The sequence below is a fragment of the Photinus pyralis genome, unplaced genomic scaffold (assembly GCF_008802855.1).
Source record: "Photinus pyralis isolate 1611_PpyrPB1 unplaced genomic scaffold, Ppyr1.3 Ppyr1.4_LG3b, whole genome shotgun sequence".
Taxonomy (NCBI): domain Eukaryota; kingdom Metazoa; phylum Arthropoda; class Insecta; order Coleoptera; family Lampyridae; genus Photinus; species Photinus pyralis.
The window spans coordinates 2,593,771-2,660,123 of NW_022170510.1; the positions used below are offsets into that span (position 1 = coordinate 2,593,771).

The 66,353-nt window shown below is 35.6% G+C and overlaps 9 protein-coding genes across 16 annotated transcripts in view; 5 read left to right on the top strand and 4 right to left on the bottom strand.

Moving 5' to 3' along the window:
* Positions 1-7,580, top strand: part of LOC116166915 (ornithine aminotransferase, mitochondrial-like) — a 25,717-nt gene extending 18,137 nt beyond the window's left edge. For 2 of the 5 annotated variants that reach the window (XM_031482127.1, XM_031482125.1), the window contains 5 exons: positions 5,655-5,764; positions 5,817-6,265; positions 6,316-6,570; positions 6,624-6,876; positions 7,284-7,580. In XM_031482127.1, the coding sequence (XP_031337987.1) occupies positions 5,665-5,764; positions 5,817-6,265; positions 6,316-6,570; positions 6,624-6,876; positions 7,284-7,459 (1,233 nt within the window). In that variant the 5' untranslated portion in view covers positions 5,655-5,664 and the 3' untranslated portion in view covers positions 7,460-7,580. Of the gene's footprint in view, positions 1-4,209; positions 4,284-5,256; positions 5,308-5,329; positions 5,518-5,654; positions 5,765-5,816; positions 6,266-6,315; positions 6,571-6,623; positions 6,877-7,283 lie in introns of those variants that run through there. The other 3 variants (XM_031482128.1, XM_031482126.1, XM_031482124.1) reach the window with 3 other exon arrangements.
* Positions 7,581-19,910: 12,330 nt separating this feature from the next.
* On the top strand, positions 19,911-21,523 carry LOC116167224 (ornithine aminotransferase, mitochondrial-like). The gene is made up of 5 exons (XM_031482498.1): positions 19,911-20,103; positions 20,154-20,602; positions 20,649-20,900; positions 20,947-21,199; positions 21,252-21,523. Exons 1-5 carry the CDS (start codon positions 19,971-19,973, stop codon positions 21,422-21,424), a joined length of 1,260 nt encoding a protein of 419 aa, XP_031338358.1. The 5' UTR covers positions 19,911-19,970; the 3' UTR covers positions 21,425-21,523.
* Positions 21,524-25,279: 3,756 nt separating this feature from the next.
* Positions 25,280-27,719, top strand: LOC116167247 (BTB/POZ domain-containing protein 17). Of its 2 annotated transcripts, none has more exons than XM_031482561.1 (5): positions 25,280-25,430; positions 25,484-25,639; positions 25,687-25,827; positions 25,880-26,059; positions 26,583-27,719. In XM_031482561.1, the coding sequence occupies exons 2-5, from the start codon at positions 25,532-25,534 to the stop codon at positions 27,678-27,680; spliced, it is 1,527 nt and encodes a 508-aa protein (XP_031338421.1). In that variant the 5' UTR covers positions 25,280-25,430; positions 25,484-25,531; the 3' UTR covers positions 27,681-27,719. The 2 variants fall into 2 exon arrangements, with proteins under 2 accessions (XP_031338421.1, XP_031338420.1); XM_031482560.1 differs by having other exon boundaries at positions 25,531-25,639.
* Positions 27,720-31,836: 4,117 nt separating this feature from the next.
* LOC116166622 lies at positions 31,837-35,496 on the bottom strand. The gene is made up of 5 exons (XM_031481620.1): positions 35,325-35,496; positions 35,095-35,268; positions 32,834-33,108; positions 32,541-32,783; positions 31,837-32,493 (listed from the first exon to the last, which is right to left on the bottom strand). Exons 1-5 carry the CDS (start codon positions 35,353-35,355, stop codon positions 32,113-32,115), a joined length of 1,104 nt encoding a protein of 367 aa, XP_031337480.1. The 5' UTR covers positions 35,356-35,496; the 3' UTR covers positions 31,837-32,112.
* Positions 35,497-35,683: 187 nt separating this feature from the next.
* On the bottom strand, positions 35,684-42,580 carry LOC116166621 (synaptic vesicle glycoprotein 2C-like). Its single transcript, XM_031481619.1, has 2 exons — positions 38,411-42,580; positions 35,684-38,350 (listed from the first exon to the last, which is right to left on the bottom strand). The coding sequence occupies exons 1-2, from the start codon at positions 39,235-39,237 to the stop codon at positions 37,744-37,746; spliced, it is 1,434 nt and encodes a 477-aa protein (XP_031337479.1). The 5' UTR covers positions 39,238-42,580; the 3' UTR covers positions 35,684-37,743.
* A 248-nt stretch (positions 42,581-42,828) lies between these two features.
* Positions 42,829-44,877, top strand: LOC116166730 (synaptic vesicle glycoprotein 2A-like). Its single transcript, XM_031481811.1, has 5 exons — positions 42,829-43,406; positions 43,454-43,975; positions 44,024-44,165; positions 44,302-44,716; positions 44,762-44,877. The coding sequence occupies exons 1-5, from the start codon at positions 43,003-43,005 to the stop codon at positions 44,830-44,832; spliced, it is 1,554 nt and encodes a 517-aa protein (XP_031337671.1). The 5' UTR covers positions 42,829-43,002; the 3' UTR covers positions 44,833-44,877.
* Positions 44,878-48,405: 3,528 nt separating this feature from the next.
* On the bottom strand, positions 48,406-58,279 carry LOC116166729. Of its 3 annotated transcripts, none has more exons than XM_031481808.1 (2): positions 57,962-58,279; positions 48,406-50,258 (listed from the first exon to the last, which is right to left on the bottom strand). In XM_031481808.1, the coding sequence occupies exon 2, from the start codon at positions 50,234-50,236 to the stop codon at positions 48,497-48,499; it is 1,740 nt and encodes a 579-aa protein (XP_031337668.1). In that variant the 5' UTR covers positions 50,237-50,258; positions 57,962-58,279; the 3' UTR covers positions 48,406-48,496. The 3 variants fall into 3 exon arrangements, with proteins under 3 accessions (XP_031337668.1, XP_031337669.1, XP_031337670.1); XM_031481809.1 differs by lacking the exon at positions 57,962-58,279 and adding an exon at positions 57,830-57,936; XM_031481810.1 differs by lacking the exon at positions 57,962-58,279 and adding an exon at positions 50,361-50,685.
* A 158-nt stretch (positions 58,280-58,437) lies between these two features.
* On the top strand, positions 58,438-59,562 carry LOC116166731 (glutaredoxin-3-like). The gene is made up of 3 exons (XM_031481812.1): positions 58,438-58,592; positions 58,641-59,069; positions 59,116-59,562. The coding sequence occupies exons 1-3, from the start codon at positions 58,546-58,548 to the stop codon at positions 59,291-59,293; spliced, it is 654 nt and encodes a 217-aa protein (XP_031337672.1). The 5' UTR covers positions 58,438-58,545; the 3' UTR covers positions 59,294-59,562.
* A 5,116-nt stretch (positions 59,563-64,678) lies between these two features.
* LOC116167375 (V-type proton ATPase 116 kDa subunit a-like) lies at positions 64,679-66,215 on the bottom strand. The gene is made up of 5 exons (XM_031482727.1): positions 65,910-66,215; positions 65,629-65,858; positions 65,351-65,576; positions 65,130-65,301; positions 64,679-65,080 (listed from the first exon to the last, which is right to left on the bottom strand). The coding sequence occupies exons 1-5, from the start codon at positions 66,067-66,069 to the stop codon at positions 64,975-64,977; spliced, it is 894 nt and encodes a 297-aa protein (XP_031338587.1). The 5' UTR covers positions 66,070-66,215; the 3' UTR covers positions 64,679-64,974.
* Positions 66,216-66,353: the final 138 nt, after the last annotated feature.

Genomic DNA, 66,353 nt, shown 5'->3' on the forward strand with positions numbered 1-66,353 from the left:
CATCTCTACGTCTACGTGTTGACCTGGCCTGCCATGGAGTATAGATTGCACAGAGGGAGGCGTTATTTGATTTACGTGTTGTTGACACCGACGCTCTTTCTTATGTATCACGCTCTGTAGCTGCTGTCTTACATTCAGCCAAAGAAGAAAAAAAAATGAAATACTGTGGACCATGTGAGACTCGTCACCCCACTTGTAACTTCCACTGACGGTGTTTTTGCCCCACAACTCATATCTTTTATAAGACACCAGCTGCATCTTTCGGCAAAAGATCACTGCAGTACTAGGTAATGGAAATTCTGCAGGCTTGTATACCCTACAAAAATTGTCGTTATGACTAACAAGGAAAGTAAGATGGGCAAAGGGATCAAAACTAAACAAAATTAACAGGTCTGGTGAGAATAATAATAAATGGACGCAATCTGGTAAATGGAAAATGAACGGAAAAGTAATTCTGATCTGGGTTATACGAAATAATGAATTAATGTTCGGGTCTGGAATACACGGCAATGCGATTCTGGATTAATATCTGGATATAACTTCTAGTAGGTAGGTGATCTGGGAAGAAATTATCTGATGAATTACAAAATCATGCTTTTATATGGGGACAAGGAAGAGCAAACAAGTGGGGAATAATTAAAAGATCGGAACGACAACAAGCGACATCCAACGTACGGATTTTGCAACACTTAATGCAAGGCTTTACAATTAAAATTTCTACATTTTCTTACAGTACAATATACATGGTGTTCCACGTCGAACCCCCGCTATCTATATCTCGGAAGTGAAACCTCTAATTTTTTTGAAAATTGGACGATATAAGTACTGGTATCGATAAGAGAAATTCAACTAAAATACTTGCAAGCTTCCGGTTATATTGGAACTTTATGCTAACTTGCTTACTTTAAATAGAATGCTTCATATATTTTTTCATTCATTTTTGATTCTAGGCAAAATTCTATACACATTTCGTTTTTGACATATTTAATGTTTGTGTCAAAAATCACGTTTTCCTTTTCAGATTGTAATGATTTCTATTTTAGCCGTTTTAGGTAGACTCGTCGGAGTAATTGAAACAGGCCGTCAATTATGACTTTAATAACAAAAGTGGGGAAACTAGTAGATCAACCCTCACAGATATTTGAACTAACTGGGCATTTATCTTGAACTAGATGTAAACAATAAATCCCCAACAAATGCACAAATTAGTCTTTCGTACCCGTACACTCTCTTCTGGGACAGACTATAACTAAATTTTTAAATTGTACGAAATGTAGCCAAACAATTCTGAGATGCTGAAGAGTTATGTTTTAAACCCAGCCAATGATAGTGCCACGATTTGATCCCCAATGCGAGCAAACCGAAACTAGAAACAAGTTGTAAATCAGCATATGCATGATGAAAGCGCATTTTTGGTAATACAGATCAGTATTTTATTAGCAAAGTTTAAAATTATTGATCTCACGAGTAATCTTACTCAAAATCGACTAGAGTTAGAGCCTGCACATCTATACTACAGCAGAAAGCTTTTGGTGAACATTTCAAGTCTCTATAGCTATTGTGATTGCTGAGGTCTCAGCCGAACACCCAGCCAAAAATAAAAACAATCGACATTCTCTACTCAACTACTTAACTCCAGAAAGATAATTTCAGCCATTTCGTTTTTACTATACACCATTTCTGACACAAATGTCATAATAATTTCGTTGATTTTGTTATACCTTCTGCGTAACTTTTCCCTAACTTTATCTTATTAGCATCATACCCACTGTAACACATAACATCAAAGTTCTTGAGAGTTCTATTTTTCTATGTAAATAAAATTCGGATAGTACCTTTTCAAGATTTGGACTAAAGTGCAATTTTAATTAACGAATCTCGGTGGTCCATTTCAAAAATATAAATGCAAAGTTTTGTGACCGAATTTGACGGCGCTAGTTGTATTGTAACCTTTTATGAATTAATTATATAAGTAATCCTGCCTTTTTTATTTTACCGAGACTTTTCAACACGATGAAGGACCTACATTTCAAGCCAACATTGACAAATTGTACCTAATTCAATACAATGTATATCCCTCGACTTCGATTAATATCAATTAAAAACAGGGTACTAATTACCCCAAGATAATGACGTTAGGATTGAAAGTAAATATATTCTTTTATTTATTTAGCAAAGTGCACTAACTGTCAATAGAAGGTACCTAATTGAGGCATCATGCGTGGAATGAAATGCGTAATGTTTATTATCTTATCTCTCTTCATTGTTTGCATACAATTTATAACACACAATCGATTGGAAATTCATGCTCATTCGGCACCCACTTCTAATTGCAATTTAGTTTGAAAATAATTCAAAATCATAAAGGATGTAGGTGTAATTATATTTATAAATTGATAACCCTACGTCACCGCATAATAGGAAAAACTAGTCTAGATATCCTATAATTAACCACACCATATTGTTGAATGGGATTTAGTATTTTCTCATAATCGCACACAAAATTTTTTCTCATCGGGCATTGTAGGTAACAATGGAAAAACCAAATAGGGCGAAGAGAGATTTTTACAACTCTGGACGATCCATTCCCATGGAGCTAAATTTCGAACGCGGTAATCCGGGAAAATTTTAAATGTATTGGGAAATAAGCATTCTCGAACAAAACATCGTATTTCCCGGAAAGAATGCGTCACATCCATCTTCGTTTCTTTTCGCCGGTGGTGCATCTATGTCTATCTGAGTTTCTAGAATATTTACTACAATATTTCCATACAACCACTTTACTACCAAAGTGTCTATAAATAATCGACAAGTTCAACGAATTGTCAATAAGTAAGAATAACGATACCTACGTTGAAAACAGTAGTAAAATAAGTTATAGAAAATTTGCCAAATTTATTTACTACTAACTTAATTGCAAGGAATAAAGGTGGGAAAGTTGAATGGGGCATATTTTTGCTGAAATATACGTCGTAATATTTTAAATCAATATTGTGTAGCTTATTTTACTCACTTTTAAGGATTTTATGGAAAAAGGCAGAACGTGCACAAGTGGTTACACAAAATATTTAGAATATAAAGTAACATTCTATTTCTTTATTTTAGAAGGTATTTTCCATAATACGTAAGATGCTAATCACATGGATCGCTGTCAAAGTTCAGTACTAAAAGCCATTCAATTGCGTATTTTAGAGTAAGCATTGGACAGACTTGGTCAATATTCAACGGAGCACGAATATACAAAGCTTTTGTTCTCAATTCTCTGAGTTTGAATTAATCCACGTAGCCGCGTAGTAACCAATAAAGTAACGCTGATTGTTGATTGAATGTTGCTCACGTATACACTCGCCAAGTTACAAAGCTTGAAAAATGATATATAAACCCTGCAATATTTAAATTAATTTAATATTTAAACTCTGCAATATTCAACTATAGCACAGATATACGTATATCTAGGTTACCCTTTTTTTACAAAATGGTTTTGTGCACTCTAATATACTGCCATTCTCGGAATTTAAACGCAAACTGAAGGAGATTACCATTAAGTTATGGGACACGAGATAGAAAACAGCAACTACAGGAAGGACCCCTGAATTTCATTCCGACAGTGTAGGTTCGGCCCAGGATCTGCAAATTTGAATGTGTTTTGGGAATTTGTGGGGTTATCTGTACCGGTTCGGAAAGTGAGAAGTTGACTTGTGTGAGTCCAGTGCGAGAGACGATTCGTACCATGTGTTGTTGGTATGCCCGCTGGAGGACTCCAACAGAGGATTGGCGGACAGTAGCACGCGAAGTTCGGTACCTATCCTTTGCTATTCAATAACCTATATGCACAACTTTTCACAAATCTTCTCCTTGGTTCCCCATATAATAATCAGCGTCATTAGACACCCTGTATAGTCGACAAAAATCCAGCACCTCATCCTGGCTATACCTATAACTTTACTAAAGAAAAAACAAAATCTATCAACATAAACTATACGCTAGAAATGATCATTTTTCTAACTACAAAACATAAATATTGAAGGGAGGATGTGGATTTATTCATAATATATTGTAATTTTAAATTATTATCCAACTTTATTTCTTTTAGTATTAAATGCGTCACCTAATTCTGTACTGGGCTATTTTAAAAGGATTTTCACCACGAACCTTCCCTATTACTCTCGTGATTGGCTTTAACGTAAGCGTAAGCTACTCATTCAGGATTGTTAAGGAATCGCTGCGATTTCTTGTTTTCCAATTTTTTTGCAAATCCTGGAGGACTGATTTTTGGAACTCCGGTAAGTTTTTCTCTAACATCTTTTCTACTTTAACGATCTACCAATATACGTCAGCCCCTAATAACAAATCAATGGAATATTTAAAGATCAAATTTTATGATCGTACTATTCGACACTGTTACAAAGCAGTTTTTTGGAACGCTTGACCTGGACTTGTTTATTCCAAAAATTGCAGTTTCAGTGAACTCACATTATACAATGACCCATATGAATAAAAGTAAGCAAATGCTTATACTTGCAAAATTCAAAGTAAATACTCGTAAGTGCTCCTTCGCACTGGGCGACTTAGCAGCGCTTCTAAGCAGAAGGACAGGACGCAGTGCAGCGCTGCTAAACCATGCTAAACAGACCAGTATGAAGGGGCAGTTACGAGTATTTACTTTGAATTTTGCAAGTATAAGCATTTGCTTACTTTTATTCATATGGGCCATTGTATCATTTGTATCCAGATTTTTTATTAAATAAAATTAAATCGCGGGAACCGTGTTCTAATCAATGCGCGATCTATGTGGGTTGTTCCCTCATCGTCAATAACGCATAGCTTTGTTGGTGAGGGCAACAAAAAATTCCAGAACTAACGTGATTTAGGTACTGAAATCTAATGAATGTGTTTCATTGATCAAGTTTTACTCAATCTCAATATGTACCTTTCCCATTCTGTTAACGCCATTTTTTTGGTGGGCGAAGTGGCAGTTTGACTCTGCAGTTTTAAACGAATAAGCACCTTGGTTTTATCACTATTCTTATTACCGCACGCGGATGGTAAAGATTTCCATTTGGTTCCATGCCATAAACGCGCAGATAGAGCTTGCGGTATCCATTCATAATCTACGAATTGGACTGATAAAATATACATTTTGTGTTTACTCGTTACAATAGCATACAATGAAATGAAAAACAAGGAAATCGGAAGTGCTTAATTATAAAACGTGTATAAATTGTAATTTACCACCTAATTACAATGATAGTTAACAGTTCTTTTTCCAATTGGTAACAGCAGCGCAATATTCTTACACCGATTTTGGTAGATATTTCAATTTACTTGCTTACACGTACCTACGTTCATTATCATCTGTTCAACCATAAAGCAAGCTACGCAGGGTTTCGACAAGACAGTATATCGTCTTATTTGCATTTCGAAAACAGCGCTACTTTAGCTTTCAGGTTATCATCTGAGGTGTTTCTTCAGGTGTTTGAACAAAAACGGCGCCAAATGAGTGGATTGAATGGTTCGGTAAGAAACAACAGTTTGCAAAAGAAGTTTGAATAACCAAAATCTTATCAGCTTTGCATCTGCACTTCCCATTTACTATATTCCTTTCTTGAGCAATTGGTGTTTTTGTTATATACCTAGTCATAAAGGATTTGCAGGTATTTCAATATGTCCGGAAACAAGACACAAAACTATGTTGTCCGACGAGAAGAGAAATTTGGAGTCAAAACCTTCGATACGATGCCTGTAACTGTTACTAGAGGACGGGGTAGATATTGATGTAAAACGCCTTTTCGATTGCTAACCACTTTGTTTACTAGGGATTTTTCTATGGGACGTGGATGGTAACCGATATTTTGACTTTACAAGCGCTTATTCGGCTATAAATCAAGGACATTGCCACCCAAAAATCGTGAACGCGTTAAAAGCCCAAGCTGAAACGCTAACTATGACGGCCAGGGCTGTCTACAACGAAGCACTGGGAGAATATGCGCAATACGTTACAAGCTTGCTTGGATACGACAAAGTTTTGCCCGTTAGCAGCGGGGTGGAAGCTGGCGATATGGCCTTGAAAGTTGCGAGAAGATGGGGTTATATTAAAAAAGGGATTCCGGATAACGAGGCAAAGATTGTGTTTGCAAAGGGAAATTATTGGGGAAGGACTTTAGCCGCAATTTCTAGCTCTACCGATCTAGTATGTAAACAGTTTTATGGCCCACACATGCCAGGGTTTCTGATCATACCCTTTGACGATTTGGTCGCCTTGGAAGTAAGATCGACAGTTTTGTACAAAACACCATCTGATCGACTTTTTTTTAGAATATATTGAAAAATGATCCCAATATTTGTGCTTTCATGGTTGAATGCATACAAGGGGAAGCCGGTTGCGTAGTCCCATCCCCTGGCTACCTTAAGGGAATAAGAGAGCTGTGTACCAAATACAATGTCTTATGGATTGACGACGAAGTACAAACAGGATTGGGACGTACCGGAAAACTTTTGGCAGCAGATCACGAGAATGTAAAGCCAGATTTGGTGTGTTTAGGTAAATCTCTGTCTGGAGGGTTAATGGCGGTAAGAAGTGTAGTTTTAGAGGTCAAAATAGTAAGTCGTAATTATTATTTTAGATATCGGCAGTTTTGGCTAATGACGAAACGGTCCTTTGCCTGGAACCAGGTGAACATGCTACTACGTATGGAGGTAATCCTCTTGCATGTACAGTTGCGACTGCTGCTCTGAAGGTCATCGTGGAAGAAAATTTGACCGAAAATGCTTTTCGTTTAGGAGAAATTTTACGGGAAGAACTGGAGAAATTGCCCAAAAGTATCGTGCAAGAAGTTCGGGGCAGAGGGCTCTTCTATGCTATTGTTTTAAGACAAGGTATTAACATTTTTACGATACATAAAACCTTAGCATTAGCACCACCTTTGCGCAGTTCTCAAAGTGTGTTAATATTCAAAAATTCAAAACTATTTGCACATTGATTCAGTGATATCACTCATCATTTGCAGAAATTAAAGGAACAGTCATGATATTATATTGGAATACCCCCTCTGGTGTACCATCTCAGCTCACATTCACATGTCCTTCTCCCTATAATTTAATGGTTAGAATTGATCCATCAGCTATTACGATTTTTGATATGTTATTTTCAAAAACTGTACATACTTTGTGCAAAGAGTATTATGGGTACTCTTTGCTTTGTGTCACCAGTTCCTACACTAATCATAAGTTTTTACATGAACTTGATCATAACGAGAAGCCTAAATTCTAATAATTGGTTGCAGGGTGCGGAATAACATCAAAAGATGTGTGCTTCAGGCTCATAGAGAAAAAGGTACTGACGATTAGAGGAGCGGGTACGACCATTGTTCGCATTGCACCACCTCTGGTCATAACGGAAGCTGAATTATTAGAAGGAATCCAAATAATTTTGGACGTTTTCCATTCATTTTGTTCGTAGCGTATCTACTGCCCAATGTTGACTTGTTAAATAATGTCATGAACTGAAATAAAAGAATATATTGGGCCTATATTCTCCGCTATTATCTCAAATGGAACATAATTAAATTTATTTCAAACTTCATTTTTTGATTCTAAAATATAAGTAGGTGCAACCGATATGCAGCCAGACAAATGATGCGAACCGAGTATCTTCATTTTTGTTGGTTGCAAAATATTTTCAAACTAAAGAGCTATATCTCCCGATCCAAGAGTCTCTAAAGCTGCGAACACATCTAATACTCTTTAATGATTTATTTAGGCGCGATTACCACAAACTACATAGCCGGGAGTAGGAGCCGTGTAGGTTTCGGAATCCTCGATCCACTGACTGAGACCGCTATGTGTTGAAGAACAGCTGTAAGCTGCGCGCCTTTCGAGGAGCGAAGAGATCACCTTGGTCCATCACCTTGGTCCGTAAAGAAGGTCGCAGGCTCTTTAATAAGGCCATGCGAACTAAGCTGCCTGCGGATTAGAAAGAACTCAGGATCGCTCAGCGCAGGTCCAAATTCCCGTCTCTTCTGCAGAAGAGCTTATTCATACTTTCTTAAATTTTTTGCCAGACCCGATTTTGGCATTTAAGCCCCCAAATACAAGATGGCGGCCGAAATTGCCGTTTTTCGATTATTTCGAGTCCCCAAGGCATGCCGCTGAACGTTTTGGGAACTTTACGGGTAGAATAACATCTAGTACACCCGACTACACGGTTTAAGCACACTTTGGTATGCATATTAAGTGCCAAAAAGCCGCTTAAAAACCTCAAAAATGCAAAACTCGTCATGTTTTGTCCTCTTTTCCTTTCTGGCCTGTTGCCGGCGTCCAACATTTATTTCTATGTTAAAATTAACATTTAAATATGTGGGGACAGGGGTGGATGGGGCCGGCGGGATACCTGGAACTTTCCCGGTGGGCCGGTAGGATCCATGAGCACTTTGCGGCTGGCATCATCACTCAAATCAAAACACAAAACAGAGATAGAGCCAGGCTACGCCGCCACTTGCAAGGAATTATTTTAATTCAAATTCGAAGGTGACGGTGCAAATAAAAAATTATCAAAGTCCTCGTGTCCATCAATAAGATCTTGTTGAAGGCTACCACATTCCCTTTGTCGTTACCCACCTCCGACGTCCCGTTCACCCGCAATTCGTATTTTGGTGGATTTTGCTAAAAACCCTACACAAAATAGTACTCAATTTTAGGGGCACTTCTCATAGCTCCAGCCTCACGAGAAAGAGAGACCGCGATTCGAGCACTTAAGAAACTTTTAGGTGTGCACAATCGGACCAAAACTGTAGAAGGAGAAGGAATAATCACCACGTTAGTACATCACGCTTCTGGATGGCCCCAGATGTTGCCAGCCGCATGCATCATGTAGTAACTTGTTAATTACACGGCGCCGGTAGCACTCCTTGTCTTCCTCCAAGCGTTTTTTTACAGACCCGCATTTGCTGCCAGCCAGCTAGCCAGCCGGCTCAAGTGAGATTAAAAGCTACCTTTGACACAAATTTGCAAAGATGCGCTAAAAATGAAATAACTAATAAGGATATATAAATGAGTAAATTGGAAGAAAATTAAGAATTTCTGTGTTCAGACTCTTAAAATCAAGCCATTGAATCCATTAAAGGTAGATTTTCACAAAGTATACAGATTTCTGTATGGATCTTTCCTTTTTAAATTCACATAATTTCCCTGATATTAAAAATGAAGCATTGCCTAATAATCTACTGGAAAAACGTTGGGAAAAAATGCCATCCTGTTCGATTACGAGAAGAAAGTTTAAGATCCTGTCGGGGGCCACCGCAATTGAGTTTTCTTGAAACAAAAATGTATAAAAAATGTCAACCGCATTGCTTCCGAACGATGCAGATAAAAAACAAGATGTAGATGATTTCTCTAAAAATGCCGTTTGTGGTAGTTGTCAAAACTGTTTTAGATGCCGTTATAGTGCGATTAGCAGTAGAATTTATATCAAGGAACATTATAGCGAATATTCCAGAAATTCCGAGGCGCCATGAAAGAAGAAGAATCGGCGATAAACAGCGAAGACAGATGTGACGCAATCTTTCCGGGAAATACGACGTGTTTGTTAAAACATTCTAGAATACTCGGGAGCCTTCCAGAAAGAACGACGTTTGCTATATAAGCAAATCGAATTGCGTTTCAATCAGTTCCAATTTCAACGCCGTAGTAATAAATAGTTTGCGCTTATAATTACCATTATAAATTAATCCATTTTAAAACATACATTAATTTTTTTTCATACAAATAAACGTTTAATGAAAATAATAGAACAGGAACAAATTACATATAAGAACTGGATTTTAAAACATAATAAATTTCGTCAAAAGAATTACAAAAAAAGGTAAAGTTCCTAAAATACATTCGGCATTGCCTTTTTGGATTTCTATACATTAATTAATTGATTCTTATTCTTTCGCAATTCTGAAATGTATAATTCCGATTAAGCAACAGATTGCGTAACAATAATCTAGAAGCAATGATGTTGTTGGGAAATAATTATCAACAATCAGTGTTAGAAAAAGTGTAAATGTTTGAAATTAGGGCGCATTGAGTACCCCCTCCCCCACCCGCTAAGTGGGCCGATAGTCAAGTATATTTCACGGACCGGTTTATGGGTTCCCCATCCACCCCTGTGTGGGGACCTCCCGCAGCGTCAATACCAGGGTCCTAAATACCAATATGGCGCCTGGAAAGTCCAAAAACAGTGACCCAACTCAATTCAGAGTGCTGTGCTAAACTTGGCTGGGGTCTTGTACTTGATTGCGAGAGCAGATCCAGGAATTCAGTTTAAAAATTGTGTGATTAAGACTCAAATGAGTGCATTGGAGATCAGAATAGTTTCAATTAAACATATCTAAACATTAATTTTATTTAAAAAGATTTGCCTGTTAAAACTTATATGACTTATTCACGTATGGTATGGTACATAGGTACTGAGTGCACAATCCATGAATACAGAGACAAAGAATGAAATTGCCAGTCACCCTTTTTGTACAGTTTTTAAGCACGAGGTGACACAATAATCTTGAATTGCATGTTTCGATTTCAAGACATTTCGTTTTGCGAAGGAGGTATTTGGTTCACTCGTATCAAATTAATGCAAAGTTAGTAAACTTTGCGACAATATTATTATTAAAGCTAATAAAAAGGCAAGTGCGGTTTTTGTTAAGAATGAAACTATTAACAGACTTCTAAACACCTGTTTAAAATGTCGACGCCACCGACGCAATGGACTACACGCATTTCTAATTTTAGACTTGGATAGGTAAGATGATTGTAATTGTCGTGTATAAATTTTTGATTGCTTGAAACTAACGGCAGTTACATGTGTTGAGGTAATATTTAGTCACACTTCACCTATTGTCCAACTCCAAAATCATTTTTCTTTGTATGCCCAATGTTTAAATGTAAAAATCCAAATTACTTACTGCATTTTACGTGGTACTATAATCTGTGCTTGTCAAAATTCACCCTTAGCTTTCTTGCTTTCGGTACTAGGCACTTTCCTTCGAACCATTTGGAATTTTTGGAGACCATTCCGCACAAGATGCACTGCACTTCGCGTTAACACGATCGAATTATTTGATCATAAGTTATATTTTTGATGGAGGGGCGGTAACATAAGTAGGTAGAGATTAATCACCTGATGCGCTTATCTGCACATGCGGTCACTTTTACCTTTCAATAATTGTTTGCCGTACCGAATGAAGTCGTTCCTGATAAAATATGACAATTTTTTAACCCATTAGATTGTGTTCTAAATTTTCATTCTCACATGCAAAAAGTCAAAATCTGACTTTCCTTGTCTACCTTCCAATTGCATTTTGTCACTGAAATAGCTTTCTTTGACTCGTTCAAAAATAAACTTTAGCTTCTAATTGTTTTACTCAATATTACCACGCAGTATTTGAAATATAACAATCGCAAATATTGTTATTAATTTATAATACCTGTGAGAAGGTGCGTGACGAAGCGTAGGTTTTTCTATATGAAAGCGGCGGTAGTAAAGTATTGGAATGGAGTATCAAAGCAAGTATGGGGAAAAATTTAAGAAGATTTTGAAAGGATTTCTGAGGATTTATAAGGAATTTTATCCGATTTCAAGGTTTTCCGCGCGTGGATCTCCAGGAATTGACGGGGAGCTTACGGGATTTCTTTGATCGCTTGTAAAAATTTTTCTATTGGACCGATTTTATTTGTTCGCATGTTTTGATCGACGCAGAATTGTGTTTTCTTTAATTTACTAAAGAAGTGTTATTCACAAAATATGGACCATGAGTTGTTCTTGATTTATTCTTGTGTTTCTTTAACCTCTTATAACATAAAAATAAAAAAACTACTAAAAATTAAATAGTTAAAAACCAAATTGTTTCATTAATATCTGGGTAATATCTTATTACTAACAAACCTCGCGAACTTCGTAGGTACCGTCTTTGCAATATCTCATTTTCTTAAACTGAACGTGCGCCCGGTGAACTTCATACGCCCTAGCAATCAATGTTTCCTTGGATGGGACATACGCTCGGTTTTTGTGGCTGCGCCGCCTCCGCACATCAGGCAAATTATATAATCACCTAGCGATATGAAATGTACTACCAGCTATACAAAAAAATTCATAAAAACTGGTCGTGCCGTTTCGGAAGAGTACGACATCAGAGAATAATTCGTACGTATAGTTCTTTTTTAGCGCATTTTTGCAAAAATTTTTTTTTGTAAAAAGTAGCTTTTAATCTCACTTTGGCTGGCTGGCTGGTCGGCTGGCTGGCTGGCTGGCAGTAAATGCGCGCCCGTAGAAAAACGCTTGTAAAAAGACAAGGAGTGTACATGTAACTATCGGGGCCGTGTAATTAAGAACGTTAGGGATGGGGCTACAAGATTTGGAGTGGACGACATCTGGACGCCATCCCCGAGCGTATTATACTAACCTGGAGATTTTTCAGTTTTTATCTATCTTCTTCTACAGTTTTTCTCCGATTGTTTTCAAATTGGTGTCGTCGGGAAGATCTTGTCAACGCGCACAACTCCTGCGTGGCGGAATTTTGTTTTTTTTCCTAGGGGCGAAATAAACCACCTTTTGCGCGGCGCGCTTCGAGGGGTAGTCGACTTTGGGCGCCCAAAAGTTTCTTACAGCGCGAATCGCGGTCTCTCTTTCTCGTGTCACTAATAGAAGGTCGAGCTATGTGAAGTACCCAAAAGTTGAATACGATTTTATGCCGGGATTTTAGCGAAATCTACCAAAATGTGAATTACGAATGAACGGGACGTCGGAACTGTGTATCGACAAAGGGAATGTGGTAACCCCCGACGAGATCTTACTGATGGTGGAGTCGAAACTTCAAATCCGAATTGTTGCGGGTGATCAGAAGTGGGTGTCGACAAAGGGAATATGGTAACCCCCAAAGGATTTTACTGATGGTGGAGTCAAAACTTCAAACGCGAATTGCAAGTGCACGGTAAGTGAGAAAATGGTACCGACAAAGTGAACGTGGTAGCTTTCGGCAAGATCTTATTGATGGTGGCGTCAATATTGGCTAATAAAACACTGATCTGCCACACAAAAATGCGCTGAAGTCCCTTCGATCTCACACGAGGACTTTGATCATTTTTTCATCTTTTATAGAAAAGTGCCAAATTGGAAAAAATATTTGCGTGACGTCATGAATTTTTCAGTGATCTAAATCGAAGTTAGACAGCTTAGATTGCACCTCATACCTTCCGGCAAAATGGAAGGTTGCCTTTGTACCTCTGCGAATTAAGTGCTAATTAGATGATTAAATTAAAGTAGGTATCCATTAATCAACAAATGATCCATCTTGTCTAATTGTGGATTATACTTTGATTGCGGGTACCTATAATTTTGTATATGTTCCGCTGCTTTTTAAGCATGCTAAGTACGTACATATATATTTACGGGACAATTTTAAAGGAATCTTTTTGATTTAATCACTTTTGTAGCCATTAATTAATAGAGGTTTCACTTTGAACACCTTTTATACTTTTTGTGAAATTGATGTGAAGTTGTCCTTGCACTTGTACTGAGTAGTTTTTTTATTTATAATTCCTTTGGACAATTCACAATGTTGTATAGGACGCGTCATGGTAAGTATGAATATATAACAAACAATTAATAAGACATTAAGCTATGACAAACAGTACTTCTCATTACAGAATTTAAAATATTCGGCGATGGAGTAAAAACAATTTTCCTTTAAATAATTTTTAAGTTTGCATTGAAATTGATGCAGGCTACAGAACTCTTTATACACCACGGTAGAAAAATATATATTTGTGGACCCAGGAATACAGAAGTAAAGAGCGCTGCGGTACTTTTAATGTTGATTTCGGGAGATACAGGTTGTCTTTTGTCCTGGTGTTGTGGTTATGAATATCTGAGTTTAAGGTGGGATTATTCTTGTTAGCAAAGACATAGACACTAAGTTCATATATTAGCATACTGGTAATGTCAATATTTGAAATTTCTTAAAAATGAGTCTACATGAAGTTGTGCAACTAACGCCAGCAAATTGCCTGACAATCTTTTTTAGGGCAACTAATACCTTTACTATAGCGAACGATGAATGACCCCAATAACAAATTCCATATCTCAAGTTATTAAGTGATAGGCTTAGCTGTTACGTGCTTATTTGGATGATGAAATCTGACGACTTGGGTCTTGCCTACATGAAAGTACAAGTCATTGTGGGAAAACCAAAGAGGCTTTGCAGAAGTTCACAGCATTTATTTTTAAGGACCGTTTATGACTTACCCGAGAGTTGGAGTGACGTGTCGTCAGCATATAGAGTGAATTTTGCTGTAGAGTAAGCTCGATGTATGTCATTGATGTAGAGTAGAAAGAGGACAGGACCCAAAATTGAGCCCTGGGGTACTCCCATATCCATACGTACATGGTTTGAGTTAATGTTACACTTTATTCCGTCTTTGTGATATTGCTAGTAATAATTATGGTATCGAAAAAAAGTTCAGGGGTAAAAAAATGGAACATGACCTCTGAAAACACAACATCCTGTCGATCGCGGTATCGAAGCGTTTGTGGACCTATGTTTATATGAACTTTTAGTCATAAAATAAGTCAAGAAATAGCCCCTTCCGAGGCCTCTTCTGTATTTACATCATATTGTAACGTTATTTATAAATTCGGGTTCGATTTATATCAATATTTATTAAACAGAACTAAAACACTATAAAATCCGTACAATTTATATCGATTATTTATATCACACACTTCGAAATTTATATCAGCTTTTCGCTTTTCCGTCCGTACTCGATCTCGTTCGATAGTAGACTGCCGCGATGTTCGGTCTGCAACCATTTATACACGCAAGCAATGTAAGTCCCGAACATTCTCGAATACGCGTAGAAAATTCCAGAGCGCCAAAGGCGACGTCATGTCTGGAGCATTTTCGTTACACTGCCCCCTTCTTAATTCTGGACGTCTCGTTCAGAAACTGCGTTAGTATTACTTTTTAATGCCTCGTGTCGGAATCTGCAGTCAGAGCCTGCTCGACAAACACCTTTCTTGAAAAAGTAACAGTCCACAGTTTTGCGGAGGGTCGTCCCCTGTGGGTTGAAGCAGCATACTGTAATTCGAACGCTAGTGTTTCTAAAAATCACTTCGATCATGGTTCGCACTATCTTCCAGTCCAACCCATCTAAACCACATCCAATCTTCGGGATCGCCAAGCTATTTATGTCATAGTATGCCATGAGTTTCTTTAAGTTTTTTAAAGCAGACCAGAGGTTTTCATAGGTGGGTTTGCCTTTTGACGTTTTCTTTGAAACCAAGTAGAACAAAGAGCGTTGACTATCTTCCAAGCGCAGTACTTTACCCACTCGTGGTCTTTGCTTTATCAACTCGTCTATTCTTCCAAATCTTTTCCGGAATACGGAAGCTATACCTCTACCCATGCGAAGGTCTTCGGCGACACAATGGGCGATGGAAACGTTAACCGGAAGCTCAAAAATAGTTTGACAAATTTCCTGAGTAACGCCAAATCGAGCTTTCTTCCGCTGGGCGTAATTTGACATAAAATCGTTAAAGTTTGGCTCGATCCCAAAGCTGCGTTCCTCTTCTCGAATACCTCTAACTTCTTCGTTGTTGTTGGATCCGGCATATCGTGCGAGTCGATTAATGTGGACAACTTTCGGTTTCCGGTGGTTCATTCTGATACGATATATCACGTCATTTATTTTCTTGATCACCTCATACGGACCTTCCCATTGTCTTTGTAGCTTGGGAGAAAGACCTCTTCGTCTCTGTGGATTGTGCAGCCATACCAGATCTCCAGCTTCAAAAGTTTCATTGGCCGAGCGGAGGTTGTATTGATTTTTCATGCGATCGCTGGCAATCTGAATATGACTTCTAGCCAAGTCGTGAATGTCATTCATCTTCGCCTTTAGTTGGTCAACATAATTTTCACCTGCGACATATTCTTCATGGGGTTTACGCCCAAACTCGAGGTCACATGGAAGCCGTAGTTCACGACCCAACATAAGGCAGGCAGGAGTCTGACCCGTGGTCTCGTTGACGGCTGATCGATATGCCATAAGGAACAGGTGGAGGTACTGGTCCCAATTTTTCTGATGTTCTGCCACGACTTTTGAAAGATATTTACCCATCGTTCGATTCATTCTCTCAACCATTCCATCTGACTGAGGATGCAAAGGTGTTGTTCTTGTTTTATTGGCTCCTACCAATCGACAAACATCTTGGAACAAAGCCGATTCAAAGTTCCTTCCTTGGTCTGAATGGATTTCTATAGGAACACCAAAACGTGTAAAGAACTCCTTTACCAACACTTCTGCAACTGTTGCTGCCTCTTGGTTTGGAATGGCGTAAGCTTCAGTCCACTTTGTGAAATAATCCATAGCCACTAGGATATATTTATTTCCGCCATCTGTCTCGGGAAACGGTCCTGCGATATCGATAGCAACTCGTTCCATCGGACTACCAACGTTATACTGCCTCATGGGTGCCTTCTTCTTGGAAACTGGTCCGTTTCCAGTAGCACATAACTCACATTTTTGACACCATCGCCGGACATCTTCTTTACGGTTGACCCAATAGAATCGCTCACGTACCCTTTGCAACGTTTTCGTAATACCAAAGTGTCCTCCGGAAGCGCCGTCATGCAATTTTCGCAATACTTCCGACACTTTGCTTCTAGGTACTACTAATTGCAGCGTCGATTCGGTGCCATCTTCACTTTCAAGGGTCCTATACAACAGGTTGTCTTTCAGAGTCAGGCTATTCCATTGGCCCCCAATAACTCTTTACTTCAGGACCTGTGGCACTAATGTCTTGCCAGCCTGGTCTTTGTCCGTGGCGCATCCAATTCAGAACAGTTTTTATACTTGGGTCGTTTTCTTGGGCCGTTTTGATTTCGCTTGGCTTCCATTCCTCACTCTCTACAGTTGTTCGTCGCAGATGGCCAATCTTGTCTTCTATTTTAGAACAATGTGTGCAGTTGTCTTTGCACGATCTTCTTGACAAAGCGTCTGCATTATTGTGAACTTTTCCAGACGACGTAATGTTTACAGTGCAGACCGGGGCTTTGTTTCTGCAGGTCGGGGATAGCCCCTTCCTGTCGACCTTTCTTAGTTTTCCGACTGCTGTAATGGTTTTTGGCAGTTGCGGCGAACGTGTCCAATCTCGCCGTGGTTCACGTTTCTTTGCCAGTGACTGTATTGCTTTATTGATCTTTTCTTCCACTTCTTTACTGACCTTTTCTTCAAAACTTTCAGAGCCACCTTCCTCTTCGATGGTTCTTACCCGGCTCTCACTGCGAGGTTCCACCATACGTACTCGCGCACTTCCATGACTAGCTTTCTTGGCGGCTTCGAATTCTAACGCATGGGCCAAATCTTTCTCAATTTTGTCGTGCCTAGCCAGTCTCAAAGCCTGCTGGGCATCTCCAACACGAACGGCATCGATAAATGTTTGTACAGCCAGTTGATCAAGAAAGCTCTCCGGTGCCGTAGGGTATGCCATTCGAATCAGTCTAGCGATGTCCGCTTCAAGTTCCTGCAAACTTTCTCCAGGTTTCTGCATTCGGTTCTTGACTTGGACATAGTAAACTTGCTGAAGGTGTTTATCGCCATATCGCATTTCGAGTCGCGCTACGATTTGTTGGAAGTTCTGTTGATCCTCGGGGATAGTCCGCAACACATCCAGAGCATCTCCTCTCAGAGCAAGAATCAGGGCTGTAGTTTTGTCTTGAAGAGTCCATTTATTTGCCGCAGCCGCTGCTTCAAACTGTCGAACGTACGAGGTCCAAGGAATCTTACCATCAAAAGTAGGTGGCTTTACTCGGGCTTGCTGAACGTCGCCTTCTACTCTTGTATTTGTTTCTGGGGCACTACTAGTACGCTCTTTCGTAGTCAGTCGCAAGAATTGCTTGCGCAGCTCTTCATACTTGTGCTCAATCTCAACGAATGTTGCTTTAAATGTTTTGGAAACTTCCGTAATTCTATCTTCAACTTTTTCTTCAAAATTTCTAGAATTTTCTTCCAACTTCTCGAACTTCTCTTGAATATTTCTAGAATTTTCTTCCAACTTCTCGAACTTCTCTTGAATATTTCTAGAATTTTCTTCATTAATCTTTCTAGAATTTTCTTCCATTTTCTCGAACTTCTTTCTAGAATTTTCTTCCAACTTCTCTTGAATATTTCTAGAATTTTCTTCATTAATCCTTCTAGAATTTTCCTCCATCTTCTCGAACTTCTCTTGAATATTTCTAGAATTTTCTTCCATTTTCTCGAACTTCTCTTCAAAATTTCTAGAATTTTCTTCCAACTTCTCGAACTTCTCTTGAATATTTCTTTCTAGAATTTTCTTCCAACTTCTCGAACTTCTCTTGAATATTTCTAGAATTTTCTTCATTAATCCTTCTAGAATTTTCTTCCAAATTCTCGAACTTCTCTTGAATATTTCTAGAATTTTCTTCCAACTTCTCGAACTTCTCTTGAATATTTCTAGAATTTTCTTCATTAATCCTTCTAGAATTTTCTTCCAACTTCTCGAACTTCTCTTGAATATTTCTAGAATTTTCTTAATTAATCTTTCTAGAATTTTCTTCCATTTTCTCGAACTTCTCTTCAAAATTTCTAGAATTTTCTTCCAACTTCTCTTGAATATTTCTAGAATTTTCTTCATTAATCTTTCTAGAATTTTCTTCGAACTTCGCTTGAATATTTCTAGAATTTTCTTCATTAATCTTTCTAGAATTTTCTTCGAACTTCTCTTGGGTGCTTTTCATTTCTTGTTGCAACACCTGTTGGCCATTTTGGATTTGCTGGAGCAAATTGAGCATCGTTTCTTCCATTTTAGCGGCAGCAGATCTTGTTACAGGCATACACAAGCACAACCACTTAATTTAATCTTACTTTTAATTAATTTAATTAATCCCACTTCTGACACCAATGTAACGTTATTTATAAATTCGGGTTCGATTTATATCAATATTTATTAAACAGAACTAAAACACTATAAAATCCGTACAATTTATATCGATTATTTATATCACACACTTCGAAATTTATATCAGCTTTTCGCGCTCTATGTTTCGTCCGTACTCGATCTCGTTCGATAGTAGACTCCCGCGATGTTTGGTCCGCAACCATTTATACACGCAAGCAATGTAAGTCCCGAACATTCTCGAATACGCGTAGAAAATTCCAGAGCGCCAAAGGCGACGTCATGTCTGGAGCATTTCCGTTACAATATTTAGGAACATCCTGAGTAAAATCTATCTAATAAATTGACCGACCCTAAGTCTAAGCTCATATTTCTGTGATTTGGGTATTTATTGCGACGATTATTAGAACGAATTATTTTTTGAGATTTTTGGTAAGTATTTTTCAGTTTGATTAATGAGTAATTTCAACACGTGTTGTACACGAACTTTTTTGCATAGTGCTCCTTAATAACTCATAACTGAATAATATCATTGACATTCGCGTAAGACCCTCAAAAATCACTATACGAAATGCTTTTAAAGTGCCATTGTACAATTTGTTCTCTCTTAGCCATAAAAGCAATAACTAAGGATCAAAAGATAAATTGTAGATACCTATTCTTAATTTCTTGAATGCGTGAAGGGTAAATCAGATTAGCAAAATTGTACCAGGACGATTGAATAAAGCACTTTCCAATGCTAGGACTGATTCTTTAAAATATATAACTGACGTATTTTTAACAGCATCGGCATAGGTGTGGATTAAAAAAATTAACTGTACCTCGCACTGTACTTAATTCCTGAAATGCGTGACAATATAATAGATCAATGTGACAAAAAAAAAAGATTTGTATTATTTCCAAGTGTTGATATTACATTTAACTGATAAAGATAACAGATAAGCTTTACACAATTTTCGTTTACGGTATAACGCCAGATTTGTGTACAGGAACCGCGTACTTCCAAGTTGATATCCAAATGGAAACTCGAAACCAACAAAACGGGGAATTGGGAAAAGAAGCAAATGACTCGAGGTTCATTATCGAGCGTGAACAACGTTACGGGGTGCATCACACAGATTCACTTCCGATTTCAATTACTAGAGGACAAGGTAATAACTAAATAGTTCCTCACCTTGATAAACAGATGCCATATTTGAAGGGATTTACCTCTGGGATGGAGAAGGGAAAAGGTATGTGGATTTCACTAGCGCTTTTTCGGCTGTAAACCAAGGACACTGTCACCCGAAAATTGTGTCAGCCTTACAAAAACAGGCCAGTATATTGACAATAACGGGTAGAGCGTTCTACGCTGAAACTCTGGGCGAGTACGCACAATACATCACTAGCTTATTTGGATACGATAAAGTTTTACCAGTCAGTAGCGGAGTAGAAGCAGGAGATATGGCTTGCAAAATTGCACGAAGATGGGGCTATCTTAAGAAAGGCATTCCTGATAATGAAGCTAAGATCGTATTTGCAGAAGGTAATTACTGGGGAAGAACTTTAGCTGCCATTTCTACATCGACCGACCCCAAATGCAAAAAGTTTTATGGTCCGTATATGCCAGGTTTTCTCCTCATTCCTTACGATGACCTACACGCATTAGAAGTACGATGATGTTATCTCGTCGAATAAGCTAAAGTGTTGTTTGCAGAATTTATTGAAGGATGATCCCAATATTTGTGGGTTTATGGTAGAGCCCATTCAAGGTGAACGTGGACGTGTGCCATCCCCAGGCTATCTTAAAGGCGTACGATATATCTGCACAAAATACAACGTACTGTGGATAGATGATGAAATTCAAACTGGTTTGGGACGTACCGGAAAGTTGTTAGCCGCAGATCACGAAAGTGTGAAACCCGATTTAGTATGTTTGGGAAAAGCTTTGTCTGGTGGAGTGATGGCGGTGAGGATTGCTGCATATCTATTCTTTGTAGATTATAATTTTTTAGATTTCGGCAGTTTTGGCTAACGACGAAACCATTCTTTGTCTTGAACCAGGTGAACATTTTAGTACATATGGAGGAAATCCCCTTGCGTGCAAAGTAGCAATTTCTGCTCTGAAAGTGACTATTGACGAAGGTTTGGCGGAAAATGCGCTTCGTTTGGGAAAGATTTTCAGGAAGGAATTGGAGAAAATATCTAAATCTATTGTGACAGAGATTCGTGGAAAAGGACTCATGAATTCGATTGTTTTAAAAGAAGGTGCCTTAAGTTTTTCACCTTTTTACTTATGTGTTTATTTGAATCGTTATAGATTTAAAAACTACGCCGATTAAAATTTGCCTAAAACTTCGAGACAATGGAATAATCCCAATTCAAGCAGCAGATAACGTCATTCGGTTCATGCCTCCTCTCGTCATTACCGAAGAACAATTAATGGAAGCAACCAAAATCATAGTAACTACAATCAATTCATTTGTTAATTAAACATCCCGATTCTTGAAACATCCCTTCCTAGATAGACTTCACACGACACCAACCATTTTAACCTGTGCACCTTTTGCTAACTAAACATAATTTATTGTTTTCCTAAAAATTATTCATCCCACTTATTTGTATTATCCTAAAAGTATTTCGCCGGTGGTCCTCATACAAATAAATACATATGATAAATGCCACTCAGACTTTCTTTACTTGAACCGAAACCCAAAATGATTCACGGGTCCGTTTCAACATTTGGATGCTGCTCGAACGACTGGTTCTCCGCGGAAACCGTTGGATCAAAACTTATGACTGTGGTACGGCTAAGGTGGCATGTAAAACAGTTCACAAAGGAAACTAAAAGTGTGTTTATATTTACCAACGAATAAACGTTGAAATGTGTATAATTTTAAAAGACCATAATTGGTGAGACGCATACGCATGAGATTTCGCAGACGTTGTGGCGCATTATCCGATACTTTATAATTCCAAGGTTGACCACCCTTACACGTTTTAAGAAAAACATTGATATCGTTATCGAAACTAAATAGATAATGTACCTACGTAATAGACGAAAACTTCATGTGACATTGACATATTTTACTACCTCGTTTTTCACAAAATATACAGTAAAGTTTAAACTCTGAGAAGTTCGTAAGCATTTCAAAAAACGGTCTAAAAAGCTTTAGCGCNAATATAAGCCTCGAAAGGTCTGGACTCTGGAGGGTCATAAGAACGAAGAAGGTGAAGTCTCAAAACTATCGCCATAAATGTTTTGATATAGGTTTGGCGAGGTTTCCAATGCGACTGGTTCCGACTAAAAAGAGGTCGAAAAAATTGGGATAAAAATATTGTTTCGTAAACTAATGTGGCAACACGACACCAATAAAACAAGTAGGTAGGTATAAATTGTGCACAACTCTTGTGCAGATAAAGCGCATTTTTTTTTAACCGAAATAGCTTTTGTTTTGACATCACCAATGGATATATTTGTTGCAAACGTCTCAATCGTCCTTTGTGAGTACCCTCTTCCGACAATCCTTTCTTGAGGTATAAGGAAATATACCCGATCACGGTAAGAGGTCGAGGAGGATAGGAGGGCTATGGTTGGTAGAAATTAATTCCTTTCGTTGAGACATTTTCATTTGATGGACTTGGAAAAATTGAAGGAGCTGAATTAGCCTTTTACTTACGCGAAAAACTTCAGCGTCTCATGTTTAATTAATTATATAAAAGTAATACAACTTAACCAGGGATTAAGCTGCGGTCGCATTTTGCGAACGCGAAGGCAAAATTGCGACATTGTTGAGGCAGGTTATCGCATTTTTGTGACAAGGAAAATCAAATGAAATTGAAGGAGTCTGAGCATTGAGTAATTAAATAATTCACTCAACGGTTTGAGCTTATTTCATATTGCCGAAGAAATGTAACTTGCAAAGGCACGGAAATGAGTAACATACATTTACCCAAAATCGTCCTGAAATCCTCATTTTCATTGCCTACTTTCTGTCAGGAAATTGTAGTTTCCATGACACAGGCAGAGCAGACTACGTTTCCTGCCGCTTGTCACTTTACTGGCCGCACCGTCACTTTACGACCGCATTTTTGACATTTCCAAATGTCTATAATGACTCCTGTCATCGCTGACAGAGTGATATTAATCAAAAGTTATATATAAAAATTGAAATTTTTTATTAAAAGACGATTTTGGGTAAAATTTAATACAAAAATCGTCAGTAAAATGCCATTACCTGACTCGGAAATTAAAGTACTCGGCCCCAAAGGGGTCTCGCACTTCAATATTTCCTCGCCAGTTAAATATCATTTTCCTGACTTATGTAAATAACTATTAATCAATAAGTATCAAATGACACAAGAAAATTACTTTTGCTACAGTTCTCTGAGAGCCTATATCACTTTTGCGCAAAGTAATTTTTGCCCAGCTTAAACCCTGCAACTAACTAACACAAAATTACATAAAACCGCTATAACACTTATAATTATGTCTGGTAAAATTTACGTGTGTCAAACTTTGTTTCACAAAATGGACAACTGCCTTTTGATGGCGCTATTGATGTTGGCTTCATACATTTTGACAAGCAAACCCAGTTATTTTTCATCCAAGGTATTGATTCACCATTTTTTCAGCACTCTGTATAAAATTTTGCGCGCATACAGAGCTGGGAAGTAACTAAAATTTAAGTTACTTTCAAGTAACTAAGTTACTGTAACTTAGTTACTTTTGAAATAACACTAAAAGTAACTTGTAACTTAGTTACTTTCTAAAAGTAACTTATAACTTTTCCAATTTCAGAGGAACTTAGTTACTTATAAAGTAACTAAGTTACTTTCTGGTAACTAAGTTACCTAAAAAGAACTTAGTTACCTACCGAAAAGTTACTTTTTATTTATTATAAAATTATTCCTTGCAACTTGCCATTTGCCTTGTTAGTTGTAAACGTGAGACTGTTGTGCTTGTGAACGAAATACTAGGAATTTTTTTAGTAAGCTTAATACCATTTTTTCTGAAAATATTTTTACACGATTCCTACCCTAAATAGAAAAAATTGTTTGTTTCGATTACGTTACGGTTGCCAAATAGTTGGTTGCTGTTTGAAAAATCAACTGTGCTGTGCCCTCATACCTTTGATACAAATCATGAAAGAAATTTATGTGTATCTCACCACAAATTGTTGATTTTAAAATAAAAACTAAGTGGCCCAGGGTATTCCACAATTCGAAAGTATCTTTTTAAAAGAACTTTTTTAAAAGTAACTTAGTTACTAGTAACTGTAACTAAGTTACTTTTGTTTCTAAGTATCTAGTTACTCAAGTACCTTAAGTTACTTTTTGGAAAGTAACTATGGAAAGTAACTTAGTTACTTTATTTAGTTACTTTATCAAAGTAACTTTTCCTACGACATTCATTGAAAATGACATATGTCGTACAATTATGTTTACTTGAAAATTGACAATTTCGCTCACTTATGGCAAAATGTAACGGAAAACAAAACGCACCCGTGTGATTTGCTTTCTCATAAGATTTACCATGTAGTAGAAAGCAAATCGCATGTTACGTTTTGCTTTCGTAGTAGTCTAATCTTCTTGTAACATCAACGTAGTAGGCGTACGTCAAACTCTAAAATTGCGATTAGTTTATTCTTGAGTTTATTCCCTTGTGCTACACATTTAATTCCTTACTTATTTTTAATGGCGAAAAGTGATTCTTCCATGGATGTAGAGTGTACTCCACCCAACATCAGAGAAGAGGCAAAATCCACTACACTCGAATTACTACCAACTAAATTACGGCTGAGGTATAAAAAGTAGCGTACGTCTAATAATATTAGTAAATTTCTTGCAGAAGCTCCAAACCACAAGTACCTCTTTAGTCTTTGCTAAAGTAATTATAACAATAGTTCGTTAAAGAGAAATTGAATCTATTTCGTATTTTTAGATAGTTTTAGTAGTTGGTTCGAAATAAAATAACTTTTGTTTCATTATGTAAGTATTTTGGTTGTATGGAGAGTCGTAGGAAAAATAGTGTACATGACTCGTTTGAAAGCCACTTTTCACACTCGTGTGATTGCCACACTCGGCTTCGCCTCGTATGGCAAACTTCACATCTCGTGTGAAAAGTATCGCTTTCAACACTCGTTACGTAATATACTATTCCCAGCTCTGCGCGCATATAAGGAATGCAGTTTTCAAATTGTTAAGTGCAGTGATTAATCTCGAATCGATCTAGAAAAATCTCCATAATTTTATATACATTTTCACAGGCTAAAAATTTGTACGTGAAATCCTCGTCTATATGCATTGAATGCGGCCCTGTTCTATCTGTGCCATATGATTTTGACATTTGTTGTATTAAAACATAACCTCAAAATCGAACTTGTGTTTTGCAAAGCAGCGAAGTCAACCCGCAAAAACACTACTTTGTGTTAATTTGTTTACAATATTATTAGGCCAATTATGTATTAATAATTATGATTACCTTCCTCTTTCGCACGTAAGTTTTCATTCTGTTTGAAATGATCAGTTGTATCTTTTTTTTTTGTTCAGCATTATTTAGCTTAATTTATCACATTTGAATGCCAGTTCTTTACTAGAATGTTGCAACAAGATTATTGTTCTGGCGATGATGATATATTACCATTAAAATCTACCATCAAGAGAAATATGGACACAAATGACTATGAGACGTCTTGTCAAATAAGCGTATGTATCTCCATTAACTGTGTTCTTAAATTACACCTTTTGCTTAGGTGGATAATTCGCAGAAGATCTTAGGCACATTGAAAAATTTGTATGAGGAACGTCAAATGTGTGATGTAGTAATAACTGTTGGACAAAAGGAGTATACGGCACATCGTTTAATACTTTGTGCCTCTAGCGATGTGTTTCAGGTAGGCACTTATATTTTTTTGTTTAATTCATCAGTTATGCTAGTGTTTTTAGGCTATGTTAATGAAACCCGAGTGGAGTGAGTGGCATGAAAGCAAAATTGCACTCCAAGAACTACCCCAATGTGAAGCCGTGTTTCATTTATTTTTAGAATACTTTTATACTGGCAAAATAGTTATTACGCACACAAATGTGATGCCAATATTAGCTTTAGCCGACAAATACATGGTTAAGGTCAGTATTTTGTAAGGGGGAAACCACTTGTGAAAATGTGTGTAGATCGAGGTGTAGGTACTACCTGTTTGGAATTATTAGCAGTATGTATCATTTGATCATTGGGAGATAGTGGGCATTAGGTACTTTAGAGTTAATTTGGAACTTCTATACCCTATCCGTATTATTGCTATTAAATTGTTCAAGAAAATATTAAATCTATTTCGCAGTATAATGAATTCAAGAGAGCTGTAAAACAGGTACTGATAAAAAATACTATCTATACAGTACAAGAATATTTTAATTGCGACCTCAATCAATAATATTATAACTTGTGTATGTATATATGCGAGAACATTGTACAATTTGACACTCCTATGCTCGTGTTTGAGAGTACAGGAATAACAAAAAATTATTAGTATTATTATACCCACACTCTTAAGGGACTACCCGCGAAAAATGAATCGCTTAATCGAAATTATGTGTACAGGTGGTTTCCTCCTCAATTTTGTATGCGCTTAACAATGAAAGAATTTTATTGTAGAGCTTAACACAAGTGTGTATAAAGTATATGTCCAAACACATCGCGCATGCTGCTTCACACAATCAACTGTTCTCTTGGTTGCAATATACAACTACTTGTGGATACGATAATGTTGCAAATTTATGTCAGAATTACATAAAATGGAACTTCGAATCTGTCGCCAACACTCCAGACTTTAGCAACTTTGAAACCGATTTATTATGTGATTTACTTAAGCAAAGTGATATCGTTGTTTATAATGAAATGGTTCTATACAATTGCGTTGTAAGGTGGTTAGATTTACAAGAAATTCGTTACAATCAAATGAAACTGTCCGATACGGAAATGCAGGAACTGATGGTTAATATTGTGCAATGTGTTATGAAGTGTATCCGATTTCCGATGATGTCGCCACGGGAGTTAGCCGATTTATTATTATCTCCATTAATGAAACGTTATAGTCAAAGCATGCTGGAATATATGGCAGTAGGAATGTTGTTTCAAAAGGGAAGGAGCGACGAAATCGATAATTTTTGCTCGACAGATAAAGGTAGAATATTATGTACACCTCGGTTGTACACTTGTGATACGTTTAATACAACCTTACTTATTGAAAATGTGCCAAGCATACCTAGTTATAACGTCACAACATTAGTATTCTCAACTCGAATGTCGGCTGCAGAGTATGAAGCGGATAAAATTAGTGAGTGGGTTGTCGACTTGTATCCCAAAGGAGTTTGTTTTAAAAAATGTTACTTAATTGTTTGGCAAGGTACATTAGAAGTACCAGAACGAGTGAAAAGCACTATCCGTTTAAGTCTAACTTGTAGAGAATTTAAAGAAGATATGAAATGCAATGTTGGTGTGTTATTGTATGGAACGCAGGGAGGAATTGAACATATAATGCAAGTCAAACAAAGGGTACATCATTTTAATTCTCAATACCCGGTGCTGGTGATTGACAATTTAATTCCATTTGAAGAACTAAACCCACCTGCAGGCGAAGTATTTTCAAGATCGTTGGAATCGGATCCAAAACCCAAAAGCATGTTCCTAACTGGATGTCGTAGAGATCAACTAAAAATTAATATAATTATAACTCCAGTGTTCTCAAACTAATAAATATTTTGTATAATAAAGAAGTTTTTATCATGTGTACATTTTTATTTTTAAATTTGAAGCAAGTCATATTGATTCAATTCTATCTATACTGTCTATGTTCATGTGTGGTCCCACATCACCATTAAACTTGATAGGTAGATTTAGTTCTTAATTCCACACATGTCTCAGTAGGTATGGATTAGACGAGTTGGAGAACGATGATTGATCATGTTTATTACTAAATCACCTACGATCCATACCACATTACCAATAGTCAGTGCAGCCAATATCTATCACGCAACTATACATTCATTGCTGTCCTATAATGTGAGTTTGGGGTCAGTCCTCAAAATTTAATTATTTTTATTGCGCAAAAATGTATTCTTAAGACTCCTATTCAGCTTGCTCAGTAGCCAATCATGCAGAGATATGTTGAAGAAATATAGCATCTTAACAACAACACGTTACTTACATCATACATACATATGTATAATTACACAAACCTTCCATCACAGGGTTTAATCCATGGACCTAACACTAGGGAAGGGGAGGCTGTACGTGCCCAAACCTAACCCCACGCTGTATAAATGTCGTCAAGAAATGATAAGTGTAGGGAAATAACGATTCCCAGGAAAGTTTATTATTTTCCGATGTATAATACATAGACATGAGTAGAATATAAGGATATTCAATGAAAAATATAGGTTTCTATTTGAAAGAATTAAATGGACCCCTTCATATAAAGAATATTTTGTGTATTATCATTTTTTGATAGCCCTGCAGTTTTCGCAATAATCGACCGCCTCTAGATAAATGGAACATATACATGATTTAAGTGGCATTTAAATATAAAAATACGCAACTCACAAAAGAAATGGCCATGACCCATACACTCTCGCCTACACTCCAATTCGTTGCTTATGAAGGTGCAGTTGATAACTACAATAAATCAACCACTGAAACTGATATACAGTGATATTTGTTAAGAAGTAGACATAGGGATTTCGTGTATTTTTTTCACAGGTACGGAAATGCATTACGCACACTCCGGAGTAATGCATATAAATAACATGCAAGTAGTTAAGAAAACGAAAAAACAGTATGGAGTGAAAATTCACCCAATATTGGATGTTTTTAAAATCACCTGGTACCAGAAAGGTTAAATAAATGCCTTATATATTAAAAATTTTATTTTAAAACTTGATTTAACAACGACGCTGATAACAACTCTAATTGGTACATTTCAAGACAATATCAGAAACATAAACTTTTGAAAAATCTAATAAATACTAGTTTGCTACAAATAATCACAATACACTTATTACTTAAGTAGTAGAGGCAGCAATGTGACAACCTTTAATGATGTTAATCTCATTAACTTAATAATGATTGAGGAAGCAGGACAAATTTTGCACAATATGTCCAATTAAAATTGACACAGAACTTTGTCACATTGCTGACTCCTTTTTCTTAAAATATTAACCGATTAAACCATAATCTGACCAGAAAATTTATTTAGGCACAATGTGAATTTAATAAAATAAGAATAAGCTTTGAAAATATTAATGTATTCGTACTGTTCAACAGCCAAGGGATTGTCGTAGAAGCATCGGACGTTAGTAGAAAGAGGAAGCTCATCACTAAGACTCTACTTATAGACAAAATGACTAATCATACTAAGCAAGCTAAAGTGAGCAGAATGTTTAAGTATCTTGAAAACTGAAAAAGAGAGTATTTAGTTGTGATGCATATGAGATCAAGTTTCATTCAAATATTTAAGTACACAATAATTACCACAGCATTTTGCTCACTTTCATTTTTTAAGAGGATTCTTCCATCTCTTACAGCATTGTATGCACTAACATTAATTGTATACTAAGTAAAACATTCGTGCACTATAACTGAATATACGTTTTATCCAATAAATCACAAATAAGCAGTACTTAAATTATATCTAAGAAACATGGAATGCCTTGCCTAAAAATTTATTTAAAAACAAATAGAAAAAGTGATGAATTTTTTGACACATTCCCCTGTCTTCAAAATGGACGTACCATTTTCACTGTTTAAAATTCCTGTTCTGTATACTGGATCACTGCTGGATTTAACATTTGAATGTTAAAATGAGTCAAATCCTAACTTTGAGGATTTTCAAACTTTGCAGCAATGTAAGCTTCACAATATTTTTAACGAGATATTTGTAACTTTAGCAGACACAAATGTAATAGGAAAAGACACTGTTTCAGACAATTACTTACACAATGAGATATAATACAATGGATTAACTTCACTCCTTCCATCTCCTAATAGTAGTCACAGACTTAAGCCTTAGCCTTACGCAAACAGGGTCCTCACTGCTTTTTTGCATCGCGGCCATTCAATATCAAATCACTGTAATTCAGCAAACCAACTCTCTTGGATTTTGATGAAATTTGGTTTGATGGTAGGGCTAGTGGCAGGGATCAAAGGTGGCGGAAATATTGATATATTGTTTTAATATACAAATACCATCTTGAAAATGGTAAATCTGGGAAGACACTTATACACCGCCTCTTCCATAACCAACCAAAACTATAATGTTTATCAAATAATTTCTGTATGTAAATGGGCGTGCCTTGGATCAGAGATAGTAAAACTAAGGTATGCCTATAACTGAACGCAAATTCGTCAAGTTCGCACAGATGACGTTTTTATCCCAATGATGACGTCACAAGAATCACCGCCAAGTTTGAAAATGGCATATGCTCCATATAAGAATTAGAAGTGCCATTGCAATTACTCAATTAGTGTGTAATAATGATGGATAAATAACTTTGGTGGCGATCCTTGGAAGTGTCATGGGTAATAAATGTGCTCTGAAGTGTTAATATTCGTTACAAAATTACATTGGCTACATTTTCACCACTTTAAAATTAAGATATAATTGATTGTGTAATCACACAGACCACAGCTAAGTGAATTTTGAGTTAGCAACTGCATTTTAAAGCGAGAAGTATTTTGGTTGCGTAATTACACTGGGCGCATTTTATATCCTTGGAAGTCTTGTGTGTCAACCTACGAGTAAAAAAAAAAGGAGAGAACCTTGCATTAAAAGGGGACTTGACGGAAATGGACAAAAAGGAAGTGATAAAAGTGCGAGAAGAGTGGGGAGAAACGCTTCATTATTGGCAGTGGTGTAATAAAACAAAACTGACATCGTCTCTTCTCTTTTATGATAAGTCAATTCGACATAACTGACCAGCGCAAAGGAAGTGATATTTTAACGACTTCCGTCGCGTGTTATGCTATTTCCCACCACCGTTATATTCCCTCCTCTTATTTTTTACTCGTAGGTGTCAACAGATGATTTTTACAATTCAATTTACTATTGGTAGTATAATTATACTGTAGGCACATTTTGTGTCTCATTTTCTATCTCTGTAAGTGGGTTTTGAAACTGGATTTACAATTGATTGTAAAATCACACAGTACACATCTGGAATTTTCGTGTGTATCAACATATGCTTTTTTAAACTGTTTAGTTGCAGTCACACTGAACACACTTGTAAGTCCTTGGAACTGTTGTTCATTAAGAGATGCTTTTTAAAACTCGATTTATAATTATAGTTGCAATATATTGCACTGGACACATTTTAAATCCTTGGAAATCTTCTGTGACAACACATTAAGATGACCTCTTTATTGTCGGTTTGAGTAAGCGCACTGGATGCATTTAAAAATAATAGCATTTTAAATTTTTTTTATTGCCGCTAGAGGTCTCGTCCTTATTTGGAAACGCGAATATAATTTCTACTTATATATTTTTATTGTAACTTTAAATATTTGTATTGATAACATGCAATAATTGATACTTTGTAAGTTTAATGTGCGAAACTTGACGCAGTTGACATAGATTGAACAAATCTTATCACATCCGTAAAGGGGATACACTTTTAATACAAACCCCATTACTTTATTGAGTGGTAGAGCCAAGTTATCCCAATGACGTCACGAGCACATGCGCATAAGCATACCATGGTAAAAGTGATAGGTAAGTACATAGATATCAATTTACGAAACTCCAACAACTCAATGTCATTAGATATAGAAAGTACCAGCCCCCATTTTAACTTTAAACTTATGCCCAAAAATGACGGATGATTACGGTATATACTATGGAGACTTTAACTCTCAGGACTAGTGTTTAACACGATTCGCGCTTAATCTGTGATAAGACTAGATTGATCTTCATACAGTGAAACAAAGCCTACCTGTCCAGGTTTAAGAGAAGTTTAAACAGTGTTTGATTCAGTGGAATGTATTGAACGCTTGTGTTAATTAGTCAAAAAACACACTATTAATTAGTAGCCAAACTGAAATGAATGCCAAACATGTGAACAATTCCTTTATAAAAAAATGTTTCTCTGTGTTACGTTGTACCATTAGTTAGTAATGGTTCACAAGCGAACTATTATGAAGCCAACGAATTAGGGAATACTTTCATATCGACATAATCTCTCACTATTTCTTGCAAATTTTCGACAGTCGGTTTTGGAATACTTACTTCAAATCCGAGTTTTTTAATTTTACTGCAATCTAAATGTAAATTTTTTGGTAATAGAATCTCATAATCCATATGTGGTGATAAAGGTGTATTTTGGACAGCATCTTTTCGGCAGGCTTCCGCCCATGGTTTCAGATGCTTGTCGTTAGCATCGTCTGCTGCTGCTGTTAAGTCTACCGCAGATGATACTAAATTACCATAATAATCAACCTTTACATCAAGAATGTCGGTTAATAGACCACATATGGAACCTTGAGTTGACTCGGCATCATCAGCTACATTGTAGATCTACAAAAAAAATGATCACTAAACCATTATCTTGATGTGAAACATACCTGACCAACAGTATCGTCTCTTCTACAAAGAAACCATATAGCTCGACAAATATCATTTACATGTACAGTACTAAGTTTAAGATCAGAACTCCACAGAAGCTTCATCGTTTCACCTAGCTGTTTATATATGGCTGCCACCATTAATCGGGGCATAAGACCAGCTTTATCTCCCAAGCCGTACGTAATTGCAGGCCTTACAATTGTATAACGTAAATCTGGAATTTGTTCTAATTCGGTTTCGACCTGCAAACATTTGACTATGTACACCTTTTTCATGGTGGGGCAAATATTACCTGTCGCTTCCATTTGGCTATAAAAGTCCACGGTTTGATAGCGTCGTCTTCTTTATGAGCAACTTTATCTGCATTAAACATTTGACCAGACGATATTTCGATGTATCGTTTTGCCTTATGTAAAGCGGCTTGATTGGCACAATTAAGACTTAATTTAAGTATACCCTCTTTATAAACCGGGTCAGTTTGAGCTGGTTTTGTTTCTCCCGCACAATTAATAACATAGTCCCATGTGTGTACTTCGGATGATGGTGAGAATGCGTTTTTACAAGAATCTGGAAACATACTCCGCATTAATTTTATTAATATAATACGCAGATTGCCCACATACTGCTCTCCATATTCAGACCAATTCTCTCTCTTATTTTAACAATTTTACTTACAACCTTATTATTGGAGTTATATGTTTACTGTAAAATGTGGAATATCTTAAATAAGATTACCATATTATAAATGTATTAACTGGTTTCATATAATTTAATGGTAACGACTGAGGACCGAGTATTGTCTTCATGATAATTTCTACCAATCCCAATTGAGATCTGGTTGAATTATCGTAAATCCATTTGACATTTCCATTGTTTTCTGTAACTTTTAATCCCTCCGGGAATTAAAGTGACCCGTCCAAAGGAAGACAAACATGTTCCTCGAGTCCACAAGTCTATACTGTATGTCAGAATGCAGAAGAGTAATAAGTCATATCAACAGCGGCCTATGACAGGTTTAGCAAGCAAATATAGGCCATTCAACTTTTTAACTAAACAGCCAAATCCACTCTTAAACTGTCCACTAAATTTGATATTATTACAATCTGTAATTAAAAATCCAGTAAAATATTTTGAGTAATAAAAAATTGAAATGCGCTTTCGTAGCGAGGAAAATTTAGCAATCAAATTCCTTTCTTTCGGGCAGAGTCACTGTAAATGTTAAAACTGAGATAACAAACCCTAAGCATGGTTGGAATTCTCATAGGAATTTGCTCTATTTTTAATGAAAATAAGCTTAGTAAATCATCTAAATTTTGAGCCTTGGACGTGCGAAATCTGCCACTGTTTATCCGGTCTATCACATCAAAATTAGAAATCTTGATTTTACAGTTGGTCATAATTTTTGAAGTGGAGATAAGTATTTAAATTTTCAAAAAATCAGTTCATTTTAAATAACCGAATGTGAAAACAGACCGCGAAACAGAATTTTAGTCAGTATAGTACATAATATATTAAAAGAACCTGTTTCAACAGTAAAATTGTCATCATCAGGGAACATTATTTTAATAAATATTACAGTATTATTCTGACATTAACAAAATTCGAGACAGAATTACTCTTAACACATGCACAAAATCGTTTTTTTCCTACTGTCAAAAAAATTGAGTAACATCTGGTATAACACTCCCATTTTGATAGGAGACAAAGAAAACTAACGGCAGAAGTAACACAACATTGCTTACAATTTGACTTAAACAACAGTTTTCACTAGTAAGTGATGTCGGTTATTCACTACTCTAAATGAAAAAATGCATGAAAAGTAGCAAGAGGTAAAACGAGGTAACTGAACTATGTTTACTATCAAGAAGTGTCCTCAAAGACAAGGAGCAAATGCTCAAGAGTGCTGTCTCGACCTCGTTATACATGTTTGGTAAATATTTTTTTCAAATACTACATTTTCTAAATCTGTCTTTTTAAAAGTACCTATGCTTCTATACGATACATACTTGCAGAAATATGCTCCAGCTGAGAAAAAAGCCAAAAAACGAAACCATCTATACATTTTTGTTTTAACAATGCAAATATTTGTAATTGAGTAATTACTTATGCTAATGATTTTAAAAAAATTAACAGGTGCTATTTACGCATAAGGAGAGGGTCATCTACCCCCTTAGCTCCGCTCCTTTCAATTAGAAAGCATTACAAAATCTTCCCACGCTTTAATTAACATGAAACAATCAATGTCCATTTAAAAACAATGTGAGAAAACTCATCCTTGAATTCCAGTACCTATGACAAACTTTCATATCATTAAAATGCAGCAGACGCTATTGTTTATTTCCAACAAATTTCTTTTGTAAACTAATTAACATAACAGTAAACCATAAACGAACAATTATTACTAAAAAGCAATGAACTTGAATGTATTGTCGACTTTCATTTGATTGATACCGAATAAAGACATACATTAATCATCTATGCCTTGACTGTTAACTATCAATTGTTTATCACACATCAGTTTCCTTGTATCATCGTGCACTAAATAATACTTACCTAAATTAATTAAATTGGCACTTTTATATTCGATTATGGGATTATTAAAGACTTCTTGATGTGCGGAATTGAGCCACGCAACTTGGGGAGGCACTTTATCAACAATTCTAACGAACTTCACTAGATTATTCGATACTAAATATGCAACTAAATTTCTTCCAATAAAACCACATCCTGTAAAATGTTTAGTAAAAGGTTTTTAAGGTTAACTATTTGATCAATACACTTACCACCCAATATTAAAATAGTTGGTTTCTCCATATTTTTAACAATTAAATATTAACGGAATTAAGTACAATTTACTAGTCTTTGTAAAGTTTTATCAATATAAGTTCACTTCCTATCACTACGAGCTTATCACCGGTTTCGTTACCCTCCCCACTTCTAGAGGTATCCGGTGCCGGCCGATCACTGTCTTCAACAGCCAATCAACGTCAACTTATGCTGGGGAGGTAATTTTTAAACGTTTGTCCAGATAAAAATTGCATAATTACTCAGAAGTCACTTTAAAAAATGCAATTTTTAGTACACTTTTTGAACTGTAAGAAGTAAATGGCTGATTATGAGAACGAATCGCTATCTTTTTGTTTAGTACCTACTCCACGTAATTACCTACCATACTATTATGTTTATGGTCTACGCCGAATGTCGAAATATTTCCAAATTCTGGAGTAAAGGTATAGATTCCGCACTTATGCGTAAATTATAATATTTGCGAAATTCAGCAATAACGTAGGTAATTCTACTTGTGCAAATTTTTCAAAAATAAAATTCAATAAATTGAGATATTTATTATTAGAATTTTAGGGGTTGCCTAATGGTTTACAGTTTTGTCAATGGATATGTTACGGTGAAAGTAATAAAATAATTGCCGGTAAATGTGATAAATTTGGGATGCATTTTCTTATAAGGGTAAGGGAAAATAGTCCATTTATGAATCCAAGAAGATATTGATGGAATTTTAAACAAATCAGTCCGGGGGCTGTTCAATAAATGTTCCTTCCCTCAATATTTCCATTTACCGGTTATTATGAATAATCCCCACATTAATCAGTTTGACCACCATTGAATAAAAAATTAAGCCGCAACAGAGATACTACACACAATAAATCAACGTAATAACCCTTAGAATTATCATAATTTTTTATTATATAAATACCTATTTTTTTATTTTTCTCAATTATCCTACCTATATACCTCCTTTTTGAGACCAGATAAAGATAATAATGAGCAGAGTAAAAAAAGACAAAAATCCCGAAAGAATACTCTAACGAACCAACTAATAATATTGAAGAGAATCATGTCCATTTTTGACCATCACACACGCAGATAGGTAATAAATATCAGAAAGTTCTTGACAATTATTAAAATATTCGAAAGTTAATTGCGAAATTTGAACATCTGATGACTAATTGAGTGCGTAGGTATTTAAAAAATGCTCGATTGGTGTTTTAGTAGTACATTTTTTTCAAGAAAACCTTTTTATGCAGAGAGTGTCAAGACGTAATACTAATAACAGTTCTTATTTGTGGTTCCGTCTTAGAAAACGCTGTTTCAGCCAAAGCTGTATAGTCCCAACATTTTATTCTTTTAAATATTTCTATCATTGTATGTCTCATATGTATGCACTGGCATTAAAGGTCCATCAGCATATATATGACTGTGCTTTTCTAGTGGGGGAGGAAGTATAAAATGTATTGATTTTTACTGCTAATTTAATTCCTCTGTCATTTTGCTACGCTCCTGTTACGAAACTTTCTTGGCGCCGCGACGCTACGATGACGTATTCCCTTTTATCAACTATAGTAGTATCCTACACTTTCCGTTTGAGACCATGAATAATATCAATTTAATATAAAAAAATAGGTTAGACGAATTTATTTATATTAAAAGTTCCAGCACCCACCTCACTTCCCTTTAAATTCGTGTGCGGAAATTATGACTACGAGTTAAATTTAACAGGTGGTAAAACTGAGCGTAAGTAAACCGGTATCACTGAATGAAATTCGCAAACGTAATAATTAAATTCAGTGGGTACCTACACATATTTCCGTCATTTTGATACCTTATTTAATGCCTCTTATTAGAGATCTTAATAAAGAGGGGCAGTAATATTATGAGTCAGTGTAAAAATCATGCATCATCATCAATTTTATCTTAATCTCCCTCTATAGACTAAAGATCTTAAAAACTGCGTATTGAGCCGTACTAGAACCATATATAGATATTGTACCTACCTATATACTGTGAAAAATATAAGTATTATAGCTGGTACAGTGGTATACCTACTGTTTGTTGTTATAGAATAGTTTGAGGAAGCAAAGGGACGGAAGTGTTCGCAGTTCAGGTTTGAGCACCGCTTTTTTTATGTTGCAGTTAAATTTATCTCACAGATTGGTCTTACCAAAGATCAGATGATCTTTGGTCTTACTAAATGCATTTGTTTCCATGGATATTAACTGATAGATAGTGTAACTGAAACATGAATAAGTATTTAATTGGTAATGGCATAGATTAAAAAAACAACTGACTGTACTACCACAAAATTTGCAGGTGGCATTTTGTTCCTAACGGAGGTATTACAAAATAAATCTGTATATATCCATTCTCTATAGGCACATTTAATTAATCCATCATATGAAAGATATTTTATTTAGATTCTATTTTTATGACAGATATTTCAATACTATCACGCCTTGAATCAAGTGAAATTGTATTAGAATTTGGAATAAAGAAGCATAAAAGACCACCCATGATCAAAATTCCAGCCACAAGAAAAATTGCAACAGCTACATTAACATCAATTAAGTACCCAAACACTATGTTGCTAAAGATGGCCCCTACTCGGCCAGCCATTACAGCCGTACATATCGCTATAGCATTAACATCAGTAGGAAATAGATCAACTACAACACTTCCCAATGCAATGTTAGATATACTCATCGTCGATTGAAAAATGCAAGAAGCTATTAAATATTGCAGTGGGGAATTCACCCAGTACATGCACCCGGTACTGATTCCTCCTACAAGTAAGGTAACCAACGGAATTATCCTTTTTTCAAATTTGTCTGACAACCATCCAGCCAGTAGGTTGCTAAAGAGTGCGACAATTCCTATCACAATGGTGTTTTCATAAAGTTTAACGTCAAATTCCGGTAAGCAAGCGGCGCCGTTCGTATTAAGCGTCGTGGTGAGCGATGCATTTTCGTTTCTTCTGTTTAAAAGTTCTGGTAACCATAATCCCATCCCATAATACCTAAAATGTTGATGATTGCAATATGCTATATAGGTACTTACCTTGAATATATGGACGTACCCAAACATATTGGAGAACGTAACCAAAGTTGTTAAAAGCGTCATAGACAGCAATGGAGGCCTAAACAGTATATAAACTTGTACATAAACTTTTAAGATTAGGTTCCTGATCGTCCTTTTTGTGGGCGATTTAGGGCGACATATATTGCGCTCGTCTAAATGTTTTATAGGGCACTCGCTTACATTTTCCCGATTGTTAACATTGTACATTTTTTGTAATACTCTCATGGCACTATCGGGGGCATTTTCCGCCAAAAATTTTGGACTTTCAGGAAGATTAATTAGCATTATTCCTCCTATAATTTCAGGTAAAGTTAGAATAATTAGGAAAACTCTCCAGGGACTGTATAGCAAGAACTCTCCAAAATGTACGTCGATTTTCAGTGGTAATATGCTCCAAGCCAAAGCTGGTAGTATCAACCACGGGATTGTCGAAAAAACTCCTGAATAGTAAATACTTTTGGTCCGGTGCTTGGGTGCGTGAAATTCGGCTAAATAGGTGAAAGTGACGCTACCAGGTGCGCCGATTAGGAAACCATTAAAAAATCTACAAATCATTAAGCCAAAAAAGTTTTGTGTCAGCGCACAGCAAATTGTAACTGCAACATCCGATAGGAGCGCGATGATGAGTACTTTCCTTCTTCCATTTAAATCTGCGATAACACCCCATAAAAGCGCACTGGATGTACCTCCGACAAGAAACGATGCGTTAATAAATCCAATTTCAGAAGGTAATAAATTGAGTTCACAATGGGCGGCGGGCATAGCATACGCGCTTAACCCGTACTGCAATCCTGTAGATATAAAACAAAACGCGCATGATGCCATTACATTGTAATGAAATTTGCCATATCCTAAAAAGTTTGATTCCACCCATTCAAAATTAGTTTTAAAACCCACCTATTAGTTCCAAAGCAGAATCTAAATTTTTATTTTCACTCATTTTGGGTAGACCTCTTCACCCAAATCGCACCAATGATAGTGTGTAACACATGTACGAAATACAATAATTGAGTGTGTAGGACACAAAGCTATTACCGATAGTGGAGAAAATGATGAATGGATTTCCAATATTAGTTCAGTCCATGAATGGTTTGAACTGTCCACAGTGACGGAGTTTAAAAAACAAGAACTTGTCCTATCACTCAAAAGTATGGGATCTTACCTTCAGCTTCAACTATGCAACACAGTTTCGTCTTCTACCCCTTCAACTATTTTATATTAATGTAAAGAAGCGTTATTTAACCAACTCATTTTCTCAATGTTCACTTCCTAATCGCATTAAAACAGCTACTGCTCTGCGCCACTGATGGCGAATAACAAAGGTGGGTAAAATAATTGCAATTTCAAAAGAACCTCGCCTCTATTTGCATGCGGCTGAATTGCGAAATAAATTTTTTCTTTGATGTAATTTATTTACCATCAGCCAGTAGCAAGTAGTCTAGAACCCTTTGTAATTTAAATTTGGCGCCACATGCAAAAAGCTTTCCCGAGCTTTCCTCTTTACTGCTACTAGTGAAAAGCTTTCACTAAGTTCAAAAGGTCATAGAAATATCGTCCGGGAAAGCTTTTTCATTAAGATAACATAAACGCTAGAAGGTAAATGAAATTTTCTAGCAGGCTTTTCTGTCTAAGCCAATTCAACTTTATTGCGGCGAAAACGCCACATCGGGGTGTGATATCTCTAATCTCAGTTAAAATCGATTAGACATATTTGAGTTATAACATTATTTTAATCTCCGCTTGTTAGGAATATAATGCGAAAACCACCCATTACAGAATTGATGAAAATTTAAACGCTGTTTCGGGAGCTTGCACAATAGCTAGTTGAAACGGCGCACAGAAATGGGAAGAGCTTGGTTTGAAAAAACCCCCACTAAACAAGCACTTTCTCCTTTTATTAGGTGCTTTCTCGCTTGTGGTAAACTTTGTAATCAATATGACGCACGTGTTTAACCATCAGCGCTAATCAATACATAATACGGTTTGCTTCTTTTACAATACATTATTTATATAACAAAATTTTATATATAACAAAAAGAACATATCCCCAGGGCGTTGCCAGCGATTTGGCAATAAGTAAGGTGTCTGGGTATACTTTAAGCAGTGTCGTGGTCGATTCAATGTAAAACTTACAATACACTTCCGCTAGTGGAATCTTATGAACTTTTCTTACGAAAATCACGTTCGCACGCATTTATCTCAAAACGCAGGAGGGAAAACCGAAATAGGATCCGCCCTGTATATACACCCTACGACGATGCACACATTTTTGAGAGCTGACAACCGCGCGATTTTGTTTAGAAGAGGAAAGCCGTTTGGCTGGAGCACGAAGCCTTCTTTGAAGCTGCCATATATAGACCGTTGGGTAGTATACGTTTTTTGTAATTTTGTGTTATATATAATGCAGGTAGTAATCTTTAATTTCCTTATATTGTATTTATGTTTTATCTTTTTCAATTTGTTATGAGTTTCAATCTTTGTTTTTGAAATTGACTTGATTTAACATCAATGCAGAATTATGTATTTGATACCGTTAACTTTTATTATTTGCAATCGTGTTCTTTTTTGGTGTAATGGTGTTTGCTAAATCTTTGTTGATGTATCGATTACATGGTCTTGGCCCCAACTTCCTTCTTTTTATATTTTTGATCATTCTTTTAAACATATGGAAATTATCAAATTGTTTGAAGTTTGATGTAGGTATATAATCTAGCACTTGTCTCCATAAGACTTTCATGGGAGTGGTAGGTAACCAAATGCGTTACCATACCCTATGCCGGAACTCGAAACTCAAGTAGGCTGGGAACTCGCGCAACCACGACCCATGATATCCGTCTGAAGAGTCATCCTATGCTAACCAAAACTCTTCGGTTTAAAAGCCATGCGATATATGAGTTGAGATTCACTGATTTCCACCCTGATTTGGGGTGACCATCCCCAGGGCCCAAAGCGCCCTTTGTCATAATATAGATTGTGTACTTATGCTACAACAAAATCTGTGCTTATGCTATTGCCCACCTACTGTCAAAATGTCCAATTAATATTCATTTTGAAAAAATTGTCAGATCAAAACCTATGCTTCCTGGTCTATAGACCAAAACGACCAAACACAATCGAATATTCTTGGAAAAGTATACCGAAAGTATAAGAACCACCCCAATAATCCCACGAATAAGTTTTTCATATCTGGACCCTCGATGTAACGTACAACCAGGCATGATGCTCGTCACACTTGTAATTCTCAAAATCAACGGCCCACTACCATCAATTGGGAGAGCAGAAGTTTAATCTTTGCTTAATATAGAAAAGTCTTGGATGAAAAAATAACTGGATTACTAGCACAGTCAAATTAATGAAGCCAACATCTACAGCGCCATCACAGGGCAGTTGTGTGTTTTGTGAAACAAAATTTGACACACGTCAATGTTACGAGATTTAATTTGGGTGAGCGATTTTATGTAATTTTGTGTTATTTAGTTGTGTTACTTTTATAAAATTAAGTAAAAATGAGACGCTGAAGTTGAATTAATCAGGTATACAGTTAAACAGTTATCGTATAAATATTTTGTGTGGATATACTTGTCCTTGCAAATTTCATATTTAGCACCTCAGATTTAGTTCTCATTTTAGTCATACCCAGTGATGGCGCTGCAGATGTTGGCTTCAATTTTTATATGAAATATTATACGACGCTAGCAGTCCAGGTTTAAATGGTCGAAGAGAAAAGTACACAACAGCTATATGAAATGAAATCAAACATGCAGAGGTTCCAAAGATTGCGTTGCCTTAGTTCTGAATTAACATTCCATTATGTTGCTACCCTAAATACATAAAACTTCTTCCCAATAATCTTTCCTTGGCGCTAAGTACTAAGTAGTGACCAAGACCATATCTTAATTATTTACCTAGTTCTTGCCCTTGAGATTAAGTGTGCTAACGTTTTCCCAACAAAAACCTTGAATAGTCTGTGCAGCGCTAAAAGTCGCAACTGAGTCATAAGTAAGGGTTTTCTATGTTTACCTAAATAATGCATATAAGTTAAAACAAATAACTTATGATATGCCATTTGTGTAACACATTTCCTGTAGATTTATAGTTAGAGTCTATAGTAATGCAACTATCTAACAAATGGTACTACTAGAGAGGTTTTAATTGTAGGTACTTATTATGAAACAATTGAAAAAAATGAACTTTATCTACAATTTTATCAAGGAATGATAGCTCTACCTTATCTTAATTAAAATATTTAACTATTCAATTAAGATGAATTATCAAAAAAAAACATCTTCAAAATTCTACAAAAGCTCGAAATTCAGCTAGAAACATCGAGAAAAAATAAACTGACTTACGTATACAATAAAACAATGATTTCTATAAAAGTGGAAATGAATCAACAAAATATAAATTCGTATCACAAAAATATAAAAATATATTATTTAAATAGCGGGTAGTTACAAAACCGCTTGCAAACTCGAGTTATTTATGATTTTTTATAATCTCGCCTGCTAACATGTTTTTACATTGTTTTTTAAGTAAAACAACTTACATGTGTTTAAAACACGTCTACACTCACAGTACTTCATTACCACTATGCCAAAGTCTATGAAGAAAAAAATCAGCAATGAGCATAGGCATTTGTTTAAGTTTGGGGACGCATTGGCGTTAACAAGTTACGGGAAGTTTAATATTTTCGTATTAATTTCAACAGGAGGATGCTTAATGGCTGTGGCAATGGAGACCATGGGTACTTTGTTTATCAATCCACTTGCCGAATGTGATTTGCAGTTTGGTGTTACAATGAAAGGATATTTGTCAACAGCAAACGTTCTGGGTGTGATAACATCGTTATATTTATGGGGTTTCCTAGGGGATGCATATGGAAGACGAAATATTATCATAATAAGTATGGTATTGAGTTTTATGATAACATTACTTTCCAGTCTCGCGACTGTTGACTGGATGCTTATTTTACTTAGATTTACAAATGGATTACTGTAAGTTCAATTTGTAAATAATTTTCATTCCAATTGATAGTGATTAGAATTGGAGGTGCATTTGCTGTAGTTTACGCATATAGTGGAGAATTCCACAATGACAAACATCAGGCTAAAGTAATTTTGTGGATGTCATCGTTTACTTCAATAGCAATGATGGTTATCCCTGGATTAGCTTGGCTGATCATCGCCAGTGAATGGAGTTTTGAAGTTCCACTCATAGGAGTATTGTTTAAACCGTGGCGTTTATTACAGATCGCCTATGGTTTACCTAGCATTATATTTGCGGCATGTATTTTTCTACTGCCTGAAAGTCCCAAGTATTTGTTAGCCAATGGAAAAGAAACAGAAGCACTTCTTATACTAAGAAAAATGTACACTCTAAACACAGGGAAGTCATCTGTAGAGTTTCCTGTTATAAGATTGCTGCTGGATGAAGACATAGCAGATGTGAAAAATAATAAAGGTTTTTTTAGACCATTATTTAAACAAACCTGTTCATTGTTCAGCAAACAATTCGCCATAAAAACTTTTGCAATTTGCATTTTACAATTTGGAGTAGTTCTGGTGTAGGTATTCAAACTAATGTTGAAAAAGATTTATACATATTTGTATAGAACATTTGGATTTTACTTGTGGTACCCGGAAGTAATGAACCATATGAGAGTATTTGAGAGAGAAAATATTGGCGAGAAGAGTTCAATATGTAGGGCCATCAAATATCAATCGGTACACAAACATAGCACAAACGAAACTGTGGTAAGTTTTTTTGAATATTGGGAATTCCACAAAATAGTCACGTCTGCCAATAGTTTCACATCAACATTGAGCAAGACGTTTCGGTTATATCAAACATGTGATAATTTATAAAGGTGTCTTGTATTAATAATTACAGGCGTCTACTTGCAAAGAAGAAATGAAACCTGAAGCGTTCACAGTGAGCTTTTTAATGGGCGCATTTTTTACTGTAACTTACTTGACAATTGGAAGCTTAATAAACATTGTTGGCAAAAAAAATGTCCTACTACTTCTCTTTGTAACAAGTGCATTATCTGGTTTAACTGCACAATGCCTTTCTGGATCTACAATAGTTGACATATTCATGGGATGTGCTCTTTTATCTTCTATAGGAGGTAGCGTAATTATTGCCATAGTGGTCGACTTATACCCAACACATATAAGAGCCATGGCACTTGCTGTCTCACTGATGTTCGGCGAACTTGGTGCAGTATGTGGAATGCATTTATCAGGTTTAATATTCTATGACCTGTGTAACTTCGCTTATCCAATTTTTGCTGCTTTTCACATAGGTATGTTAATTTGCGTATATGCCTATACTAATCATGCATTTTTAGTTGTGATAGTATTAGTACTGCTTTTACTCACCAGTGCAAACATTCCAAAAATGATTGAACCCATAATGTAAATGAAATTTGTAAATAAAAGTGTATTGTTCTTGTTAGTTTATTTAAACGATTATTTTAGCTAAATTTTAAATAACTTCAATTTTTTAAAATATTTTTGAATTTCTTCTTTGGGGTACGGCTTTGAAACAAGGCAAGTGGGAATGTTTTCGGGTTGTTCTATCCATAGCTTATGCTTAATCTGATTTTGAACTAAGATATCTCTTAAATTAAGCAGCCCACTTTCATCAGAAGCCTCAAGGACAACTTTATGCATATTATCCAGATCTGATAAATATGCTTTCATATGCTCATCCTCGTGAAAAAGATGAGTCACTGCAGATACTGCATGGCAAGCTTGTGCAATTAATGCTCCTGTTGGCCAATGTAATTCCCTGAGCAGATCTCCACGAACCACAACATACTGAATTATGACATTGTTCGACATGATAAGACCAGCACCTAAAACAAAAAATACAATTTTGCAATCTCAATTTACTTATACGTCCTTCAGATTCTAACAGACGGTGTAACAAAATTTCTCACGAAAAGGAACGATATTGTAATATTTTTTACCAACCAGAACAGCGTTCCATCAATTCCGAGCCCTGTTTACATTAAGAAACACTACTTGCACCGACAAATTTAAGTGGCAACGATCATTGCGACAATTATTGCCATGGATTTTAAATTTGTCGGTGTAAATATTTATGCTATTTTGGTTTTAAAAAAATGTTGCTCTGGAGTTAATTTATTGCTGCATCTTGCGATTTTTGATTCATTATCCCGAGCATTATCCTGATGTGGGCCAATTTCCCAGAATTACTGTGAGTAGTTGCTACATCAGATATCGAAGTATCAAACCTTTGATGTTTCTGGAGTTTGAAACCAATTCGGAAATCTCACTTTAAAAATGTGTTCAGAGGTGTTGGGGATAATAGAAATGTACAGTAGACTCTTTGTAATCCGGCAGATATCGGACTGTGATACTGCCGGATTAGTGAAAATGACGGATTACTAGAAGGTCAGCAATAAGAACACTTCGAATGTACAAAACAAGTGTATTATTGTACAAGAACAACCAATAAGGTATTTAAAAAAAAATGACATATACAAACATCTCTAATAAATAATAGCAAAATAACAAAAAATGAAAAATAAACACTCGACACTGAGCAATCCTATTCCTTCATTTTCAATAGTTTCAATAATGTGTCTCGACTTGAATCTCCTATCACACCCGTCAAAATGCACGGGATTACTGGAGTGATGGACTGGCACAGTCAGAGAGTCTACTTACTGTATTAATGTTCAGGACTTTTTGGAAATGTCTCAAGATAAACCATTTTGGACCTCGACTAATGGTTTGCAAATGATTTAGAAAAACCGAAGAAAAAAATAAATTGGGTCTGCTGTTCACTTAACAAGATTAGTAAATTCAACACCCTTTGGGTTAAAATCTTAGCCAAGCTTCACCATTCCACCTTAAGAAAAATAAAAGTAAATTGTTAGATAACTCATTAACAACATGCATCCAACAAGATCTTTTATTTGTTGCCACGTCAGCTTTTCCCCTTTTTTACAACAAATTTGTAAATCCTGGCATATCAAAAAACTATTTACTTTTTAACAATTTAGCTTTCAAATATATTAAATTTATGTGCCAAATTAGGACCTCAAATATACGAAGGTTTAAAGCAACTTTTGATGGTGTTACTTACAGAATAGATCTTACAGACATATGCAGTATCTGTAACAGTAATTCAATATAATCTTTCCAGCATGTATTCTTTGAGTGCGTGCCACTTCGACAGGGTCTAACCTTGGATACGGAAATTGTTAGTAACTGTGAAAACCTTTTATATTTTCTTGATGATATATCAAAAGATAATGTGAAAGCTGTAGTCCATTACTTTTTAAATATTCTTCGCTTGAGAAGCTTTATTTTAAATGAATAATCAAATTTTCTTTTTTCAAATTTTATAATCATATTAATTATTAATAACTAATTGCTAGGTTACATTTATTTTGTGGCATTTATAATGAAGCTAATTAGTATTATTATTATTTATTGTTAGGTATAATAAGCAAAAACTTAACTCAGTTGCTATAAGTATACTTTGTACTTCAAAAGCAATAAAGTTCTATCTATCTATCTATCTATCTAATACCATCATAGTAAATCGTTAGTAGATTTTGGAATAATATTTGCCGCTTTCCCTATAGAACCGCTCATCTGTCATTTTAGCTCTATTTGCTTTTACTAGAAGGGCCTTCTCTTTGGAAGAAATTCACATGTAAAAGTTTAACAACGTACAATTCCTCCATTCACCACTGCGTTGAAATTTAATTATTTACTCACCATTACTACCTCAACCACTCATTGGGCAGGTTCACCAGACGAAGCGCTACCTAAAGGCGAGAATGCAAGATTTTAGGTAGCGCCCATAAAGCGGTGGTGAACGTAAGCATTGTCATGTACATACTTAATGTTTGCATTTATGATTATTCTCCCATAAAAACCCAGAAAAATCGCTCCACACATAGGTCCGGACGTCAGATACATACTCACCAAAAAATAGTATACGACTTTGAACATATTTAGTCCCAAAATACTACTCATAATTCAAATTCCTTTACAAAGGGCTAGGGTACGCAATAGATAAAATTATAAAATTCAAGTCAGGCAGGTAGTCAATCCCTTTATGTTAAAATTTACAAACGTAACGTTTCGGAGTCACGTCTATACCTCAGCAAAAGCCGAATTTGTATCCACTCTTAAGTTTCTTTTCTGTTCTGTTTAATTGAAAATCTCCAGTTTTTATGTGTAATGTAGAGTTCATTGTATAAATACAGTTAGGTCACATGGGATGGTCGGGGATGAATTGATTGGCTCTTAAAAATACTGATTCAAATATAGAGTCCTTAAGTGTTATCACCATGATGATGGAGACTGATAAACCATAACCACAAGTCATACTGTCTTGCTATTGGCTAATTTTCCCTACTGGTCCCCCAATAATTTAAATAAATCCCGGGACCTTTGGTTGAATTAGACTCATGTATCTTGATCAACTGAGACGTTTCCAATTCATATGTGCCTTACGTATTGTCTGGATCATTCAGAACAAAGTGCAAGTTTGAGATGTACCTCAATTGGGTGTTATATTGGAAGGGATGCTGTTTCTTACGTTAGTCTTAGGATAATGATAATATATTGCATTTACCTACCTACTACTATAGATCAATTCAACTCTCATGTTGAATCTATATTTGTGAAGTTATTAGATTAAGAGCTGTAGAATGTGCGCTGGCAGAATGCGGAAACGACCAATTCATGCCAATGCAAAAACATTGACCTTGTAAATAACACATAATCTGCAAATTCGTCTATAAGTTCAACAAATTTTGTGGTGGAGTAAGTGGATTCGAGAGACTTTGCCCACTCAAATTAGCAGTCTTGTCTATCACCAAGACGGTTCTTGGTTTGAATACAGGTTGGTGCATAAGCTTCATCCACAACAAAATTTGGAGCACTTCCTCATAGACGGGAAGACGACAACAAACTTAAAAATCAAAACAAAATAAAAATCTAATTGTTAAAATGACATAAATAAATTTATTGTAAAAAAACGATATATCATATGTGTATAATGCAACCTATAATATGCTGAAATGATGAGGCACTTAGGAAGTGCTTTGCAGCCATTCCATGACTTTGTCTTGTGATGTAATCACGCCAGGTTCTTTAATAACGTCATCTTCGACCCATAAAGCATTGATAGCCTCTCCAACTTTACTTGAAATGTCTTTTGTAATATATGAATATTTTTTCCAAAAACGTCTTGAAGTATTTTCCTGGGCAAAATTATTAATTTTATTTTGTTTTGGAAAATGAGTAGTAATAGCATGCCAAGCGCGATTCAAATTACAAACACTTGTCGCTGTTACAGGTTTTTGTTGAACTGATAACTTTCTAACCCATTCTTCTAATTTGTTTACTATGTCACTCTTATCATATGTATTACACGAAACTTTCTGTTGGAATACATCACCAACCGAATTTGAAGTAAACATAAAAATATCATGCGTATTGGGATCTCTTTGTAGTTTCATGCCAACGGTTGGTACGCCAAATCTTTCCTTCAAATAACCAAAGTACGCCAATTTTCTTACAGAACTTGTTAACCGCAAGGTGTCATTAATATTTGAAACATACTGAGGGATGTTAAAGTCATTCCCGTTGAAAATCGCAGTGTCACCTGCATGCGAACCTAACAAACCGCAATAGGGTCCTTGAAGGGTATCGATCAATGATGATATGAAAGGTGGCGAAGTCATCATATGCATTACTTTGTTACTAACTTTCAATGCTTGAATATTAACTTCGATAATATTATGGATGGTTGTTATATAAAGTGTCCTATCATCTTTTATTGCAATGGTGCACAAATCATCACAACCAAACCATTGTTTTAAGCATAAGGCATAAAAAGAGGAAGAACGCAAATCTAATAGGAACAAACAGCAACGATTTATGAATGCAATAGTGTTTACATCCAGAAACACAATTTGGGCATGGCAATCTGGTAAATTATCACGAATTGGTAATATTTTACGCTTAGAGATCGTTTGACAGGTACGTAAATCCTTTATAGTTGCATTGTGGCTAGAATTTACGTAACACAACTGATCAACGCGATGACTAAATTCTACATCCATAAAACAGTTACGATTTCCAAAATGCACTGGATCCTGATGGCTCTCACTGTCTGCAGATAATTGAAATACACAAACTTTTCTGCTTTGCCGTATTACAATGAGAGGCGACTGAGATTGCTTGTTACACTTCACACTGTAAATCGGATAGCGTTTGTCCACATTTAAATATACCGGTGACTCATTCCTGCCTACGTCTACGAAACGTACTGAATGTGGCTTGACGACATTTGCAATGTACAAAGATTGATCATACTCTCCACAATCTAAAAATCCTCCAGTAAAAGACCACACACCACTTTCTCTTGGGTCCAACGGATCCAACGCTACATTTATCAAATACGTTGGTATACTTATCACATTCTTCTGCAAATCCTTCGCGCCTATTTTATTTCTACTGCTTGAATACAGCTTCTTATAATAGTCGAAACGAGTATCCTTATTCAACTTTGTGCTAAATGGTATCCAGTAGTTATCAGGATGTATCCCAACAATCGAATCAAATATTGGATATGGTAGTTCACAGTTTATTCTCAAATTGTAACCCTTTTTTAACTGTTTTGGAAACAACGGTATATACGTGTGAGGCATGGATCTCATATCGCTCCACAACATATCACACAACCATGAGTCTTCTTTTGACATCTTCACACGATTTACACTGCTGTCCAATTCGGCTTCTTCGTCACTTTCGTCGATACTTTCCATGATGAGATTTACACTCCGATCCCTGCAACCATTTGGTCGTTTAATGTTAATTAGAAGTTTATAATTAAAAAGTATTACTAACAGAGGGAATTTTAACTTAAACAACGATTAAAAGTTTGTTTACCCACTAGTGATAAAATGTTATATTTTGTATTTTGGAGAATAAAATGAAAACTTCGGCGTCCTAAAGATGAACATTTGTGGGGCGATTTCCCTGAAATTTGAACCATAGACCCTGAAAGCAAATAGAATGGGCATCACAAACGATGGCATAAGCATGCGTAACATTTTTGTTTGTTCATTTTATTTAATTGACACTAAAACCATTCTTATAAAAGCAAATAGTTTCGACGTGTGAAGAGACTTTACTGAAACGTTGACGGTAGACCCATCCAATAAAATTATATAGAATGCACATTTAAAAATTCTGGTCTCAGAGCACACCTAGTCTAGGCGATAGAGACTGTAAAATTGGCAAACTGGACATTTTAAGGTGGAAAAGAAAAAAATGGTGGAATATGTTCAGTTAGGTGTCAGAAACAACATATTAAAAATCCCACCCTCCAGACCCTGTGCTAAAGGCTATCTCGCGATCTATGAGGTCTATATGAAATATTTTTAGCTGAAAATATTTCTCGGGAAATTTCATACAAGGTAAATACTCAGAAGTTAGCCTAGGTGTACCTCTTAGCCTAGGAAATTCATAAAAGGGGCGAAAATCGTCAATTTTCGTGGCTTTTTGCAAATATATCGCGACCTTTAGTGCTAGATGAAATATTTTTAGCTGAAAATGCTCCTCGTGAAATTTCTTACAAGGTAGATACTCAGAAGTTAGCCTAGGTGTACCTCTTAGCCTATAAAATTCATAAAAGGAGGCGAAAATCATCATTTTCGTGTTTTTTTTTGCGGTTTTTTGAAAAAATATCGCGACCTTCAGGGCTAGATGAAATATGTTTAGCTGAAAATGCTCTTCGTGCAATTTCATACGAGGTAGGTAACTGAAGAGTTGGCGTAAAGTCACCTTTCACCTTCAACTTTCATGTGTGAGGAAATATTCATTGTAAAACAAAGTATTTCTATGTACCACAGTATTTTCATATCAAAATATTCACACATTCATTTATACCTCAACGTAATCATTATCCTCTGCAGATTCCACTTCTTCAGGCTCTTCGACGTCCTCTAGTGCTAGTGGGTCGTTTGAAATTACCAACTCGTAGTTCTCCTCGTCTTCCGCTTTACCTGCATGTAGCGTTGGGCAAAAAAATGGATTAATCGATTATAATCAAACGATAATCGATAATCGGGTTTGATTATTCTATTAAATTAATCGATTAATCGATTATTTGATTAATCGATTATTTGGTTAATCGATTATTTGATTAATCGGTTATTTGATTAATCGATTGTTTGATTAATCGATTATTTGATTAATCGGTTATTTGATTAATCGATTGTTTGATTAATCAATTATTAAGTAAATTTTAATTCATTATTATTAGCTGGATCATCAGTTTACGCAAAAAGGAGCACTCACAGCTCACAAGTATTATTTTATTTTATAGCGGATGTTAAAACGTCACTTTAAGCAGCTAAAATGAATTAAGATTGTATCATCAAAACTAAAGCACACCTCATCGGAGAGTAAGCTGCCTAATCATTTATTTTTATTTATTTTTATTTTTGACCTTCATTTTCAAATGGGCAGGGTTTCAGCCAAGGCTGTTCTACCAACCAACCCACTATGCATTTGCAAATATCCATGCCCGAACCCGGATTCGAACCAGGGACACTTTGCTGATTATTGATTAATCGATCTGCCTAGGAATGAACGATTTGATGAAAAGAGTAATGGAATTATTTTTTATTTTTATTATTAAATAATCAACGTATTAATGCATACAAACAGATATTTATCACTCCTTGTATGTGACAATCGACTTTTGATTAAACGATTAGGTGATTAATCGATTATTTGATTAATCGATGATTTGATTAATCGATTATCTGATTAATCGATTATTTGATTAATCGATTATTTGATTAATCGATTATTTGATTAATCGATTAATCAGTGTAATCGATTATTTTTCATAATCGATTATCGATTATTCAAACCCGTAATCGCCCAGCCCTACCTGCATGGGTACCCTGAAACGACTACGTCGCATTTAGGCACAATGTTCCATGACACTGGACGCAGAATTCGTTCTTCAGACCTACAACAAGAAGCATTATGTCAAAAAAATTTTATAATTCAGTATATGAATATAATATTCTCTTGTGTGTCCTAACTCCTAAGTGTCCGGTGGAGAAGGTTTACCTGATTTTCTGAAACTGCAAGCAGTCATTGCAACCACGTTCACAGCCACATGAAATAAGTTTGAGGAGACTTTCCTGACGCCAATCACAACGACTTCGGATCCAGCCCAGGAAAGTCTCCTCAAACTTATTTCATATGGATGTGAACGTGGTTGCAAATTGTAATGACTGCTTGCAGTTTCAGAAAATCAGGTAAACCTTCTCCACCGGACACTTAGGAGTTAGGACACACGAGAGAATATTATATTCATATACTTAATTATTAAATTTTTTTTGATATAATACTTCTTGTTGTAGGGCTGAAGAACGAATTCTGCGTCCAGTGTCATGGAACATCGTGCCTAAATGCGACGTAGTCGTTTCAGGGTACCCATGCAGGTAAAACGGAAGACGAGGAGAACTACGAGTCGGTAATTTCGAACGACCCACTAGCACTAGAGGACGTCGAAGAGCCTGAAGAAGTGGAATCTGCAGAGGATAATGATTACATTGAGGTATAAATGAATGTGTGAATATTTTGATATGAAAATACTGTTTTTACGTGAATAAATGGTACATAGAAATACTTTGTTTTACAATGAATATTTCCTCACACGTGAAAGTTGAAGGTGAAAGGTGACTTTACGCTAACTCTTCAGTTACCTATCTCGTATGAAATTGCACGAAGAGCATTTTCAGCAAAACATATTTCATCTAGCCCTGAAGGTCGCGATATTTTTTCAAAAAACCGCAAAAAAACACGAAAATCATGATTTTCGCCTCCATTTATGAATTTTCTAGGCTAACAGGTACACCTAGGCTAACTTCTGAGTATCTATACCTTGTAAGAAATTTCACGAGGAGCATTTTCAGCTAAAAATATTTCATCTAGCCCTAAAGGTCTCGATATATTTGCAAAAAGCCACGAAAATTGATGATTTTCGCCTCTTTTATGAATTTCCTAGGCTAAGAGGGCACCTAGGTTAACTTCTGAGTATACCTTGTATGAAATTTCCCGAGAAATATTTTTAGCTAAAAATATTTCATATAGACCTCATAGATCGCGAGATATCAGCCAAAAAGAGCGAAAACACGGTTTTTGGGGGATGGTGGGGTGGCTGGAGCCTTTAGCACAGGGTCTGGGGGGTGGGATTTTTAATATGTTGTTTCTGACACCTAACTGAACATATCCACCATTTTTTTCTCTTCCACCTCAAAATGTCCAGTTAGATGTCTTTATCGCCTAGACTACACCTAAACTCGATACAAACCTGAACGGTACAACCTCTTCCAACAGCAATCTTACACCACCGTAAATTCACAAAATCCAATAGGAAACAGAGATTCTACCAACTTTAATCAAGCCCCATTGCCACATGATCAAATCTTTTAATCACTGGACACCGGATTCTTTTAGATGCGTTTACCTCGGTTTACTCTATCGCGTGTTCCATTTTTTTACCTCGCACACATTACAAAAATTGCAAATATGTACATCACCAACGACAGAGGCGAGGGGGAAAGTCACTGTAGAACGTTAGTCGAGACGTTAGTGTACACTACTAGCATTATGTAGAATTTTCTAGAATTTTTTTAATATTTTAGAATTTTTCTACAATTTTTAGTGCACTTTAAATAAAATAAAAAGTCTCTTGATGTCTGTCTGTCTGACTTTTATAGCTATGTAAAAAGTTTAAGGAATTAAGGACTGTATAAATAAATTTATTTACCGATTTTAGTATTTTGCAATTTTTTTAAAGGTAGGTTTAATAGATCGATTGACGTAATAGCATACGCTAGTAAATTGTGTAGTGTTTTCAAGAACTTTTTGAAATAGTGTATAATTTTCTATAATTGTTTAGAATTTTTTCAGATTTCTTTTAGAATTTTAGTGTACACAAACTTTGAAGTGGTTTATCCCTCGGACAAAAATTAAAAAAGCCTTTATAAGTAGATGGCATTCTTTCTACCTGAGAGACCATTAAAGAAACTCTTAAAACACTTAAAAAGTGTATTATCCAACGCACTATTTAAAAAATTAAGGGACTATATGAAACTCTAATCAACACTCCAAATTTGTATGGCATCTGTATGGCATTTAAAATATTAAAACGTCAATAAAGGTTGCCACACACTTGTCCGTTCCGTTCCTTTACATTACGGTTCGTTAAAAAACGTTCAACATAAAAGACATTGAATTAAATATATCTGCGCACATTAGCCCGTTCCGTCACGACTCGTAAGAGGCTGTCCAGAATTCTAGTAAAAACCCCAGTGCTGCTTCCAATGTAACTACTAGTTACAGTGCAAAATAGAAGTAATTAACATTTTTTATACAAACTTTGAGTTCTCAGTTTCATACACCCTTAATTTTTTTAAAATCAGGATTGGATGATACACTTCTTATGGGTTCTAAAAGGTTCTGTGTTTCAATTTGAAGAAAAACCTCGGAAAAGCTTACATACAATCTTGTTGTTGGGGATGTGTTTGTTTTTTAAGTAGAATTTTAAAGTTATGTATTGTCCAATGGCCCTTCAAAGGCACTGAAGCCTTTTATAATGAGGTTTTTTATTTAACCGCAAAATATTTTATGCATTTTCTTAAACATCTCCATAACAAATAGTCGAGAGCCTCGTCACGAGCATGTTGGTGGAGTTCTGACCACAGTTCCAGATCACCCCCCACACGGTACGCAAATATTCACAAGATTTTGAATGTACTTAGGTATATTTAGTAAACTAGTAATGAATAGTGGGAGTTTTTATGTAAGAACATTTAGCAAGGTTTTTTGCTTTGATTTTTTGCGGAACTATTTTAATAATATAAGAAACTATTGATAATCTTCCGATATTTTCAAAATTGATTTTTTATTTCTAAGATTTATCAAGAATCCGCTTCCAAAATAATAAAAGCCCATCGGATTTTATAAAGTAAACTATAGAGTGGTGACCATTCAATGTTATGAGTACGTTTCACATTCAATTAGAAAATCAAAACTTCAAAGCGGAGTGCCTTTAACGTTGCAAGTGCTTTAAAGACCAATTATACACGTGTATCTTATAGTATTTTATAACTACATGTACTTATGTTTATGAACTTGTCTCAGCCTACCTCTTAGGCCAATACCAAGCACGAGGGGTTAATCACTGTGTGCAATAGGTGGGCGGGTAGTAATGCAATGTTTGTGCAATGCGTGCAATACTTGTGCAATGTGTGCAATACTTGTGCAATGTGTGCAATATTTGTGCAATGCGTGCAATATTTGTGCAATACGTATAATAATACCTCGTAAAATACAATATGAGCTTTACTGCTCGGAGTAGGCGCAATATGCAGCCGCCTCGGCGCCCACAATTAGGAACCTAACCGGTATAAAACGAAGTATGAAACAAATGTAACGATGGTTTTTGTCTTTCGAGTGAGTAATATTTATAACTGCGCTGTGCGGTGTTGAGTGCGAAGTGTTATAGATCGCGGTATATAGTGTGTCCCAGATCGGGTGGGATTGCATGGGTAACTTTGTTATTATTAAGGATAGAGAATTGGTTAAATGGGCAATGTTTTGCAGTTTTAGATGCTTATTTAAAATTTCCTTTTGGAAATTCAAAATGTCGCATAGGTTCGACCGAGGGTTCGACGTAAATTCAAAAAAACTAACATTGGTCATTTCCTTGAATGTCTTATATCATCGAAAGTATAAGAGATATAAAAAAAAGTTTTATATAAAAGTGACTGTCTTTGATATGCTTAATTTAGAATTGAGGTCAAAAAAAATTCAAGATGGCTACTTTTGAGGAACATTTAACAACTTCCTAAAGTTAAATAGGCGCCATATGGGATTTTTAGATTACTGATAGATTTTTTAATTCTCTTTTCAACGAGCCATCATAACATAAGATTGAAAATAAGATACCAGTTATATCAACGGTTTTTATATTTTAATTAAGTAGGCTGTGATGAATTAAAAAAAACAAAACAAAATCTATTCGAGGCAACAAAACAATGAAAATAATTACATCAGATGTTTAAAAAAATCAGGGACGCACTCATGAGAGGGGGGGGGGGCATTACAACTCCCTCCAAAATTTTACATAAGCATTAGGTCTAGAAAAATTTGATTTTTATAACATCGCCTGAGACGGATACAATCGAGCCTACACTTCCAATTGGAAACTATGTTTTAGTTCAGTTTGCAACAAAGAAAAGCCACAAACATTACATTGGCTTAGTGTTAAGTAAACGACTAAATGATTCCGATAATCGTAATGAGGAAGTATATGAAGTGAAATTTTTTAGAAGACACGGAAATTTTTTTACGTTCCCTGCAACTGACGATGTGGCGGATGTTTCAAACCAAGACATTGTTTTAAAATTAAGTGAACCGTGTATTGACACTCGAATGCGGCACACGTTTTCTGAGGATTTGTCAAAATATAGTGTTTGCTAAAATCGACAAAATAAATGTATGTATATTCGTAAATATTACGAAAAGGTGGTTTTCTTGTTTAAATTTCGTTTTTGCAGCCATGCCATGGTGCTTTAAAACATTGCTTGATAGCTTTTAACGAGAACTTTAACCATATTTTAATTTTTAAGGTCCACAGGGACATTAGTTAGGGAGTAGTTGAATATAGTTATGAATATGTTTATCTTCAGAAAGAACATTAATTTGCCTTAAAGTCGACTTTAGCTAAAGGAGACTTTAGCGTAATTATGAAAATGGTCCTAAGACATGCAACTTAAAGGAAGATAAAACACGTAATGTAGGTACCCGATTACGTGAAATGTCTGCAATATTATAATAGCACCACAATACATAGTTACGCTTAAGCAGTCAATTATAATTGTGTAATACGCGCAATAGTGGTGCAATGTGTGCAATATTTGTGCAATGGGCGCAATGTTTGTGAAATGTGTGCAATTGTGCAATAATCGTGCAATGTGTGCAATAATCGCGCAATGTGTGCAATAATCGTGCAATGTCTGCAATAATCGTGCAATGTGTGCAATATTGCACAAGTGGAACCTATGTTTTTGGAGTGATCAAGCAACTAATGGTAAATGTGAATGGAAGAATGTGTAACTTTCAAAACTTAATTTAGGAGTACCACAAGGTTCCATATTGGGTGCATGCCTTTTCTTGACTTTTAGAATTTACCTAATTGACATACCTACCTATTATATTACAAAAACATCACATTGTACTCAATATAAACTTAATTCAGCCCTTAATCTACTTGAAAATGGCTTTGTACAAAAGACTAGAAAGATTAAAAGAAAACCAATAATTACCTGCTAGGTACCTTTAAGATGAACTTAAATTACTGTCTCAATAACAGTGTAGTTTTAGGATTTTAAGCGTTACGTATGTTTAAAGTATGTATTAACGTATCTGTTTAGTTTAAACAAAAATGTAATACTTACCACTTCAACTAATGTAAATAATTTCTCAATTTTGTTAGAAAACATGTAATCATAACCCAATTTTATCTAAACACTTAACCTCTATTATGATTTTTAAATGAACCCAAACGTTGTACCATAGAGATAACAGGATATACAAAGTGTCCCAACGAAAATTAGTGCTACTACAGAGATTAACACGGAATCCTGACGCATTATTTAAAAACTTAATCAGACTAAATACTTTAGTAATTATTTAAACAATGTCAGAGGAACGAGAAATGTAAAGTCTGGGTTTAAATCAAGATTGTATTACTGTATAGAAGTTAATTTAAAACTGTTTGGCCTTTTATTACTTAAACTTTGAATTTTTAAAACGCAACCATTGATTATACACAGTGTGTTCCATTTTGACAACGATCCAGCGTGAATCAACCATTGATTATACACGTATAATACAGCACTGTAAATTGTAATGCACCTAACTTCAGTCGGCTAGTACTGTGGCTCTTTTGACCTTGCAAATACGAATGAGTCAGTTTGCAAATACGTTCAAAAAGTCACGTCCTTCTAATAAACACTAAAATCAATATTTTAACTTGAAAATGCCCCTGTTATTGACAAATGGGGCCTCATTTGAAACTGCCCTCAAGTAAGAGTACAAAACGTGCTTCTGGTATTTAATTATTTTATTTTACAGAAATCCTTTAAGTGTGATACATTTTGCTGCAGACTGGGTAGAACAGTGTGCACAAGTAAATGACCTTTTAGATGCGCTATCAAAAGAAATAGATTATTCAGGTGTTAAATTTTGTACATGCCCAGCCGAAGATATACCGGAAATCTCGTTAAAGTATCAAATAGAAGCGGTACCCACGATTTTATTATTTCGAAATGGACAAGAAATTGATCGTGTGAATGGAGCCGATGCCGCCAAAATAACTGCTAAAGTTAAAGAACATTGCCGGACTGAATCTAGTGTAGGAAAAGTAAATGAAAAAGAACCCTTAGAAGCACGTCTTAAGCAGTTAATTAATAAACATAAAGTAATGCTTTTTATGAAAGGTGATCGTAATGCGCCGAGATGTGGATTTAGTAAACAAATTATTGCAATTTTAAACGACACAGGGTACCTATAATGTTTTCTCTTTCACTTACTAAGCATTTTATTTTAGGGTTAGTTATGATACCTTTGATATACTGACTGATGAAGATGTTCGTCAGGGATTGAAAACCTACTCTGATTGGCCTACATATCCTCAACTTTATGTAACGGGGGAACTTGTGGGAGGATTAGATATCGTTAAAGAAATGTTGGCCGCAGGTGATTTGGTGTCTACCTTGCAAGGATAAGATTTATAATTATGGACAGATTTGTCAATCATTGCTAATGCAGATTAAGGTGCTTTAAGTGCACTTGTGTTGTAACTACAAATTTATGACAAATGAAATGTTATTTATTTATTTACTTTTGTATAAAAAAATAATCATTTACTTTCATTTTTGCTCTTACGATTTATGTAATTGATGCTGTGTGTATATTATTCATTTACACTTTTAATGTTTCAAGTTACAATGACTTAAAATTAATTCTCAATAAAGGGATTCTTGCCTTATCTAAACATATTTTGGATTCATCAACTTTCCTGTTTGGACGCCATACCATACTTCAAGTATAGAGATTTTGGCAAAGACCAACAATGTATTGTCCCTAAAAAATTGATCATATATAACATAATTTATCTTAAAAAATACAGAATCATGTAGTCACTTATAAAGAAAATAGCCAGTCTGCCATTCTGTTTGTTGTTTTTTTTGTGTGCCAGACATCATATTCATAATAAAAATGCCATAGTATTTATGGGTCATATAAAAAAATAAAGTTCATGATGAATTCTCCGAACTGAAACGGTCTATTAAAAGGCAATAGGAAAGTGTTGTTTATTTTTTTTGTATCTGTTCAAATATCATCAGATCAAAATAAAACCAAAACCGGCAAATTTCGGTTTTTCTGGAGTACATTTGGAAGTAATCGGAATTTTCTGGTTTTTTTACAGTACGATAATAATTGTTTAATTGCGCACATCCCTACATCCTGTTTGGGGAATTGTTTTAAGATTTTTCTGCGTCATGTGTCGACTAAGTGTATTACTTCCTTTAGTAATTATTGCCCGGATTTTGTAACTCGAAAATATATTTGTTTAATTTGTAATCGACCGCATATGCGTAGTTTGTTTATTCGGACGCTGTTAACAGTCCAATTTTATTAAATAGGATTTTGTTTAATTTCATGTGGCCGCAGAATAAATTTTATTTATGTAAAATCATGCAAGTCGCGTGTTTATTCGATCCCCTAAACTATTTACAGAGATGTCTCATGCTCAATTACAATTAGTGCATTTTAAAATTTGGTAAATGGCCCTTTTCCAAGTTTAAGAAGTTTGATAATGACCATTGTTTGCTTGGAATCGGAAATTTAAAGTCGGAATTTAATTACTTTTGTTGTGCTGGGTGTAGCTGTGTACCGAGAGAAATTTTATTAGAGCTAGTTAGGTTTGAGGTGTTGTGTATATGGTCCAAAATTTTAGGGTCACACCAATATATATTATTAGATTATATTTTTACGAGTAATCAAACTCTTGGGGCCCTCGCACAAGCAACATGATACGTGAGGAAAGGGTAGTTGTTGCCAAACAAAATTAAATTATTTCTTCTAGAATAGAACTCCTGTGTATATGTTGTATGTATATGTATAATCAAGCAACAAAATAAGTATACAATGCTAGCGTCACAGACAACATATACTACAGACGGTCAATGCAATGCTATAGAAATAAACGCAACACGTAATAGAGTACGACTAGTGTGTTGTCTACCTTGAAGCAGTCGAAATAAATTGTTGTAAAATGTGGTAGACGCACAGAAAACTGTTGTGTGTGGTAAACGTGTGTAATAGATGGAGTCATTTTTGTAAAAATAAAATACATATACTCAAACCTTATTTCCTCGGCTTCAACGCCGGCTTTTACGTAGATAAGATAAGCGCTCACTTGTATAACATCATAAATTACATGAAATAGGATACATTTTAATTCTTCATTTTTCTCTTTTCTAAACATTTAAAAAATTGATGGAGCGGGTTTGGTTATTATACAAGGGCGGAAACTAAATTTGGCCTCCACATATAAAATTATGAGGTTGGACAAGGAAAGATTTTATTAGAATAATAAACATAATTTTTGTTTTTCCATAATAAATATATTATTATACCTGGTGGTGACTTGAACAACGCACCATAGGAATTGCAATAGTAATTTTTTCATTTCTGATTATTGACTTCTCTAATTATTTTAGAGAGAAAGTCTATTTAGGTTTTTTGTAGAGAAAAAAATTACGAATCCATGCATACTATAGCTTTTAATTTTCTGAACTTTAAATCCAAGAAATTGGATAATTAAAAACTGGCGCTTTTAAGAAAATCAGTGGTGCCATGGCAATTTGAGATCAAAATGCAGGCGCTTTTGTTTGATTTCCTAACTCCATGGAATTACCGACTTGGCGTCCAGAGCCTGGCGCTCCTCGCCCCTCCCCCTCGCACGGCCTTGCCTACCTATATGTATCTGTGATAATACCATCACAACATTTTTTGATTAGGGGAGAGAGCACTTAACGAACTTTATTTTATGTCAATGTGTAGGGTCAACATAGTCCAGTCACAGCGACGTCGGAAGTGAATAACGGTTGGGGGGGGGGGCAAAAATCAGCGACCATTGAGTCTGAAAGGTCCTTCCCATGCAAAATTGTGTACGAATTAATGCAAAGCAGTGGGTTTTTTAAGTGACCCTGAAACCTGTTTATTTAATCAATCAAATAATGTATTTTTGAAAGAAGTTTTGAAAAAAATTTAAAAAAGTGTCGGAGGATGTCTAGTTACATGCAACTGAGCAACTCAGAGATACTTGACTCGATTGAGAAAACCATAGCCATAGATCATTAATATTTTATTTAAAAAATAATGAAGAACTAGAACATACAAGTTACAAAAATTTTGTCCCTGTTTATTGCACTATTGAGCATCGTAAAGAAAAGCAAGTATAAAAAATTAAATATATCCAAAAATTTTCCGCCTTTCCGTGGTTTCCTGGCAAATTCTTTCAATATATCCTCTACTTCTACACTTTTTGTAATTTCTGCATGCACATGCAGTAGAAGATGTGTTAGTCGCTTTTTAGTGATTTATCTACTCTTTCTTAGAGGGGGCGCGGCCCCACCTTGTGTAAAAACTGAGGGGGCCACTCGCCCCCTCTGACCCGTACTTCCGACGTCGCTGTCCAGTCAAATTAGCTCCAAAAGTATTCTAAACTGGATGTTGGCATTTCACACAACGAAACCAAGTGTATTTTATGTAGTTCCCTGCCCGGAAGCTCCCGGAACATATTGCTATACAAAAAAAAAACCAAGAAAAAATGGAAAAATGCAGTTTTTTTCGCATTTGACTTCCAATTATCTCGTCAACTATTGCTCGAGCTCATAGAAATGAATTTGTTTAGAATCGAATTTTCAGTTGGTACAGAACCGTTCATTTTTAAATGTTATTGTTTTTTCTGGAAAAATACAAAAAAAGTAATCCCAAAAATTACCATTTGTTTTTGTTGATACGCCCTTCTCAATGGTTTGTCCTTCAAACTGGATGACTCCCGGAGCGTTTTCAATATTTTTATGGATGGTGGAACCGTAAAACAACCTATTCCAACAATTGTCTGTTGTCCCGATGAGTTTTGCAAATCGACGGACTGTGGAATTAGTTTAGTGGCCTGTTTAGTGGAAACCCCAGAAACAGAACAAGAAAGTAACTTTATAATAGGCCCTTGGCACGCTGTTTAATAAAAAATCATACCAACTGTATCTGATAGAAAAATCGATTCTAAGCAAATCGTTCTCTTCATTTTTTCCGTAAGAGGAATAGTTAACGAGAATACGAGATACCTAATTAAGTCAAATGCGAAAAAACGATATTTTCCCATATTTTCTTCGTTTTCTTGTGTATAGCAATATGTTCCCGGAGTTTCCGGTCAGCTAGACTGTCATTTACGGATTCAGGGGATTTTTTTGCATACAATACACATGGTTTGGTTGAGTGAAGTGACAACACACTAAACCGGCAGACAGTAATAGATACAAAACTATAAACCATCTCGAGGATCGCTATTAAAACTTTGCTTTGTGACAATTTTCGTAGGTAATTGCACAAGCGCATCAAAATGCTCTTTTAACAAAGTATGAAGTGTAACTTCAGCGCATTTTCCATAAATTGATCAATACTTCTCCAAAGGCCATACCTATGTGCGCTACGTTTTTCATTACTAGACGCATATATGGTTAAAATTTTAAAAAAAATATTTTCATAAATAAGGAAGTTGACACTTACTGCGCAGTTGATATTGCGCGTCCTGCGCATGCGCTTATTAATCTCATATTTACAATTTGCAATACGTTTGCTTTTACTATAAGTATCTTTGGTTAAAATTTCAAAGAAATATCTCCATAAATAAGAAAGTTTGCATTGCGCATTCTGCGCATGCGCACATCTGATTTTTACTGTATGCGATATATTTGCCTTTACTACAAGTATCTGTGATTAAAATTTCAACAAAATATATTAATAAATAAAAAAGTCAACATTGCGCAGCCTGCGCATGCGCAGTTCAATCGTCAAGATTTTCTTTGACTCAGGTGCCAGAGCGATACGCTACCGAATGCAAAAAGAACGAACTAAATATCTTGAAAACTGTAGAAGTACTCGGACAGACGGACAGACGGACGGACAGAGAAAGTGGCTGCAATAGCGCACCCAACTTCGTTGGAAAATGCGCTAAAAATTATCAGGTTTATTTTGATGCACGAGTGTAATTCGGGGGAATATTTCCCGAATAAACATTACAAACTCACCTTACCTACTTATAAAATTGTTAAAGTGTATTCCCATGAAATGTGCAATTATCGCAGGGCTCTTTCGTTTTCTACAATGCAATTACCGCTGTAATTGACCTATAATTGCACACCTTAAATGGGATTTATTACATATGATACAAATAATCATTCGAAAATTTGCTTACGTTTAGGTTTTCTTTATCCAAGTTAAATGAAGTTAAATTGCTGATTGCAAGATTTATTCCACAAACGGAGAGACAAGTAGGCAAGTAGAGTACGTAACGTAGGTATATAAACAAACACGGAGATTACACTTTTTTTCGAGAATTCGAAAAGTGGTGCAAGTTAGATATATCGTTTCTTATGCACCCAAAGACAACGAGTAATACGTAATTGCGAATATAAAGTGATATTTGCTTTGTATGTGATGTGTACCTGCAAAGATTATCAGCACTTCGCCCCAGATGTAAATTATGGGGATTTCTTGTGGGACAGCTTTCTAACAATAAAGTATCAATACTTCTTTCCCTAGACAATTTGCAAAACCATTCCAATAAAAGAAATCTGTAGAAGAACCAACACATTGTTGTATGCGCTAATAGATGGAGCAAAATAGAGGGATAGCAGGCTTTTAAATAAGGGGACATTTGAAACAAAACTTAGCGTGCTTTTTCCCCTTAAGATTGACCGTCTGTAGTATATGTTGTCTGTGCTAGCGTTTACCATCTGCACAGATCACACTATTTCTATGTGAATTTTAAAAATGGTGTTGGTAAATTGCAATCCTTTAATTTAATCCATACAACATTTACGATACATGTATATTTCACAGGACTACGAACATCACGAAAATTATAAATAATCAACTTCTAATTTATGTCAAAAACAAAGCTTAGATAACATCATATCTACATCGATCATGCAATTTTTGTCAATACAACAATTTAAATAACTGTCAATAAATATCTACAGCAGGTAAACGTGAAATTATGTAGCACCACACTTTGGTCGGGATACTTTATTTTACGGTGAAGGATGAACGGCAGAATTAAGTACAATCTAGAAAAATTACAATTATTTAGAACATTTATTTATTTATGGAATTATTCATCTGCAGTTTGTGTTGCAGCGGAATCAAGAATAGTCTCAAAAGAGAAAGGTTGAAATCCATGACCGATTCCTGAATAAAACTTGCTTTGAAACTCGACCCTACAATCGACACGTAAACATAAACAAAGAACAAAAATGAACATTTTACCAATGCAAACGTAATGTATGCAGAAATGCAGACAGTCCTTCCATTAAAACCAAAATTGCAACTGTTAAAGAGGCCCATATACTAAATATTATGTATAAGGCAATACCCCCTTCGAAGCCTTGAACTTTTAAACCTTTACTTAGTACCATCTGCCATAAAACTTCCGACAATTCTGTAACGAACTCGTGTATAGCACCTTATTGTAAAGCTTGCATACTTACGTGCGTGAGCAAGAGATAATGCCCATAAACGTAAATATGATGCAGTATGAGAAACAGATCCCAGAACGTATTCAATAGTGTGAATTCCTTGATGAATAAACAGTTCACCTAAATCCTCTTCGGCATGACTACCATGTCCTCCTTCAACACGATGAACCGTGTTGTTATGTGCAGGTTGCTCTGCATCTCCGTTTTCGGTTGCAGCATTCATTTGCTCATGGGAAACCTGCGAGAAGAATTTACTTTTACCACAGATAACTTCAGATTGTGTGACGAACCATATAGTTGGATTTCTTTTGATTTCGCATTATATAAATTGGTTTCGCTAGCAACATCCATGGAACACAAATCACTGCTATTACCACGAGAAATCTTTCAATGCCCATTTCACCATTATACATAAAATCAGCGCAATCTTCAACTTTGTTAGGCTCTTTGAATAAAACCATATTGATGAAACTAATTAATATCGACGGTGCGCAATGAGGGCTGTAAGTTATCTTGTCTTCTACAAAATAATTTGAAGTAAATTAGTGTTCGGCATCATTGCTAAACTTACTATCATCTGTTGGGTAGTACATCAGCCATTTAATGAACATTAGGAGAACCATGTACAAGAACAAGAAACACAAGAATATAAGCTGAGGGATGAATTCGCAAATTATTTTTATCTTATCTTTGAAATACCTGAAAAAAGTTGGTAATTGTAACAGGAGCATGAATTTCAATGAAGCTAAAGTTAGATAAATGGGCCACTGGGGAAAGTCAGGTAAGGTTAGTTTGTCGGAACACTAGATTTGTGTGTTGGTAACTCCAAATTCATATACACCCCATGATCTAAGATAGTGACCTTAGTTTGGGCGCACGTCATTAATTGCATGATGTAACCACACTTAGTAATGACGTCATAATACACAGATGACGTGGGTGCAAACTAAGGAAAACCCTATGGTTGGCAACCCTTCATTTATTTTCAGAAGTGTTAGCTTTAAAAGAACGGGCG

What these genes read in the sequence shown, in the direction of transcription:
- LOC116167375 (XM_031482727.1), bottom strand. Translation starts at nt 66,069, where the DNA reads ATGCTCCTGTTACAATTACCAACTTTTTTCAGGTATTTCAAAGATAAG. An exon ending in GTACTACCCAACAGATGATA is followed by an intron (nt 65,859 to 65,909) that starts GTAAGTTTAGCA and finishes ATTATTTTGTAG; the next exon opens with AAGACAAGATAACTTACAGC. An exon ending in AAAAGAAATCCAACTATATG is followed by an intron (nt 65,577 to 65,628) that starts GTTCGTCACACA and finishes TTCTTCTCGCAG; the next exon opens with GTTTCCCATGAGCAAATGAA.
- LOC116167247 (XM_031482560.1), top strand. Translation starts at nt 25,408, where the DNA reads ATGATTACCTTCCTCTTTCGCAC. An exon ending in ATTACCTTCCTCTTTCGCAC is followed by an intron (nt 25,431 to 25,530) that starts GTAAGTTTTCAT and finishes GTTCTTTACTAG; the next exon opens with AATGTTGCAACAAGATTATT. An exon ending in AGACGTCTTGTCAAATAAGC is followed by an intron (nt 25,640 to 25,686) that starts GTATGTATCTCC and finishes CCTTTTGCTTAG; the next exon opens with GTGGATAATTCGCAGAAGAT.
- LOC116166622 (XM_031481620.1), bottom strand. Translation starts at nt 35,355, where the DNA reads ATGGAGAAACCAACTATTTTAATATTGGGTG. An exon ending in AACTATTTTAATATTGGGTG is followed by an intron (nt 35,269 to 35,324) that starts GTAAGTGTATTG and finishes AACATTTTACAG; the next exon opens with GATGTGGTTTTATTGGAAGA. An exon ending in TAGCCAAATGGAAGCGACAG is followed by an intron (nt 32,784 to 32,833) that starts GTAATATTTGCC and finishes AAATGTTTGCAG; the next exon opens with GTCGAAACCGAATTAGAACA.
- LOC116166621 (XM_031481619.1), bottom strand. Translation starts at nt 39,237, where the DNA reads ATGGCATCATGCGCGTTTTGTTTTATATCTACAGGATTGCAGTACGGG. An exon ending in ACGTTCTCCAATATGTTTGG is followed by an intron (nt 38,351 to 38,410) that starts GTACGTCCATAT and finishes TCAACATTTTAG; the next exon opens with GTATTATGGGATGGGATTAT.
- LOC116166729 (XM_031481808.1), bottom strand. Translation starts at nt 50,236, where the DNA reads ATGGAAAGTATCGACGAAAGTGACGAAGAAGCCGAATTGGACAGCAGT.
- LOC116167224 (XM_031482498.1), top strand. Translation starts at nt 19,971, where the DNA reads ATGGAAACTCGAAACCAACAAAACGGGGAATTGGGAAAAGAAGCAAAT. An exon ending in TTCAATTACTAGAGGACAAG is followed by an intron (nt 20,104 to 20,153) that starts GTAATAACTAAA and finishes CCATATTTGAAG; the next exon opens with GGATTTACCTCTGGGATGGA. An exon ending in TTCGATTGTTTTAAAAGAAG is followed by an intron (nt 21,200 to 21,251) that starts GTGCCTTAAGTT and finishes GAATCGTTATAG; the next exon opens with ATTTAAAAACTACGCCGATT.
- LOC116166730 (XM_031481811.1), top strand. Translation starts at nt 43,003, where the DNA reads ATGCCAAAGTCTATGAAGAAAAAAATCAGCAATGAGCATAGGCATTTG. An exon ending in AGATTTACAAATGGATTACT is followed by an intron (nt 43,407 to 43,453) that starts GTAAGTTCAATT and finishes GATAGTGATTAG; the next exon opens with AATTGGAGGTGCATTTGCTG. An exon ending in TTTTGCTGCTTTTCACATAG is followed by an intron (nt 44,717 to 44,761) that starts GTATGTTAATTT and finishes ATGCATTTTTAG; the next exon opens with TTGTGATAGTATTAGTACTG.
- LOC116166731 (XM_031481812.1), top strand. Translation starts at nt 58,546, where the DNA reads ATGCCCCTGTTATTGACAAATGGGGCCTCATTTGAAACTGCCCTCAA. An exon ending in TCATTTGAAACTGCCCTCAA is followed by an intron (nt 58,593 to 58,640) that starts GTAAGAGTACAA and finishes TTTATTTTACAG; the next exon opens with AAATCCTTTAAGTGTGATAC. An exon ending in GCAATTTTAAACGACACAGG is followed by an intron (nt 59,070 to 59,115) that starts GTACCTATAATG and finishes ATTTTATTTTAG; the next exon opens with GGTTAGTTATGATACCTTTG.